General features: G+C 47.3%; 2 protein-coding genes across 2 annotated transcripts in view; one reads left to right on the forward strand and one right to left on the reverse strand.

Moving 5' to 3' along the window:
* Window positions 1–9,406: 9,406 nt before the first annotated feature.
* On the forward strand, window positions 9,407–41,374 carry PGAP3 (post-GPI attachment to proteins phospholipase 3). Its single transcript, XM_082271335.1, has 8 exons — window positions 9,407–9,578; window positions 23,352–23,449; window positions 23,732–23,884; window positions 23,967–24,029; window positions 24,130–24,191; window positions 26,618–26,754; window positions 26,841–27,045; window positions 40,787–41,374. Exons 1-8 carry the CDS (start codon window positions 9,413–9,415, stop codon window positions 40,848–40,850), a joined length of 948 nt encoding a protein of 315 aa, XP_082127461.1. The 5' UTR covers window positions 9,407–9,412; the 3' UTR covers window positions 40,851–41,374.
* Window positions 41,375–69,338: 27,964 nt separating this feature from the next.
* Window positions 69,339–71,265, reverse strand: part of PNMT (phenylethanolamine N-methyltransferase) — a 12,677-nt gene continuing 10,750 nt past the window's right edge. The window contains exon 3 of the mRNA XM_082272558.1: window positions 69,339–69,888. Coding sequence (XP_082128684.1) covers window positions 69,450–69,888 — 439 coding nt within the window. The 3' untranslated portion in view covers window positions 69,339–69,449. The remainder of the gene's footprint in view (window positions 69,889–71,265) is intronic.

The following is a 71,265-nucleotide window of genomic DNA, read 5'->3' on the forward strand; positions in this document are numbered from 1 at the left end:
TGCACCATGCCAGTACCCTGCAATCTCCTGCACCATGCCAGTACCCTGCATTCTCCTGCACCATGCCAGTACCCTGCAATCTCCTGCACCATGCCAGTACCCTGCATTTTCCTGCACCATGCCAGTACCCTGCATTCTCCTGCACCATGCCAGTACCCTGCATTCTCCTGCACCATGCCAGTACCCTGCAATCTCCTGCACCATGCCAGTACCCTGCATTCTCCTGCACCATGCCAGTACCCTGCATTCTCCTGCACCATGCCAGTACCCTGCATTCTCCTGCACCATGCCAGTGCCCTGCATTCTCCTGTACCATGCCAGTGCCCTGCATTCTCCTGTACCATGCCAGTACCCTGCATTCTCCTGTACCATGCCAGTGCCCTGCATTCTCCTGCACCATGCCAGTGCCCTGCATTCTCCTGCACCATGCCAGTACCCTGCATTCTCCTGTACCATGCCAGTACCCTGCATTCTCCTGCACCATGCCAGTACCCTGCATTCTCCTGCACCATGCCAGTACCCTGCATTCTCCTGTACCATGCCAGTACCCTGCATTCTCCTGCACCATGCCAGTACCCTGCATTCTCCTGTACCATGCCAGTGCCCTGCATTCTCCTGCACCATGCCAGTACCCTGCATTCTCCTGTACCATGCCAGTACCCTGCATTCTCCTGTACCATGCCAGTACCCTGCATTCTCCTGCACCATGCCAGTCACCCTGCATTCTCCTGCACCATGCCAGTCACCCTGCATTCTCCTGCACCATGCCCGCCGCCCTGCATTCTCACCCTAGGCTTATACTCGAGTCAATGATTTTTCCCATCTTTTTGTGGTAAAAGTAGGGGTCTCGGCTTATACTCGGGTCGGCTTATACTCGAGTATATACGGTACTTATCTTAGTCACCTCACTTGACTGGCTATTGGACCATTGGAGGATCCAGCACTGAGCACCTGCACTTTTCTTTGCACTGAAGTGTAATCAGCTTTCACCAAGTCACTTATGAACTTTTATTGGACTTTATTTGGCACTATTATGCACTTTTATGACACTTATTTGATTTAATATTATATGTTATTTATTGGGTATACTATTTATGAATTTTATTGTTTTTATAATAATGTATATTTATTAGTGACATTTTAGCTTTATATGAATATTTACTGTTTATAAGCAATACATTTTAATATCCCCAGTTCCCTATTAGCAAGCGCTATTTAATCCCAATCACCGTTGGGGGTTTATATACTCATTCAATCCTATACATACTATAGCAGCTGCTTCCCCATAGATTTTAACTATTTATATCCCCACCCCTTAGCCTTCCTAGGCGCAAAGAATACACTTTATTGAGTATATATAATATGTATAAGAACATTGCATTAAATGATGGTTAATGGAAACTGGGAGGGTGAGGGAGAGGGAGAACAGTCCCCACAATCCCAAAACTTACATAGTAGCTCTGGCAATGACTGGTACTGGAGGTGGAGGCATAGACCCAGGTGCCTCCCACGGGAGCTGAGAGCGCATAAGGCCAGCGGACAGGGCAAAAAACGCCACACACAGGAAAAATTGTAGGTAGAGGTAATTTCAGAAATACTGGTAGCAGCATACGAGAGTATATCTATATCGAATAAATAGAAATTAGAAGTAAATGAGTATGTACTATATAGAAAAACATGGTATTACTTACAGTGGGTACGGAAAGTTTTCAGACCCCCTTACATTTTTCACTCTTTGTTATATTGCAGCCATTTGCTAAAATCATTTAGGTTCATTCTTCTTCCTCATGAATGTACACATAGCACCCCATACTGACAGAAAAACACAGAATTGTTGACATTGTTGCAGATTTATTAAAAAAGAAAAACTGAAATATCACATGGTCCTAAGTATTCAGACCCTTTGCTCAGTATTTAGTAGAAGCCCCCTTTTGATCTAATACAGCCAGGAGTCTTTTTGGGAAAGATGCAACAAGTCTTTCACACCTGGATTTGGGGATCCTCTGCCATTCCTCCTTGCAGATCCTCTCCAGTTCTGTCAGGTTGGATGGTAAACGTTGGTGGACAGCCATTTTTAGGTCTCTCCAGAGATGCTCAATTGGGTTTAAGTCAGGGCTCTGGCTGGGCCATTCAAGAACAGTCACGGAGTTGTTGTGAAGCCACTCCTTCGTTATTTTAGCTGTGTGCTTAGGGTCATTGTCTTGTTGGAAGGTAAACCTTCGGCCCAGTCTGAGGTCCAGAGCACTCTGGAGAAGGTTTTTGTCCAGGATATCCCTGTACTTGGCCGCATTCATCTTTCCCTCGATTGCAACCAGTCGTCCTGTCCCTGCAGCTGAAAAACACCCCCACAGCATGATGCTGCCACCACCATGCTTCACTGTTGGGACTGTATTGGACAGGTGATGAGCAGTGCCTGGTTTTCTCCACACATACCGCTTAGAATTAAGGCCAAAAAGTTCTATTTTGGTCTCATCAGACCAGAGAATCTTATTTCTCACCATCTTGGAGTCCTTCAGGTGTTTTTTAGCAAACTCCATGCGGGCTTTCATGTGTCTTACACTAAGGAGAGGCTTCCGTCGGGCCACTCTGCCATAAAGCCCCGACTGGTGGAGGGCTGCAGTGATGGTTGACTTTCTACAACTTTCTCCCATCTCCTGACTGCATCTCTGGAGCTCAGCCACAGTGATCTTTGGGTTCTTCTTTACCTCTCTCACCAAGGCTCTTCTCCCCCGATAGCTCAGTTTGGCCGGACGGCCAGCTCTAGGAAGGGTTCTGGTCGTCCCAAATGTCTTCCATTTGAGGATTATGGAGGCCACTGTGCTCTTAGGAACCTTAAGTGCAGCAGAAATCTTTTTGTAACCTTGGCCAGATCTGTGCCTTGCCACAATTCTGTCTCTGAGCTCTTCAGGCAGTTCCTTTGACCTCATGATTCTCATTTGCTCTGACATGCATTGTGATCTGGAAGGTCTTATATAGACAGGTGTGTGGCTTTCCTAATCAAGTCCAATCAGTATAATCAAACACAGCTGGACTCAAATGAAGGTGTAGAACCATCTCAAGGATGATCAGAAGAAATGGAAAGCACCTGAGTTAAATATATGAGTGTCACAGCAAAGGGTCTGAATACTTAGGACCATGTGATATTTTAGTTTTCTTTTTTAATAAATCTGCAACAATGTCAACAATTTTGTGTTTTTCTGTCAGTATGGGGTGCTATGTGTACATTCATGAGGAAGAAGAATGAACTTAAATGATTTTAGCAAATGGCTGCAATATAACAAAGAGTGAAAAATTTAAGGGGGTCTGAATACTTTCCGTACCCACTGTACATAGTGTGAGTAGAAAATTGAAGAAATTAAATAATAAATTAGAATGACTGAGAGGTAGTTTTAGGATTGTGGGGATTGTTTTCCCTCTCCCTCCCCCTCCCAGTTTCCATTAACCATCATTTAATGCAATGTTCTTATACGCATTAATTTGTTTATAGACATGGATCATACACCTACTCTTGAAGAAGTGGCGAATTTAGTCCACGAAACGCGTCAGTCTATGGATGTAATGATTTTATTCAACTACCTTTTTACTATTATCCAATTGCCATGCTGGTTTCTTTGAAGCTGTTTTGGGGGTTATTTATCCTTTTATCGTCTGGCGACGTACACCTACGTCGCCAGACACTCCCCTTTCTCGGCGGCACGCGCGCACCGCTAGAGGCTCGCTCCCGCTGTTTTCAGTCACAGCGGGAGTCGGACCAGGGGAGGAGAGGCGGTGATCATCGCCGCTGCTCTTCCCCGATCGTCGGGGAATCGAGTGTGGAGATCCGCCCGCTTGTGTAAACAAAGCGGGCGGATCTCCTAAGTGACAGGCAGTGACAGATTGCAGGGTTCAGCATAGCTGAACATGTGATCTGTCCCTGACTCACACAGTCACCTCCCCCCCCACACGTCAGTAAGCACCAGGCATACATTAACCCCTCCCTCTCCAATAAAATTAACCCCTTCCCTGCCAGTGTCATTATTACAGTAACAGTGCATATGTATAGCACTGATTACTGTAGTAATGTCACTGGTACCCCCAAAAGTGTCAAAAATGTCAGTCAAGGGTCCGATCTGTCCGCCGCAATGTCGCAGTCCCGCAAAAAAAAATCGCAGATCGGCGCCATTACTCGTTAAAAAAAAACCACCAAAAATGACAGAAATCTTTCCCTTAGTTAGTAAACGCAATAACTTTTGCGCAAACCAATCAAAATACGCTTATTGTGATTTTTTTTACCAAACATATGTAGCGGAAAACAAATTGGCCAAAAATTTTAAAAAAATTAGATTTTTACATTTTTTTTTTGGGGGGGGGGGGGGATTTCATATAAAAAAATGTGAAAAGTATTGTTATTTTTTCAAAATAAACGCTCTTTTTTTTGTTTATAGCGCAAAAAGTAAAAATCGCACAGGTGATCAAATACCACCAAAAGAAAGCTCTGTTTGTGGGAAAAAAAGGACGTAAATTTTGTTTGGGTACGGCGTCGCACGACCGCGCAATTGTCCGTTAAAGTCGCACAGTGCCGAATCGTAAAAAGTGGCCCAGACGTAAGACAGCAAAATCCTCCGGTGGTAAAGTGGTTAATGTATTACTGTAGCACTTTGACAGCGCAACACAATTATTTTGTTTATTGCTTTTATCTGTATGTGGGAGTTTGGTGAGTGCTGCTGTCACATACTTAATTGATGTTAATTGGATTCATAAGATCGTTAGTTTTTTTTTTTTTAACCCTAAGAGCAATCAATACTTCTTTTCCAATGATTAGCTGATGACTATACTCCTATGTAATGAAGGACTGAGGGTATGGTGTGTTGGGTCATTTGGGGTAATAAGGTATTTGCTTTTTCCTGCATGAGCAATAGCGCAGGTATGCGACCATAATTCAAAGATAATATTATAATTGTCCTGTACCTTATGGGCCTATGACAGTTCTTAGTTCTTTTAGTTTGTGTTTATGCTTTTATATTGTATCTGAGAAATATGTGTATACATGTCATGTGCTGTTGAAGTGTGTCTCCCCACTTGATTTGTCATACTTATTGATATTGCTCACAATAACGTTATCTGTATGATGTACAAAAAAAAAATATATATATATCAATGTGCTTCTCCCCAATACTTACCTGAGTCCCCTCTCGATCCAGCGATGTTCTGGATCCTCTGTCCTCATTGGCTCCCTCTGCTGTCAATCACAGCCAGTGAGCAAACGAGGAGAGAACAGGGGGCAGGGCCGAGGCACAGCTCTATGTGTCCTATGGAAGCATAAAGCTAGGCTCAGGAGTGAGCACACACCAGTGCCCCCTATAGCAAACGGATTGCTATTGGGGGCACTGGTCAAGGGGGAGGAGACATGAGCGGCGATGGGGGACACGAGGAGAGGGGGATCAGGACTGCTCTCATTAACCACTGCACAGAGCAGGTAAGTATAACTAGTTTTATATATAAAAAAACAAACCTATAATATCACTTTAACCACTTAACAACCGCTCCGCCGCAGTTTTCCTGCAGCAGGTCGGCTCTGTCCCACGAAATAACATACGTGCCCATTCGCCACAGAGGAAGCCGATCAGCGGGTCCTGCGTCTGCGATTGCTGCTGGGCACCCGCGATCACTCCCCATGGAGACAGAATGGCAGTCTGTTGTTGTAAATATGGCAGACCGCTGTTCTGTCAGTAATGAACATAGGGACCCTGTGTTCCTCTTTTTTAGGAACACAAGTCTCTCTGTTCATGCAGAAATTCCACCCCCCCCCCCCCCAGTTAGTAAGCACCCCCTGGGGACACATTTAATCCTTTCATCGCCCCTGGTGTTAACCCCTTCCCTGCCGGTGTCATTATTACAGTAACAGTGACTATTTTTAGCACTGATTACTGTAGTAATGTCACTGGTCCTCCCAAAAGTGTCAAAAACTTCAGTTAGGGGTCTGATCTGTCCGCCGCAATGTCGCAGCCCCGCAAAAAATTACTGATCGCCGCCATGACTAGTAAAAAATAAAAAATAAATAAAAATGACAAATCTTTCCCCTAGTTTGAAGACACAATAACTTTTGCACAAACCAATCAAAATACACTTTTTGGGATATTTTAAAAATATGTAGCAGAATACAAATTGGCCTAAAATGATAAAAACATTTTATTTTTACATTTTTTTTATTGGGAATGTTATATATTTTTTTCAGAATTGTCGCTCTTTTTTTGTTTATATCGCAAAAAATTAAAATCACACAAATGATCCAATACCAAAAGAAAGCTCTATTTTTTGGGACAAAAACGGACATCAATTTTATTAGGGACAGCGCAATTGTCTGTTAAAGCAACGCAGTGCTGTATCTCAAAAAAATGGCCTGGACATTAATGGGGTAAACCTTCTGGTCCAGAAGTGGTTAATGAGGAAGTAAACTCTGCTTTTTTTTTCTTACCTGCGAAGAAAAAGGCATATTGTGCTAGTATGCATCCCATACTAGCACATTATGTGACACTTATCTGCAAACAAAGCCCTCGTCATCCCTGCTGGAGGCCGCATCCACCTTTGTCCTTCCGGGTCTGCGGACTCCAGCTGTGTGACTCGCCAGAGACGCAGGGTGACTGGCAGGAGCCGCTGGTCACGGCACAGGGCTCTGAAGAAACGGCATAGGTGGCTGTTCCTTCAGAGTGCATACGCCGATTACGTAGCGTATTATACAGTAAATATCTTCTAAATGGTGCAAGTTTAGGAGATATTTACAGTATCTATAGGTAAACCATATTATAGGCTTAGTTATTTGGTACAAACAGAGGGAAGTTTACTTTAATCTTGAAGTTGGGTGATGATGCCCTGCACTCTGTGTGTCCTCAGCAGGGCTGGTGCAAGAATTTTTGACATCCTAGGCGAAACCTTATTTTGCCACCCCCCATTGGCTCCGCCACTGACTCCACCCCCTTCACCCTGTCCGTGAATATGGTAGAGGTGGCGGGGAAGGGAGATTTTTGAAGCACCATTCCACATATTTCTTCAGAGAGGAGAGGAGGGGAGGAGGAGAGGGCGAGTAGGAGGGAGGGGGGGGGGGAAGAGGAGAGGAGGGGGAAGAGGAGGGAGAGGGGAGGAGAGGGGGAGGGGGGAAGAGGAGAGGAGGGGGAAGAGGAGAGGAGGGGGAAGAGGAGAGGAGGGGGAAGAGGAGAGGAGGGGGAGAGGGAGGGGAGAGGAGGGGGAGAGGGAGGGGGAGAGGGAGGAGAGGGAGGGGGGGGGAGAGGGAGGAGAGGGAGGGGAGGGGGAGAGGGAGGGGAGGGGGAGGAGAGGGGAAGAGGAGGGGAGGGGAAGAGGAGGGGAGGGGGAGAGGGAGGGGGAGGGGGAGAGGAGGGGAGGGGGAGAGGGAGGGGGAGAGGAGGGAGGAAGAGGAGAGGAGGCGGAGGTTGGGGGAGAGGAGGAGGAGTGGGGGGGAGGAGGGGAAGACAGGGGGAGAGGAGGGGGAGAGGAAGAGGAGGGGGAGAGGAGGTGGAGAGGAGGAGGGGGAGAGGAGGAGGAGGAGGGGAAGACAGGAGGAGGAGGGGGGAGAGGAGGGGGAGAGGAGAGGAGGGGGAAAGGGAGGGGAGGAGAGGAGGGGGAAAGGGAGGGGGGGAGAGGAGGAGGAGTGGGGGCGAGAGAAGGAGGAGGAGGGGAAGACAGGGGGAGAGGAGGAGGAGGGGGAGAGGAGGTGGAGGAGGAGGAGGTGGAGAGGAGGAGAAGGGGGAGAGGAGGAGGAGAAGGGGGGGAGGAGGGGAAGACAGGAGGAGGAGGGGGGGAGAGGAGGGGGAGAGGAGGGGAAAGGGGGGGGAGGAGGGGGAAAGGGGGGGGAGGAGGGGGAGAGGAGGAGGAGTGGGGGGCGAGAGAAGGAGAAGGAGGAGGAGGGGAAGACAGGGGGAGAGGAGGGGGAGAGGAGGTGGAGAGGAGGAGAAGGGGGAGAGGAGGAGGAGAAGGGGGGGAGGAGGGGAAGACAGGAGGAGGAGGGGGGAGAGGAGGGGGAAAGGGGGGGAGGAGGGGGAGAGGAGGAGGAGGAGTGGGGGGCGAGAGAAGGAGAAGGAGGAGGAGGGGAAGACAGGGGGAGAGGAGGGGGAGAGGAGGTGGAGGGGGATAGGAGGTGGAGGGGGAGAGGAGGAGAAGGGGGGGAGGAGGGGAAGACAGGAGGAGGAGGGGGAGAGGAGAGGAGGGGGAAAGGGAGGGGGAGGAGTGGGGGGCGAGAGAAGGAGGAGGAGGAGGGGAAGACAGGGGGAGAGGAGGAGGAGGGGGATAGGAGGAGGGGGATAGGAGGAGGGGGAGAGGAGGTGGAGGGGGAGAGGAGGAGAAGGGGGGAGGGGAAGACAGGAGGAGGAGGGGGGAGAGGAGGGGGAAAGGGAGGGGGGAGAGGAGGAGGATGAGGGGGAGAGGAGGAGGAGTGGGGGGCGAGAGAAGGAGGAGGAGGAGGAGAGGAGGGGGAGAGGAGGAGGAGGGGGAGAGGAGGTGGAGGGGGAGAGGAGGAGAAGGGGGGAGGAGGGGAAGACAGGAGGAGGAGGGGGGAGAGGAGGTGGAGGGGGAGAGGAGGAGGAGGGGGATAGGAGGTGGAGGGGGAGAGGAGGAGAAGGGGGAAAGGGAGGGGGGAGAGGAGGAGGATAAGGGGGAGAGGAGGAGGAGGGGGAGAGGAGGGGGATAGGAGGTGGAGGGGGATAGGAGGTGGAGGGGGAGAGGAGTGGGGGGCGAGAGAAGGAGGAGGAGGAGGGGAAGACAGGGGGAGAGGAGGTGGAGGAGGAGGGGGGAGAGGAGGAGGATGAGGGGGAGAGGAGGAGGAGTGGGGGGCGAGAGAAGGAGAAGGAGAAGGAGGAGGAGGAGAAGGAGAAGGGAGAGGAGGAGGATAAGGGGGAGAGGAGGAGGAGGGGGAGAGGAGGAGGAGGAGGAGGAGGGGGAGGGGAAGACAGGAGGAGGAGGATGAGGGGGAGAGGAGGAGGAGTGGGGGGCGAGAGAAGGAGGAGGAGGAGAAGGAGAGGAAGAGGAGAAGGGGGGGGGGAAGACAGGAGGAGGAGGGTGAAGGAGAAGGGGAGGGGTGACAGTCTTCTGGGTGAAATGATGGCAGGTGTTATTCCACCTGTAAGACTGAGGACATCTAGTGGTGGAAAGGAGGTACTGCAGAGGCTGCATTGGGGAGTATTTATTTATTTATTTTTTTTAATGTCTATAGGATAGTATAAAAAGAAATGAATAGCTCGCAGATTTAAGTCAAAATGCGCCCCTCCCGCTTTGGTTGGCGAGTGGAGCCGTCTTTGGGTAATTCGAGTCCTGACACTCTTCTGGGAGGATGGCCGGAACCATTGAGCGTACGCCCCGTTCCTGCGGGGAAGGTGTTGGCAGACGGACACAAGGCGGAAGCGGCAGCCGAGAAGGCTCCCCGGTCATGGCACCGCTCCTTGTGCTGCTCCTGGCCGGGGTGGTGAGTGCATCCCGCGGGGACCGGGAGCCGGTGTACCGGGACTGTGTGAACGCCTGTGAGCAGAGGAACTGTACCGGGAGCCGGCTGCTGGACTTCCGGGCTGAGCAGCCCCTCTACATGAGACTGACAGGTAAGGGGGCCCTCTAGTGGCAGGGAGAGCACAGTGTATGGGGGATGTGGTGCAGTCAGGGATCCATTCCAGTCATAATGTCCCATGTCTGAAGACTGCAGGCCTCCCTGAGGTTCATCCTCCTCCTGGCTGGTTCTATAGGGAAAACATGTCTTCCCTGCACTAAGATAAATAAATATCACAGTAAGTCCCGGTTCACACTGGGGCGACCTGGTCGCCGTAGGTCGCCTCTTCCATAGAGAAGCTGCGGACCCGTTCTAATAGGAGTGACACAAGTCGCTCCGACCTAGAAAAAGGGTCCGGAGCTTCTTTGGGGCGACCCGGAGGCGACCGTCATAGACTTCAATGTTATGAAGTCCGTGGCGGCCGCTCCAAGGTAGCAGCGCGCTGCTCGCACCACGACCTCGGAGGTCGCGGTGCGAAGTAGCGTCGCCCCCTATGTGAACGGGGGCTAATTGTACCAGGGCTGCCAGGGGGGCCCGGTGTTATATCAGAATACCGCTACCTATCAGATTATACAACCAGAAGTGACGTTGGGATGAAAACAACTTTACTGCGCATGTGTCATGCTTTCCAACATGGCCGCTATGCGTTCCAATGGGTTTCCTAATGTGACCGAACACGAAGCAGCTGCGGACATCTTCTTACACCCACACAACTCTTCAATTTTACATTTATTTTAGCAGTAAACTCACCTTATAGACTGAAATAGACTATTTCACCGCAACCGAGTGAAATAGTCTATTTCACTATATAATCAGGGGTGTACCAAGATGGCCGTCGCCACCTTCTACCTGCAGGTCTCTTGATATCATTGAATACGATAATAATAGAAATGTGAGTATAGCGAGAAACCTGCAGGTAGAAGGTGGCGACGGCCATCTTGGTACACCCTGCACTGCTCAGCGACAAACTGATTATATAGTGTGTAGCACAGGGCTTGACAAATTTGCCTGAAATCTAGGAGCCAGCTAAAAAAGTTAGGAGCCAGTTTTTTTTTGTTTTTTTTTTAAACAAACAACCAAGCTTTATTTCCAAAAAATAACATAGTAAATTTACACATAAATACAAATAGAACCTCACTCTCCTCTATAGCGCAATCGGATGGAAACAGACCGTCTGTCTCTTTCCATCCAATGCCATCTGATCCGATCCACGGGATGGATAGAAAATAGAACGAGGGGGGGAGAGATTGGCGCAAACGGACTGAGCGGGTTGCTGCAATGGGCTATGATGCGGGCAAATGGTGAAAGTCTGGTGGGATTGCTAGTACACTTTGCTGGCTGCCGGCTTGTAGAGGGTGAAGCAACCCTGTATGGATCCAAAAAGAGAGAGAGAGAGGGCCAGGCGCCGATCTAAGTGCAGCAATATAGGCAATTTATTGGACACACATGAAGAATGTTACTCACAAAGGATGTATAAAATCAGGCATCTTAAAAGCAATAGGTGATCTCTGAAGTCACTTCCAGGGTGGGCTGTCCGGTCAGGCTGTGGCGCTGATGCTGTGGAGGGTAAGCGGCGATCTCCTGTTGCGAGGCAGGGGACGTGCTGATCCTCAGCGGTGGTGATGCAGCGTGGACACGCCGGTCGGGTTGCCGTGACGTCACTTCCGAGACACCAGGGAGATAGAACGGCGACGCGTTGCGGAGCTCCGCTCCTTCTTCAGGCCGTCGCCGTTCTATCTCCCTGGTGTCTCGGAAGTGACGTCACGGCAACCCGACCGGCGTGTCCACGCTGCATCACCACCGCTGAGGATCAGCACGTCCCCTGCCTCGCAACAGGAGATCGCCGCTTACCCTCCACAGCATCAGCGCCACAGCCTGACCGGACAGCCCACCCTGGAAGTGACTTCAGAGATCACCTATTGCTTTTAAGATGCCTGATTTTATACATCCTTTGTGAGTAACATTCTTCATGTGTGTCCAATAAATTGCCTATATTGCTGCACTTAGATCGGCGCCTGGCCCTCTCTCTCTCTCTTTATAGAAAATAGAACCACCATCCGTCTGCTTTTGGCGGACAGATGGCGGCAGATTACTGCTCCATAGAGGAAAATGAAGGGTCCGATCAGGTCTGCCTGAGAAACTGACAGGCGGACCTGATCAGACAGCCTGTGTGAAAGGGGCCTTCAGCTGTGGCATGGCGATGAGGAAAAAAAAATCTATATAATTTATTTTATTTTTTTATTTTAATAATTAGAAGAAAAAAAAAGAAAAATTATTATTTTTTTTTTTAATAATTAAAAAAATAAATAAATAATAACCACACTCCCTGTCCACTTACCTTTTAAGCAAAGGTAAGTGGACAGGGAGATGAGGCCTGCAAAAACTTCCCTCTCATCTCCTCTTGGGGAAGGAGATGGACAGGCAGGGGAAACAGTCATTAGTTACTGCTTATGAAACTACCGGCCACCACAAGAGGGCGCCAGTTCCTCGTTCTCTCACTGAAGAAGGCCGAAAAGCAGCCGCCTCAATTATCGGATGGCGCGGTAGTCCGTGCACTCGGGGAGTGGGTTGGGGGGCGCAAAAGGGACAGGACACCTCCTGCAGTGCACCCCAGGCGCCAGGTCACTAATTCTAGTCGCCTATGCGACCTGGCGCCCGGGGTTTGTCGATCCCTGGTGTAGCACCCTCCTAGGTAGGTGCTAGAGGAAAATCGTATATTGGCCCTGTCTGCTTATCAGGGGGGCTGGATCTGTTAGCTGCTATCACATGCCTCCAGGTATGGCCTGTTGAGTCTCCCCACTGTATCCAATGAGGGATTCTTCTAAAGGAGTCTTGTTGGACAGTGGAGGAAACCTAGCCAATAGCACACCAGGGTTTATGACTGTCCCAGTGGTGGGGGTTTGCCGCAGTGCACCTTGGGATTGGGAATAAATCTGTGGGGAGCATGTGACAGGGTGTCTTTTGGCTGGAGCAAGGTCCCAGGAAGAGGCAGGCGGCTATCTCTCCTCCTTAAGAGTGAGGAAGGTGGTCCAGGCAGTCGGCCTAAGGACCAGAGGTTGAGCTGTGCTGCAGAGGATCCAGAGTTGCTGACCGAGTGGAACTGCTGTGCAGAGATTTTCAGTCAAAGTGTAAGTACTCAAGATCTGCCTAGGAGAGGGGACCACTCCAGAGTGGTCAAAGGGGATCCAGGAGCCAGCTAACCAGGAGTGTACAGTAAAGGGGGTGCCAAGTAGTGAAGCCCTGAAGAATAGGGGGTAAAGAGGGCGCCACTGAGGGCCCTGAAGTGTTTCAGCAGTACAGTCTGCACTGCCAGTCAGCTACCTCAGGAAAGAGTACCTTGGGGAGCTTAAAAGACTTTTCCACAGTCAGAGGTGAAGTCCAGTATCTGGCCTAACTGAGGCCAGCATCAGTGAAGCGTTAACCAGCATCAAGGAAGCGCTGGTTAGCGCCATGCAGCGTTTTTCTGTGTCCCTGCCTAATTGTGCATAGTTCAGTTGTTGGAGTATCCCACTTCTCCCTTCTCCTAACCAAGTTCTCAAATAAACCCTAAGAAACTGGACTGCTTCTTGTCTGAGGTGCTCACACTTAAAAACATTCTCAAAGGTACTGTTGTTGCTAACGGTAACCCAGGGGGACCCAGTGCTACAAGTGAAATAGACTATTTCACTCGGCTGTGGTGAAATAGTCTATTTCAGTCTATAAGGTGAGTTTACTGCTAAAATAAATGTAAAATTGAAGACTTGCGTGAGTGTAAAAAGATATCCCCTGCTGCTATTGAAACGCATAGCAGCCATGTTGGAACGCATGGAGCATGCGCAGTAGGTTGTTCTCATCCCAACGTCCCTTCGGGTTGCAGAATCTGATAGGTAGCGGTATTCTGATAGACCACCGGGCGTCCCGAGGGGCCTGGCCGCCCAGGCCCAACCAACGAGATTGAGTTGTTGCTGCTGTAGTATTTAGCAATTGCTAAAGCCGGACGGGCGCATAGTAAGCTGTTGCAGCCGAAGGGATGTCTCTTTGCTGAATACATGAGGCCATCTGTTTGCTGGATTGGGATGTCTCTTTGCTGAATATATGGAGATGTCTCTTTACAGGATTGGATTCATTTTCATATATTAAATCAGAGTTCCACCCAAAATTTGAACTTCCGCCCATTTGCAACCCCCCCCCCCCCCTTCAGTGCCACATTTGGCACCTTTCAGGAGGGAGGGGGGAACGGGTACCTGTTTTTGACAGGTACCCTTCCCCACTTCTGGGAAACGGTGCAGGGGCGCCGTCCCTTGGAAATTTGGCCTCCCCTCCTCCTTCCTTCCCCCACCGCCAAGCCAATCCAAAAGCGCAGCAGGGACCCACCCATGAATCCCCTCACCGGCAATGGCGGCGGCATCACCCGACAGCCGATGGACTCCAGGATAGGTAAGTGTCCTAATATTAAAAGTCAGCAGCTACAGTATGTGTAGCTGCTGACTTTTAATTTTTGGAGGGGGGGGGACTCTGCTTTAAGTTGTAAGACTGTTAAAAGAAAAGTGGGTGCACTGAAGGACTCGGTGGGAGGGCTAGTGGGCAGATTTGGTGGGACTAGGGCATGTTTGTTGTCAGGCCCGGAGGGGCACAGGCCTAAAGCTGTGTAAGGGGCCCCAACATTTCTGATGGCTGCCCTGCTTGTATCACCTCCCCACCCCCTGTATATGTACCTGAGCCCCATCTGGATCCAGTGCTGTGCCCGTCTTCAGCCCCCCTCTCCTCTCTGCTTGCAGAAAATGAAGGAATGGCTGGCGCTCTGATACACTGGGTAACAGCTACTGTGGAAGCAAGATATCAGGCCAGTGCATAGCAGAAAAAGAATGTATATGTAGAGGCATTACCTACGTAACGGTATGTGGGGTAAAGTCCATAAATTGTAAAGGAGATGAGCTGTGGGGTGGAAGTAAGCACGAAGGGCCGGCTCAGCACAAAGGGCCGGCTCACAGGAGTCAATCTGTAGACAGGGTAAAGAAAAGAACAAGCGAAGCGCCCTTAAGTGCAATTCGTTTAATGAGGAAAAAAACATACAGTGTGAAGTAACTCACTAGACGAAAGGAAATGAAGGCTCAAGTGCAACGTCCTGGGGTCAAGCCGTCCAATAGCTGGTGCCGGGAGAGGAGAAGTTGGTGCTATCCGGTGGATGGAATGGCGGGGAGATGCCGGCTCTCGCTTCGCCGGGACCGGACTCTCGAGGCAGGCTGTTTCTCAGCGTCGACCATGTGACGTAGGCAGGGTCAGCGTCGACCATGTGACGCGTCGTGTGCACCTTGACCTTGTTCTTTTCTTTACTCCTTCTCTGCTTGCAGAGGCAGCTCTGGGAGCCATTGGCTCCTGCTGCTGTCAACCAAATCCTGTGAGGAGAGGCTGGGGCCAAGCCACGCTGTCTATGGACTGGCATGTGCTCCTCCATAGAAATTGGCTTCCTACAGAGGAGCCAAGATCTCTGGCGGGGGGACCCCAGAAAAGGGGGTTCAGGACCGCTCTGTGCAATACCATTACACATACCAGGTAAGTATAAACCTGTTTATTTTCATTAAAAAAAGAGCTTTGAAAGCCCCTTTAAAGTAGACCTTAAGCCAAAACTTTATTATTTTAGATAAATGAAGAAAGAGGTTATAACCCTTCTCAGGTATTTTTTGTCATGTGTCCTGTAGCCAAGAACAGGAAGTGAGAGACAATCCCTCCAAAGTGAAGGAATTCCCGGTTGTCCTTAGGAATGAGCTCAGGCATGTTCAGATTCTAGGCACTCCTCACCCCATAGCCACGTGTGTACAAGCCCCTTGTACATATGGGGTGGAGAATGCCTCGGCCACTTATTATTGGCCAAGTACAGTGACAGCGTTGTGTTGGGATCGCTCAGGTGGGTTTAGACTAGGATCCAAAAATAAACAAAGAAATCGGATAGGCTGCACACCCACACAGATTATCAATCCAATCAATTTTATTACAACATCATAAAAGCACTGCGTGGGTACAGGCAGGGTGTGCAGCCTATCCAATGTATTTGTTAATATTGTGACTGTGGCAGGGCGTGCACCCCACCTCATGGAGTCTATGTTCGGACCTGGGGTCGACACAACTAATCAATTATGAAAATAGTTGTCAACTGTTTTCATAATCGATTATCTGGTCAGCCGATTAGTTGGGCCTGCATACAAAATGCATTATTTGTTTACATATACATTGCAGCTCCCATGCAGCTCAGTACATGTCTGAAGACACAGTGCAGCACACATGCAGCTCATTACACTGTCCATACATGTCAGTAATGCCTTGTTTCCACTGAGCGGTACGGTTCGGTATGGTATGCAATTTTTGCTGTTTCCATTGTCAAAAGTTGTAAATGTTATCCTAATTCTGAACTGTACCGACCACTTTTTTGGTACCCTTTCTTGGGGTACCAAGCACATTAGTACCGTACCAACAGGGTGGAGCTACACTGTTGAGGTACTGTTGGCGGTGGAAACGCAAGCCTGATCAAGGTGTACTGTACGGAACCGTACCGCTCAGTGGAAACGAGGCATAAGTGCCTGACAACTTGTGAATGTGTGAGAAACAATGCCTCATGGGACATGTAGTTCTGGGCAAGAAGTGAGTGGTTCTAAAGGCAGAAGTTTCTTTTACTTTGCTATAGGGGGCACTATATACTATACTTTGCAGCTTGCTATAGGGGCTCTATATACAATACTTTGCAGCTTACTATTGGGGCACTCTGAAGGCAGGAGGAGCCAGAAGCTTCGTGGGGGACCCCAGAAGAGGAGAATCAGGACTGCTCTGTGCAAAACCATTACACAGAGCAGGTAAGTATAACATGTTTGTTAAATCATTTGATGCTGCCATAACCCCGGTATTTAACCTCAAAGTACCGACATACAACTGAGGGGGGCGGTCTGAAAGTGGTTAACTAAATTATACAACACACTTTTTTTAAGGTTATTATCTGATTAATCAAAACAGTAAGCTAGTGTCCCATTGGAAGATTTTCCCCCTCTATTCCTATCCTGTAAATTGGACAGGCAGGGTGAGTTTCCCTAACGGGTACACAACAGCGATAAAAACCTCAAAGTAAAACACAAAAATATCTGTGCTTAGACTAACTGGAAAATACTAAAAAGCCGCTAGCACATTTGCTGGTCACAAAAAAAAAAAATATAAAACAGAAAATTCAACACTTTTCATAAACATTGTACAAAGCAAAATGAAGTCCTTTTCCCTAAGAGAGGTAAGTAGAAAGTAGACATTACTGAAAGTGGCAGCAGAGGAGATACACACTGCAGATCTGGGTGTGCTTATGGGAGAGTCATCTCTGGCATGGTTAGAAGGATTTGTAAGAAACCATATGTGATGGGATATCAGAGGAATGGGACTGCCCTGGGAGCTGCCTAAAGGATCACATATATGCGTGTTTAACCCTCTGTAATAGGGGATCAATTACTTTTGGTAAGAGGCTGTGCGTGGCAGTCTCTAATCTGAAACTATGTTCCTGTATACCCTGCTGAGCTGCTATCTGGATCTATGTTCCCCTTCACCCTGCTGAGCTGCTTTCTGGATTTATGTTTGCCAGGTCAAATCGCATGTGAAATTGCAGCCTATTGCCGGCAATGGGAGAGTCTTGATTGGTGTGGCACCACACAGATTTCCAAAAGTAGTTCCTGCACTACTTTTGGCGACTTCAGGGGCAATTTCAATAGACATCTGTGCATGAAGCTGTACAGATGTCTTTGAAGTCGCCCCCGAAGTCAGACTAAAATGCGGCTTTGAAATCGTGCAGAATGAACTCTCACAATTTCAAAGCTGCATTCAGTGTGAACGAGGACTTAACCACATGCCGACCGGCTAACGTGCTTTTACTGCAGCAAGTCGGCTCCCCTGTTCCAAATCACATACCTGTATGTTCTGTCATGCAGGGGCTCAAGGGGGCGGGCAGGCTGCTAGAGGGGGAGCCAATCAGCGGGTTCAACAGACCCAATGTCTGCCAGCCACCCCCGGTCGTTCCCGAGATGCACAGAGCAGCGGTCTACCTATGTAAACAAGGCAGATCGCGCTTCTGAAAGGGAGGAAGAAAGATCTTGTGTTTCTGCAAGATGGCCTCATGTATGCAAGCCCGAACTCCGATATCAGTCTTCCCCCAGTGAGAGAAACCCCCCACACAGGTAGTAAGCACTCCCAGGGAACACATTTCCGTGTCATCCGTGTCTCTGCAGTCTTTTGATGCTGCAGTTTCCCAGACTTAAATCAGATCTAGGCATGGCTGGATGTATGTGGACGTGCATTCTTTTACATCATGCTACCTCCAATTTGTCACATTTAGATTTGAAAAACCAAAAAACACACAGACCTTTCCGATTTTCTTTTTTGGATAGACTCGGGCAGGACTGGATGTACATCCGCCTGGCCATAGACGTACACAGAACCCTATAACACACTTTCAATGCTCCCTCCTCCAATACTGCTGCCCTCTTCTTCCAGGTCTGGAGTCTTCCATCTTCACCATTGGGCATGCACGCTAGAATTGTTTTGTTCTACTACCCGGCCCTTACTCTGGGCTTGTACACTGTTGCACAGCTGCTGCAGTCGGTGTATGGTTACAAATATCTGGCAGGGGGAAGAGCTTTTATGGCAGAAGAGATATACAAGGTCTCTCCTATTATAAAAAAAAAATAAATCTACCTGCTAGACAAGCCTTTCTCACCTTTCTAGCACTAAGAAGCCCCTGAAAAAGTTTTTAGTTCTCAGCGGAGCCCCTGCAAAAATTATTAGATTGACAACTTATGGTACATTTGTAGGGATTCATAGAGTTTTAAATCAAAGAATAAAATGAATAATAATAATGGCCAGAAATGTAATAAAAATTGTAGTGCCCAGTTATGTTCATAGGCAGGAGATCAATCCACCACTGCTCTCCTCTCAGTTCTCAATTTTAGAGACAAAGGCCCAGTAAATTCTTCCAAAAACTTGTATACTCCAGCATGGCAGCTGTGACGGAACCAACCCGTACTTCGCTTCCATCAGTATGCCGCTTCCCCCGGTTTGAACATAGATATCAGATATTATAGCCTCACCATACAAGACTAGCTGACAAATGGCTTGTATGAAAATGGAACACTTTATTTGAAAACTCACAGAGAATTTATACTACACAACCAGGTGAAGCTGATCACATTATCATATGCAAACGCAACTGTATACAGAAATATATTTAACACTATAAACAATAAGTTAGCCACCTGAACATTCAGGGATCTTCTTCCAGGTCAGACTTGCCGGCATCGAGCTCATAAAGTACAATACAGGCGGTCCCCGGGTTACAAACAAGATAAGGACTGTAGGTTTGTTCTTAAGTCAAATTTGTAAGTCGGAAAAGGTACATTTTTTTTTTAAGTTTAGCTACCAAAAGAATAGTTTTTACGTTTTTTGGATAGTAAAGGGAAAGGTTCATCCCTGTACCATTTGTTTTGCTGTCTGTGCCCCTGTTCAGAAGATTACACCTAATTTTCTGTCCCTATGACAACTGTATTTTGGACATTTTGGGTTGTTGTGGAAACAAGGATTAGTGATAAAGCTTCAGTGGAGACCCCTATTTTCCCATGAGAGCTCTTATAGGACAGAATTTCTCTTCCTAGGGCTAGATTTCTCCTCACTTCCTGTTGTCTCTCTTCGTTTTTTAAGTTGGATGTTTGTAACCCGGGGACCGCCTGTACACATTATTATAAGTATGCACAAGTCCGCACAGTAGTTTGCTAGCAGACAATAGGTGTGCTAATTAGCACAATTAACAATGGGTGAAAGTCAAGGTGTGAGTTGATGCGATTACCATCTGCGTTTTCTGAGTTTCCCAGTGTTGAGCAGAAAACCATAACGCCTTCAGAAAATAGCAGGAGACCCCAGTAGCAGACTATCCGGCTCCTACCTACAATAGTCTGAGGCAAAGCTCATACATTAATTCCATTCTATCAGAAGGATGGAACAATGTATCATAGATTTCTTGAGGGATATTGTTGATAAATATTACTGTCCCATTCAAAGTAATCCAAACCACATTCTCAGTGTTCATGATTTGATTTGTCCTTTTTCTCTGTCACCCTGTGCCCCTAATTAGACACAGGGTGACTTGCACATAGTGGGGACCAGGGGAGCTGAGACAGGGGTTTCCCAAGGTAAGCTGGGTTCCAAGGGCCCCCCGCCCAGTGACTCCTGTCACATCAGCGATAGATTGGTGGATTGCCCACAACCTTCCCTACTCAATCCAGAACCGAAAAAAGAAAAAAAAAGGTTTGGGCTGTAAATGCACGTTAAATGCATAACTTATTATCATTAGAATCTATAGGCGTGATCCATTAAAACTGAAGAGAATAAAAATAGCACACGATTGTAGTTGCATCCCACAGCAAGCGATCAGAATTCTTGTTTGTTTGGTTCCCATTAGTCACAGCGAAAGTTCTTCACTTATTTTCTATTCTCAGTTTTCGCTGCCTCTCCTCTACACTGAAGCCGGTCATGGGACCAGACCAGAGCGGCTTCAAAATAGGTAAGTATCAACATCTTTTCTTTTACAGGGTAGATTGAATAGTGTTAGAATGGGGATGGGAGTAGATTTAGGCTTTGTTAGGGTTTAACTGGAATGCCATTTTAAGAGTGTGGGCTCTTGTGAGAGTTAAGGGCCCCGCTGCCAGCAAACTCATATCTGTACCTCCACCGGCCCATGTGCTAGTTAGGGCCTTTAAAATGTAGCCATGCCATACTGTTTGTCTCCCTCAGTGCTTTCTTTAGAGCAGGGTTGCCCATCCTTTTGACCTTCCTGGGCCACATTGGAAGATGTGGAATTGTCTTGGGCCACACATAAAGTACACTAACAATAGGGATAGCTGATGAGCAGTTCTTTCTGCGGCTCTCAATGGGTCGGTGCAGCTGCCAGGCTCATTCACTATATTGACAGGCCGCTGCTGGCCACACCTATTCATGGCACTCTACACAGTAATCGATTACATGCTCCGATTGCTACTGGACGCAGGAAAAGTGTGTCCAGCAGTGATCACCGCAAGTAACCGCTGAGAGCTGCAGAGGGCCTAAGGCTCGGTTCACACTACGTTGCTCCGACTTAGGGGGCGACCTGTGAAGTCGCGTGCAGCGCGACTTCGGCATGACTTGCACGGACTTCATACAATTGCCTATGCAAGTCGCCCCCAGGTCGCCCCGAAGTCGTACAGGACCCTTTTTCTAAGTCGGAGTGACTTGTGTTGATCCTATTAGAACGGCTCCTGTACCGCACAATGGGAGCGTGACGGACCGCGACTTGTCAGGCTGACAACCTTGATTAGCCTGACTAGATGTTTACCCCGTCTTTTTCTTGGTTAAAATACAGTGGGTACGGAAAGTATTCAGACCCCCTTAAATGTTTCACTCTTTGTTATATTGCAGCCATTTGCAGTTCATTCTTCTTCCTCATGAATGTACACATAGCACCCCATACTGACAGAAAAACACAGAATTGTTGCAGATTTATTAAAAAAGAAAAACTGAAATATCACATGGTCCTAAGTATTCAGACCCTTTGCTCAGTATTTAGTAGAAGCCCCCTTTTGATCTAATACAGCCAGGAGTCTTTTTGGGAAAGATGCAACAAGTCTTTCACACCTGGATTTGGGGATCCTCTGCCATTCCTCCTTGCAGATCCTCTCCAGTTCTGTCAGGTTGGATGGTAAACGTTGGTGGACAGCCATTTTTAGGTCTCTCCAGAGATGCTCAATTGGGTTTAAGTCAGGGCTCTGGCTGGGCCATTCAAGAACAGTCACGGAGTTGTTGTGAAGCCACTCCTTCGTTATTTTAGCTGTGTGCTTAGGGTCATTGTCTTGTTGGAAGGTAAACCTTCGGCCCAGTCTGAGGTCCAGAGCACTCTGGAGAAGGTTTTTGTCCAGGATATCCCTGTACTTGGCCACATTCATCTTTCCCTCGATTGCAACCAGTCGTCCTGTCCCTGCAGCTGAAAAACACCCCCACAGCATGATGCTGCCACCACCATGCTTCACTGTTGGGACTGTATAGGACAGGTGATGAGCAGTGCCTGGTTTTCTCCACACATACCGCTTAGAATTAAGGCCAAAAAGTTCTATTTTGGTCTCATCAGACCAGAGAATCTTATTTCTCACCATCTTGGAGTCCTTCAGGTGTTTTTTAGCAAACTCCATGCGGGCTTTCATGTGTCTTACACTGAGGAGAGGCTTCCGTCGGGCCACTCTGCCATAAAGCCCCGACTGGTGGAGGGCTGCAGTGATGGTTGACTTTCTACAACTTTCTCCCATCTCCTGACTGCATCTCTGGAGCTCAGCCACAGTGATCTTTGGGTTCTTCTTTACCTCTCTCACCAAGGCTCTTCTCCCCAGATAGCTCAGTTTGGCCGGACGGCCAGCTCTAGGAGGGGTTCTGGTCATCCCAAACGTCTTCCATGTGAGGATTATGGAGGCCACTGTGCTCTTAGGAACCTTAAGTGCAGCAGAAATCTTTTTGTAACCTTGGCCAGATCTGTGCCTTGCCACAATTCTGTCTCTGAGCTCTTCAGGCAGTTCCTTTGACCTCATGATTCTCATTTGCTCTGACATGCATTGTGATCTGGAAGGTCTTATATAGACAGGTGTGTGGCTTTCCTAATCAAGTCCAATCCGTATAATCTAACACAGCTGGACTCAAATGAAGGTGGAGAACCATCTCAAGGATGATCAGAAGAAATGGAAAGCACCTGAGTTAAATATATGAGTGTCACAGCAAAGGGTCTGAATACTTAGGACCATGTGATATTTCAGTTTTTCTTTTTTAATAAATCTGCAACAATATCAACAATTCTGTGTTTTTCTGTCAGTATGGGGTGCTATGTGTACATTCATGAGGAAGAAGAATGAACTTAAATGATTTTAGCAAATGGCTGCAATATAACAAAGAGTGAAAAATTTAAGGGGGTCTGAATACTTTCCGTACCCACTGTATTTTAACCAAGAAAAAGACGGGGTAAACATCTAGTCAGGCTAATCAAGGTACAACATATCTGGGTACTTCCTCAAAATTATTCTCATGAAAAATCCTACATCAAAATAACATGTATATAACTGACAATTTTCTTCAGAACATTTGAAATTTCATTTTTACCACTATTTTACACCTAATAAAAAACTTTGTAAAAAAAAAAAAAAAAAAAAATCATTCTTATGATAAGTCTTTTAAGGCATAGGGAGGTGTTTTCTACATTTGGTTCAGTAGAATAGGAACTCCGGTTATATAACTGCTGCACAAAACTCTTCGGTGCAACATAGGTATTGTACATTCAAATTCCTTTGTTGTGAAAGGATTGTATAAATTACTGCAATTTTAGTATAAACCTATTTTCTTTTTTTTTTGGCTAAGGATTGGAACCTGATAGATGTTAACTGCTGTCTGTGTTCCTGTTTGAAGGATTTGTCCTGACTTCCCATCCAGCTGACTATTGTCATTGAACTTTCTTCCCTGTTGAAGTTATGTTGAGGTGGTGCATAGTAGGTTCATGAACCAATATGGACGTAGGGAGTATTGATCAATGGCAAAGAACAAAGGACTGTTCATTTATGTAGGTGCCTATAAAGCCTGAAGGTATAAATGGCTGCTGTAGATGGTTCAAAGTGCAAATCCCTTTCTGAAACTGTTTGTTGCAATAGCTGATATATCTAGGATTAATATTACAAATGTCTGATACGTAAATAATAACCAGATGAGATACATCCAGTGGAATGTTTACTAGTATCATCATCTATTTTTGCATCTGGCTTTTCTCTTTCTCCAGGCTGGGTATGCTTGGACGACTGTCGCTACCAGTGTATGTGGGACACAGTTTCCCTTTATATTAAAGAAGGATATTCTGTCCCCCAATTTCACGGCAAGGTACGTTCTAATACTAGAGTCTCCATACACAAAGTTATTTTACTTTAGATCTTTTAATATCTAAAGATTCTTTGCTGCATGTTGTACCTCTAGCTGATAAAGCCTGGAAGTTTAAATGATTTGCTTCCTGATCAGTTGTTTTGAATTAAAATTTTACATGATATTTCTCAATTCGCAAGGGTAAAGATAGAGATCATAGACCAATAGTACCTTACCTTAACCTTCTTTTTTTTTTTTTTTTTCTTTTTTCCTGGTTTGCCTCATCTACTTGACCTGTGGCAGTGGCCATTTTCCCGATTCCTGTTCTTTCAGGAGCCAGCATCTGCCTTGGCCTCTTTTCTCAATGGCCTTGCCAACCTAATGATGCTACAACGTTACCGCGCCTCTGTTCCTACTTCCTGTCCTATGTACCAAACATGCCTCACCTTTGCCATGGTATGCCAAATTTGTCTGTAAGTATGTGTTTTTGACCTTTTCTGTTGATATGGATTAACTTAATTTTGACTGTATTGTTCAGGTCTCCATAAATGCCTGGTTCTGGTCTACAATTTTTCACACGAGAGACACTTCAATTACTGAGGTAATGAGTTGAAGAACATGGCTTGCACTTGTTTGTGCATTGCATGTGTGCAGTGTTCTGTCAGTCTGCATCCTGCCACATTCACTGTCTGTCCCTGCAGAAAATGGACTACTTCTGTGCCTCGGCAGTCATTCTGCACTCTATCTACCTGTGCTGTATGAGGTGAGTGAAGAGGAGGGGAAAATCTTAAACTGGTAATTGCCATTTTATAAATGTAGTGAAAAAAATAAACCTTTTCTGTGTTCAGAAGTGTAGTGTTTTCATATTGCAAACACTCTCTTTATTGTTCAATCAGGAGCTCTCTGTTGTCTCCCCTACTGTAGACACCCATCTTTGCAATCCTATTGTAAGTGCTTTCCCTAGTCTGCCCTGATGCAGGCATTCTTCTTTCCTTCCTTTTTTTTATGCTGCAGGTATTCCCTCTACCCCTTTCTAACATTTTACAGGTACCCCATATGGTGACCTGCCCCCCCCCCCTCTATCATATAGTTGCTCTCTCCTCCCCTCCAATATTGCCAGCACTCTCCCCTCACCTACAGGGTTTTACTGACGCCCTCCCATTGCCCCCACGCATCAACACCCTTCTCTCGCTTCCAGGGTTTCCTGCTCCCTCCCCTCGCCTCCAGGGTTTCCTGCTCCCTCCCCTCGCCCCCCCCCCCCCCCGCTTTTCGGCCTCTTTCCCCTCACCCCCCCCCCCCCCAGCTTTTCCGCCTGCTTCCCCTCGCCTCTGCTGTTGCCTACTTCCCCTCGCCTCTGCTGTTGCCTGCTCCCTCCCCTTGCCCCCCAGCGTTTCCGCCTCTTTCCCCTTGCCCCCAGCTTTTCCGCCTGCTTCCCCTCGCCTCTGCTGTTGCCTACTTCCCCTCGCCTCTGCTGTTTCCGCCTCTTTCCCCTTGCCCCCCAGCGTTTCTGCCTCTTTCCCCTTGCCCCCCAGCATTTCAGCCTCTTTCCCCTCGCCCCCCCTAGCTTTTCCGCCTGCTTCCCCTCGCCTCTGATGTTGCCTACTCCCTCCCCTTGCCCCCCAGCGTTTCCGCCTCTTTCCCCTTGCCCCCCAGCGTTTCCGCCTCTTTCCCCTTGCCCCCCAGCGTTTCCGCCTCTTTCCCCTTGCCCCCCAGAGTTTCCGCCTCTTTCCCCTTGCCCCCCAGCGTTTCCGCCTCTTTCCCTACGTCTCTGCTGTTGCCTGCCTTTCTCTCCAAGCCTCTGCTGTTGCCTGCCTTTGTCCCCAAGCCTCTGCTGTTGCCTGCCTTTGTCCCCAAGCCTCTGCTGTTGCCTGCCTTTGTCCCCAAGCCTCTGCTGTTGCCTGCCTTTGTCCCCAAGCCTCTGCTGTTGCCTGCCTTTGTCCCCAAGCCTCTGCTGTTGCCTGCCTTTGTCCCCAAGCCTCTGCTGTTGCCTGCCTTTGTCCCCAAGCCTCTGCTGTTGCCTGCCTTTGTCCCCAAGCCTCTGCTGTTGCCTGCCTTTGTCCCCAAGCCTCTGCTGTTGCCTGCCTTTGTCCCCACGCCTCTGCTGTTGCCTGCCTCTGTCCCCACGCCTCTGCTGTTGCCTGCCTCTGTCCCCACGCCTCTGCTGTTGCCTGCCTCTGTCCCCACGCCTCTGCTGTTGCCTGCCTCTGTCCCCACGCCTCTGCTGTTGCCTGCCTCTGTCCCCACGCCTCTGCTGTTGCCTGCCTCTGTCCCCACGCCTCTGCTGTTGCCTGCCTTTGTCCCCACGCCTCTGCTGTTGCCTGCCTTTGTCCCCACGCCTCTGCTGTTGCCTGCCTCTGTCCCCACGCCTCTGCTGTTGCCTGCCTCTGTCCCCACGCCTCTGCTGTTGCCTGCCTCTGTCCCCACGCCTCTGCTGTTGCCTGCCTCTGTCCCCACGCCTCTGCTGTTGCCTGCCTCTGTCCCCACGCCTCTGCTGTTGCCTGCCTCTGTCCCCACGCCTCTGCTGTTGCCTGCCTCTGTCCCCACGCCTCTGCTGTTGCCTGCCTCTGTCCCCACGCCTCTGCTGTTGCCTGCCTCTGTCCCCACGCCTCTGCTGTTGCCTGCCTCTGTCCCCACGCCTCTGCTGTTGCCTGCCTCTGTCCCCACGCCTCTGCTGTTGCCTGCCTCTGTCCCCACGCCTCTGCTGTTGCCTGCCTCTGTCCCCACGCCTCTGCTGTTGCCTGCCTCTGTCCCCACGCCTCTGCTGTTGCCTGCCTTTGTCCCCACGCCTCTGCTGTTGCCTGCCTTTGTCCCCACGCCTCTGCTGTTGCCTGCCTTTGTCCCCACGCCTCTGCTGTGGCCTGCCTTTGTCCCCACGCCTCTGCTGTGGCCTGCCTTTGTCCCCACGCCTCTGCTGTGGCCTGCCTTTGTCCCCACGCCTCTGCTGTGGCCTGCCTTTGTCCCCACGCCTCTGCTGTGGCCTGCCTTCCTCCACACATATCCCACATCTCCTCTTGCCTACGGTCTGATCCCCTGTTCCTCCACTTATTGCTGGCACACTCCTCTCACCCTTTTTGTTCCTGGTTTCCTCCCCTCGTTTTCTCTAACTTTTTTTTTTTTTTTATCATTATCCTTTATAAATTGTCAATATATTATGCATTGCTGACCTTCAGTATATTTATTACAATTTAGGACTATGGGTCTTCGGTATCCTTCTTTTGCCACTGCTTTTGGTGCTGTCCTGGTGGTCCTCTTTGCATGCCACGTGTCTTACCTAACCCTGGGACGCTTTGACTACAGCTACAACATGCTAGCAAATGCTAGCTTTGGTAAGTCCACCTGCTAGCATTACCTTACTCTGCTTTTTTGTTTTGTCGTGCTGCCTCTGACCATATTTGTTTCTGTTCTGCACCAGGCATGATTAATCTTGTATGGTGGTTGGCATGGTGTTTGAAGAGACGCTCCCACCAGCCATACTTGTGGAAGTGTGTTCTGGTAGTGGTCCTACTACAGAGCCTAGCTTTGCTGGAGCTGCTTGATTTCCCACCTGTCTTGTGGGTGCTGGATGCCCATGCCCTCTGGCACTTTAGTACCATCCCTTTGAATGTTCTCTTTTATAGGTGAGTGACACTTATCAGTCAGTGAAGTAGCCCTAGGTATTGTAAGGTATGTACATGCTTGAGTTTCATTTACAAATTCTGCTGGCAAAGTTTGTCTAAACCCACTGGAAAATGTACTTATTGTGCACAGGAAAGGGATACTTACATATTTCATTTCTTGAGATGGTAGTGGGGTTGGTGGTCATTTTATAGGGTAATAATGTATGGTGATATTGGTAAACAATGGTGGAGTTTTTGTTATTATGACTAATTGCTAATCATAATAAAAGTTTTTACATCATTATGTTAATTAAATTAAAGTTTAAAGCGGTAATAAACTCAAAAGCAAAAATGTCATATATTGCAGCTTACCAGTTCTTAGATGTGGTTGCTGCATTAGTGTCATTTTTTAGGCTTTTTTCCTTTTATTTTCACCAGGTGATATGGGCAGTTAAAGCTGGCTATAGGTGGAAATTTGGCCAGTTCAGCAGGGATTGGCCAAATTTTGATCCATCTATGGCTGTCCCCACTCTAACAATTGGCTTCGCTTGAACGGGACTGTTGGAACATATTTTTCTTCGATAAGCATATGCAGCCAGTGCTAATCATTGTATTTTGACAACCAAGAAGTCCTGCTGTCATAATACTGTACAATAGCGCAGAATTTCCCCATCGAGTGATTGAATGTGTGGATGGGGGAATCGGTTTGTTTGTGTTTTTTTTTTTTTTTTTTGCTCAGCTGACTGGTTGATCCACTTCCCGCCCATTTTGCAGTGGCAGTTTCCCCCCTCCTTCACCCTGCAGTCGGCCCATTCAGAGTGTAATGCGATTTGCGCAGAAGGAAGCTGGCTTCACTGCCGGTTTCCCTTAGCCAAAATGGCAGCGCCAGCACCTGAGAACCGATTCAAGAATCGACTCAGGTGAGAACACTGCTGGATGCCTGGACAGGTAAGTGCCCTAGTAGTAAAAGTCAGCAGCTACAGTATTTGTCGCTGGTGACTTTAAATTTTTTTTTTTGGGGGGGGGGTGTAACTCACAGGTGCCCCCCCTCGCCGCTTCCCAGTTGTCCTTGAGCTTACGGGAGCCGATCCAATCCCTTTGATGCCTGGGCAGGAAGTCAAGTGAGGGCTAGATAGCCCCCACTCTTTTCTATGCCCTTGGAGGACCGGAGCGACGTCTGACTTCACTTCTGCTTCTTGGGCTTAAAGGGATGATTTTTTTTTCTTGTTAAAGTCAAAGGGGTCAATTCACTAAGAGTAAAATACAGAATGCCGTAAATCAGTTGTGAAATGTCAATTCACTAAGAATTTTGGGTTAAATGTCGAATGCGGTATTCGATTTAGTGGTAATTTACCCCCCCCCCCCCAGGCTGCTTTTTGACAAATAGTTGGTTGCTAAGTAGTGGGCCAGGAAGCAGGCCGCTGTATCCTTAACAACCAATGACAGCTGATTGTGGGGGGGAAAAGTCGACCATTAAAGAGCATGGAAAAAAAAACGCATGGGGTCCCCGCCCCCAGTCCGTACCAGGCCCTTCAGCCTGGTATGGGTTTTAAAGGGAACCCCACGCTGTGTGTGTGTGTGTGTGTGTGTGTGTGTGTGTGTGTGTGTGTGTGTGTTTTTTACAAAAAAAAAATGTATACCAGACCTGAAATGGTTGGGGTTTACATTTTTAATCTGTTATCCAAGTCTATCCAAATCTTCTAGTGCATCTATTGGTACCCCCCCAGACTGACAATACTACTGTTCAAAGATGTCTCCAGACACCCTAATACAGGAAGTGTAGCAGTAACTAGCTGGAAAAAACTTAAAACAGGGCTTGACAAATTTTTCTTTGAATCTAGGAGCCAGCTAAAAAAATTAGGAGCCAGTTGTTTTTTTTTTTTGTTTTTTTTTAACTAACAAAGCTTTATTTTCAACAACAAAATCATAACTGTCCTCAGCCCTCCTCCATTAATGTCCTCAGTGACACCATTACTGTCCTCAGTCCCCTCCTCCATTAATGTCCTCAGCTCCCCTCCATAAATGGCCCCTGTGACCCTATACAGTCCTCAGCCCCCCCTTCATTAATATCCTCCACTCCCCTCGATTATTGTCCACAGCTCCCCTCATTAATGGCCATAGCCCCTCCTCAATTAAAATCCTCAGCCCCCCTCCATCAATGTCCTCAGTTCCCCCCCCCCCCCCCCATTAATGTTCTCAGTTCTCCCACCCACATCATCCCCTTATTGTTTCCTCCTCATGTCTTTACAGAGTCTGGAGGCACAGTACATCTGGACAGAGGGCTCAGCAATGCCAGCTGCTGATTGGTTGTTAGGACTACCCTTCATCCTAACAACCAATCACATGCTTGTTAACTCAGGCAGCCCACACCCTCCATCCAGAGCTGTCCTGCCTCTCGCGGACGGCTCCAAGGGAATGACCACAGCGGCGGCCCCTTTGTGGGAAGGACTGCGACCCACCATGATGCCTAGTGTAATAGGCTGTCTGGGCCCCCTGGAACAGGGACGGGTCGCAACTGCGACCCCCTGACGCTACACCAGTGCAAGAGTGAATGAATGGGATGACAAAAGCCCAGGTGCCAGGAGGCAATTTCCAGTTGCCATTGCAACCAGGGATTTGTCGAGCCCTGGGACTTTAAAAGAAGCACATGATGAACAGGTCATGCGCCTCAATCCCTGTAATCAGATAAAGAGGAGAGAGTTGAGACTTGAAATGAGGCATGCGACGCACAGCTGGTAACAAAGATGCACGAAGGCATATTTATGAATTAATACATATACAGATAAAACATGACATATTACAGAAATAAAAAGGGCTAGTATGAGCTGATAGGCATTCCTTGACATCAAGTTGATTAAAAATACATGAGCTATAAAAAAAATTCCAAAAATTCATATATTAGATCTAGATGTAAACGCATGATTAGGGTATAACTGCATCCAAAAAGCTTGACGCGTTTCGTGAAATGTGCTCTGCAGGGCATCAATATACCAGCTCAGAATATGTTGCTGGAGGTTGAGGATAACTGAAGATGTGTCTATCCCGGGAGCTGTGTGGGCGTAACCTGCCGATGTCCAAGGCACACATTTGGCACACTCCTCCAGAAGGGGACAGGTCTCCATGTGTAAATTGAAAATTATGCGAGCAACAGCTTTATGGGTTTTCGATTGGTGGTCACTATGAATTCAAATGTGATCTAGAGCATCCCCAAGAGGAAAAGCATATGGGACCATCATATGCATTTCCTCTTGGGGATGCTGTAGATCAAATTTGGATTCATAGTGACCACCACATTTGGTTACGCCCCACCAGCTCCCAGGATAGACACATCTTCAGTTATCCTCAACCTCAAGCACCATATTCTGAACTCTGAGCTGATTTATCTATTAGCTATGTCCTGCATCTGCTCCTGAGGAAGTGGAGCACATTCCACGAACCGCCTCAAGCTTTTTGGATGTAGTTGTTTTTACATCTAGATCTTTTATATATACATTTTTGGAATTTTTTACATATTATGCATTTTTAACCAACTTGATATCAAGGAATGCCTATCAGCTTATAGTAATCCTTCTCATTTCTGTAATATGTCATGTTTTATCTGTATATGTATGAATTAATAAATATGCCTTTGTGCATCTTTGTTACCAGCTGTATGTCGCATGCTTCATTTAAAGTCCCAATACTCTCCTTTATGCAAAGCAAACTAATACAGCTACCACATCTAAGAATTGGTAAGCTGCAATATATACTATTTTTGTTTTTGCAATTAATACCGATTTTAAAGTAGTTGGCTCTCCCACCCTACCATTATTCTCAGACCACAGTGTATTGCAATATAATCTCACCAGACCCTTGTATATGCCCAGATGATATCACAAGGTCATGACCTATTAGTTGCAGTCAGCAGGAGGGACAGTGTCCAATAGGTTAGGCTGAGGCTAGGACAGGCTTACTTGGTACTCTTCAGCAGTATACTTTTTTTTTTTTTTTTCTTTTCATTCTCATGAACAATCAGATCTTTATCTTAGGTCTGTGACCAGCTTTAGCCATAGGAAAAGATACAGTACATCCAGAAAGTATTCAGTGCTTCACTTTTTCCACATTTTGTTATGGTACAGCCTTATTCCAAAATAGATTAAACCTATTATTTTCCTCAAAATTCTACAAGCAATACCCCATAATGACAACGTAAAAGAAGTTTGATTGAAATCTTTGCCAATATATTAAAAATAAAAAAGGAAAAATCCCATGTAGGTAAAGTATTCACAGCCTTTGCTCAATACTTTGTTGAAGCACCTTTGGCACCAATTACAGCCTCAAATCTTTTTGAGTATAATGCTACAAGCTTGGCACACTTATTTTTGGGCAATTTCTCCCATTCTTCTTTGCAGGACCTCTCAAGATCGGTCAGATTGGATGGGGAATGATGGTGCACAGCCATTTTCAGATCTCTCCAGGGTTGTTCATTCGGGCTCAGGTCTGGGCGTTGCCCTGTTAAAATATGAACCTTTGCCTTAGTCTGAGGTCCAGAGCGCTCTGGAGCAGGTTTTTATCAAAAATGTCTCTGTACATTGCTGCATTCATCTTTCCCTCGATCCTAAGTGCACTGACTTTTTGGCTCAAGAGAAATTTTTTATGTCCCTAATTTTATACAGGATGTTCTTCGTACACTCTAAACCCTCATTTTAAGTTCTAATAGACTCTGTTTCTAAAATATAATAAATGGAGTCCCTGGCCAGAAAATAATTTAAGCTGAACTCCAAACTTACCTTTTTACTCAAACTTATAGCAAGTCCTGTCCTGTGGTGGAAGCTATTACAGGTAGTCCCCAAGTTACAAGCATACAACTCCTACTTACAAACGGAAGGAGACCACAGGAAGTGAGAGGAAATCCACCCGAGGAAGGAGTTCGTATGGGAAAAAGGTTTCTCCACCGAAGCTTTATCACCAATCTTCGTTTCCACAATAAACTCAAAATCCAATTGTCACAGGGACAGAAAGTGAGGTGGAATTTTCTGAATAGGGACACAGACTGCAAAAGAAACATTACAGGGGTGTTCTGTTAACCTTTTCCTATGTTATTCAAAAAACATAAAAATCCATTGCTCTTTCGTTCGATGGACATAGTGCTCCATAAATCCTAACTGCAGGGTTATATCACCTTCTGCAGGAGTAGTACTAGGCAGAACAAAAAACTAGGCTATGCCCATGGGTCATCCTCAGCTTGTATATAACCCCCTCTTTGCTATAGGTATTCAGTTCTATTCTGTCTAGTCAGGAGTAAAGACCTAGGCTCCCTACTGGGATCTCTTGGTCCTAGCAATGTTTTTTTTTCTCCTTCCATGCTTTTTTCTTTCTCCTGGTAGATCTAAAATCAACTGCAGGGCTGGGCGATGGGCTGTATAATCTAGATCCAGTGTTCCCCCCCAGTCCAGCCAGCGAGCGCATGCAGACCACAACTATGCGCTAGGTCGGTCACGACATAACCTCAAGGCAGGGGCGGATCCAGAGCCTAGTCTCGGGAGGGGCACTGCCTGAAAATAAGTTGTTGCTTACGGAACTGTATTGCAAAACAAACTTTCCCCGTACTTCTCTTTTAAGTGTGTACCCAGCTAAAAGTGGAAAGGGCTTAAAGGGGGACAATAAAACAGAATCTGTGCCCCTCTGACATCAGGGTCCCCACACAGAGCCCAGGGTCCCCACAGAGCCCCCCCTCACATCAGGGTCCCCACAGAGCCCCCCCTCACATCAGGGTCCCCACAGAGCCCCCCCCTCACATCAGGGTGAGCCCCCCCTCACATCAGGGTCCCCGCAGAGCCCCCACTCACATCAGGGTCCCTGCAGAGCCCCCACTCACATCAGGGTCCCCGCAGATCCCCCCTCACCTCAGGGTCCCCAGAAAGCCCCCCCTCACAGGGTCCCCACAGATCCCCCTCACATCAGGGTCCCCGCAGATCCCCCCTCACCTCAGGGTCCCCAGAGAGCCCCCCCTCACAGGGTCCCCACAGATCCCCATCACGTCAGGGTCCCCACAGAGCCCCCCCTCACAGGGTCCCCACAGAGCCCCCCCCCTCACAGGATCCCCACAGAGCCCCCCCCTCACAGGGTCCCCACAGAGCCCCCCTCACAGGGTCCCCACAGAGCCCCCCTCACAGGGTCCCAACAGAGCCCCCCCCTCACAGGGTCCCCACAGATCCCCCCATCACATTAGGGTCCCCACAGATTCCCCCCTCATAGGATCCCCACAGAGCCCCTCTTCACAGGGTCCCCACAGAGCCCCCCCCCTCACAGGGTCCCCACAGAGCCCCCCCCCTCACAGGGTCCCCACAGATCCCCCCCCCTCACATCAGAGTCCCTACAGAGCCCCCCTCACATCAGGGTCCCCACAGATTCCCCCCTCACAGGATCCCCACAGAGCCCCCCCTCACAGGGTCCCGGGTCCCCACAGAGCCCCCCCCCCCCTTCTAACATTAAAAAGAGCATCCTGATTTAACGTACTCACGTTTTTAGGCTGACGCTCACTCACTGTGCTGTGCAGTAGCTGGAGAGAGGAGGTGGGTGGAGCCAGCACTCCACTCGGCGCGCAGCAGAGGAGGAAGGAGGCTCTGCAGTGAATGCTGGGGCGCTCTCTTCCTCCTCAGGTGACAGCACTGATTGCTAGACGCCGAGCGGCGATAGCAACCAGTGCTGCGCAGTACATGCCAGCGGCGCGGCTCTCGGTTCCGCCGCCGCTGCTGGCCTGGCTGGAACTTGGACACCCACTGGGGGACTCACTGCCTGGACTGGTCCGAAGTGGATAATATTCTCGGGGGGGGGGGGGCAATTGACCCGTTGCCCCCCCCCCCTGGATCCGCCACTGCCTCAAGGACAGAGGCTGGCCCACAAGTTAAATGTCTCGCAGGGTCACATACGACCGGGCGATGGTCCGAGTTGCAGTGCCCCCTTGGCCGACAGCTCCTCCACGTCGTTGGCGAGCAGTTCCGTCTGGAGTGTCACCCGCACCATGGAGGGGTAAGTACAGTCCCCCCTCTATCCCCTTGTGCGGTTTGGGGTGGATGCGGGTACCCTCCAGGGATGGTCAGGTCTGCCTGCGGGTTCCCTCAGTTGAAGTGGTTTTCTTCCCCCTCCCCCCCCACTCTGAATGTTCCCAGACCTGGAGTCTGGTGGGAGTCCCAGTGCAGAGGACCCAGCAGAGACTCCTGAGTATCTCCCCTCCATCCCCCCTCTGTAAAGTCCTTAGGGGGGTGTGTCCTGCCTTGGCATTATGGGGTGCAGTACCTTGAGTCTGGTGGGTGTCTCAGTGCAGAGGGCGCAGTGGAGATCCCTAGGTGGATGTCCTGCCGTGTGCAGATGGGGGTCGCAATGCATAGGGCGCAGTGGAGTCCCCTTAATGTATGTCCTGCCATGTGAAGTACAGTACCTCAGGAGGTCCCATTTCAGAGGGCGCAGTTAGGATCCTGATAGCCTGTACCAAGAATTTGGCGTGGCCATGTTTTGGAAGTCACAGTGGCTGTTTACCTTGATTTAGCTTGGCCTGTGGCCAGGGGCCATGTTTGTGTAGTACATGACGTCACAGTTGCCATTTTCCCTTAGTTTGCCGTGATGCCTGAGGACGACCGGAGCCGCATGGTGATGCCGGGGCTCCTCATCTTCCTCTCTCCCAGGATGTAAGAACTGGATGGCACTGGGGGCAGTTGATGGGTCCGAATTACAGCGCTCCTCCGGCTGGTAGTGGTGAGTCCTTGGGTGCCCCTATCTCTCTCCCTCCTAATTGGTGCGTGGTGAGTGTAGGGGGATCAATAGTAGTACCAAAAACTTTTTTTTTTTTTTCTGCAGGGTCTCCCTTATCCTATGGAGCCTCAGGGTCACATCTCCCCCATGGATGCGCCGCTCCCCATTGTTGCACTGATGGCGGTCCTACAGTCCTCGGCGTGTGGACAAAGGCCTAGGAGGGAGCGTCCCCCCCCCGCCTTCTCCTGCTCAGTCTGAGCCTGGTGCTGTGGTGGACTTGGCCTGTCCAGTGGGACTTGTCATTACGCCCCCCGATCAGCAGAAAGCGCTGGTAGACACACTTATTACTGCAGTGCGTGAGACGTTAAAAATGGAAGTTGTGGCTGCTGTGGCCATGGAGATGACTGTCTCTTTTGGTACACACAAGTCACCTCGCACAGCTAAGGTGTTTCCTTATCTTCCTTATTTTGACAGGTTTATCCATCAGGAATGGGAGCAAACGTTTCTCAGTGCGTTAGCCCTTTGAGGAATCACTTTTAAAAAAACTGGACTATTGTGCCAAAGGTGGACCTTCCTGTTTCCAGGTTGAATAAAGCAACCATGATCCCAGTAGTGGAATCCCCATCCTTTAAAGACCCAGCTGACAGGAAAGCAGAGGCTATGCCATGCAGCATGTTTACTATGGCTGGTTTGACATTGCAACCAGTCTTGGCTTTGGCCATGGTGTCTCAGACCCTAACAAAATGGGCCAAGCTTTTGCACCAAGGTCTGGGGAATGAGCAGTTTCCCACTGCTTATGTTGATTTAGCGGACCATTTGGTCCAGGGGCTGCAGTTTAATTGTGATGCAACTCTTGTGCTGTCCAAGCTTTCTGTTTCTGCGGTGGTGATTAGGCGCGTGCTGTGGCTTAAGAATTGGTCTGCAGACCAAGCCTTCAAGAAAGCTATTATTGCTCTACCCTTTCAAAGCGATTGCCTGTTTGGGGCTACACTGGATGACATCATTAAGGGTCTGATGGGGGGGCGGGGGCAGAATACCTTCTTGCCACAATCTATGAAAGGGAAGGAGCCTCGTCGCAAAAATGTGGGCCCTCCTTCTCAGCCCATACAAAATTATTTTATGTTTTTTTTAGTCCCTGAAGCGCTTTGTGCAGATTTAATTCCTGCAAAGGGTGACATCCAAACTACCTAAGGTCCCCCCTATCCCTGTCCAGGAAATTGAATTACCTAGGTCTGGTTTTTATTCTGACCAGGGTGGTCCTTTCTCTGGACAAATTCTTGGAGGAAACCAGTTATCTCAAGGGCTGATCTACCATCCTGCTTTACAGTCGCTGGTTTTAATGGCTTCGCTATTTAGAGCCAGGTACTGAAAGATAGAGGTTTGTCTAGATCAGTGATCCCTAGGATGGTGAAGGCGAGGAAGTCGACCTGTAGCAAGATATACCATAGTACGTGGAAAGCGTACATTTCTTGGTGTGAGACGATTGACGCTCATCCATGCACCTTTTCTGTGGTCCGGATTTTGGCTCGGATTTAGGTCTTTCTTCAAGGGGGCATTGAGCAGATGTTGGCCTTGAGTACCATCAAGGGTCAGGTGTCTGCCTTGGCAATCTTCTTTCAGTGACCCCTAGCCACGCACTCTTTAGTTCATACCTTCATTCAGGGGGTCCGACATGTGGCTCCAACTGTACGGTCTCTTTGCCGCTGTGGGATTTAAACTTAGTGCTCTCGGTTCTCAAGAAACCTCCATTTGAGAATATTCTGGAGATTCCCTTGGCTACATTGTCCCAGAAGGTGGTATTCTTGGTGGCTATTACATTGGCCCATAGGGTGTCGGATTTGGCGGCATTATCCTGTCGTACTCCCTATAAAGGGGTTCTTCATCCCTGTCCATCATTCCTGCCCAAAGTGGTCCCTGACATCCATTTTAAATGAGGACGTTGTGTTGCCTTCCTTGTGTCCCAAGCCAGTTCATCCTAAGGAATTTGCTTTGCATGCTTTGAATGTGGTTCGAGTGATTCGGGTGTATCCGGCAGCCACAGAGTCCTTTCGGAGGTCAAACTCGCTTTTTGTGGTTACACAAGGACCAAGGAAAGGACTGGTTGCTTCTTCGGCTACCATCTCCGGATGGATCAGACAGAGGGTGAGGTTCCTCCTTTCCTTGTCACGATGCCTTCTACTCAGACGCTGAGTACTTCCTGAGCCTTCCGTCATAAAGTGTCAGTTTCTCAAGTTTGCAAGGCGCCCACTTGGTCGTTGGTGCATACTTTCACCAAATTCTACAAAGTTGATATTTTGGCATCTGCGGATGTTTCTTTTGGCCGCAAGGTTTTGCCGGCTTTTGTTTAAGAGGGGTTGTTCCCTCTTGAGGGGTGTTTTTTTTTTTTTGTTTTTTTTTTGTTTTTTTTTGTTTTTTTTTTTTTTCTTTAAAATTGTATTTCAGAAGGGGGTCCTGTGACCCGATTAGGGCTCTTGTGTTTAGCCTTGGGTTATTTTTCCCATCCCTCATTTTACTTTTGGCACTGCTTTTGTATGATTTATGGAGCGCTGTGCCAATCGATGAACAAAAGAGAAAATAGGATTTTTGTACTCATTCACGAGTACTCTCAAGTTCATCAACAGACACAGCACCCACCCCTCTAAGGAGTTTTTTTTTTTTGATACTTCTAATACTGCTTGCTACTAAACTGAATACCAATAGTAGAGAGGGGGGTTCTGCCTAGTATTACTCCTGCAGAAGGTGATATACCCAGTAGTTATGATTTGTGGAGCGCTGTGTCTGTCGATGAATTCTGAGAAATGGATTTTACAGTGAGTACAAAAAATCCTAATTTTTGGCTGGAGTTGCACTTAAAAAATATGTACCTGTTCCAATGTGCATACAAATATAACTTAAGAACAAACCTATAGAACCTACCTTGTTTGTAACCCAGGGGCTGCCTGTACTCTCCTGTAAACTTGCATCCCCACAATATACCCCTTTAACCGGTTTCCACCCCATCCTATAGCAGAATGACGCTGGAGCTGGCCTCTCATTCCCTTGGGTGGATGTCCTATGTCCACTGGACACAGCCGATGACTGATCACTGTACCGGCCTGCTGCCAGTACCATGTGACCGCTGTAACCAATCACAGCAGGTCACATGACAGTTGTAACCAATAGACGGCTTCCTTTCAAGCCATCCATTGTGTACAGTTGTGTTGTAAGCTGTGATTGGTCATAGTTAACGCATGGTACAGAGTGGGCCAATCACAACCCATCTGTGCCATGTGATCAGCTGTGGCCAATCACAGCTAGTCACAACAAAACAAACTGAGTGAATCGGTTTTATTCAGTAAAATGCTTGCATATAGCAATGAAATTCACTGCTGTAAGCAAACCTAATGTGTTAAAAAAAAAAAAATACTGATAATTTTCCCAGAGTAGTACAGTGTTACTATGGTAACATTATTATATTGCTCTGGTCAAAATGTGTTTTAGTAGTACAGTGTTACTATGGTAACATTATTATACTGCTCTGGTCAAAGTGTGTTTAAAAAAAAAAAAAAAAGCAATAAAAAATATATGATGACAAAGTACTCTGACAGTACGTAAACAAAAAAAAAATAACTTTTTTTTTAATTTCTTCCAAAAAATTATTACAAATTACAACTTCGAAAAAATAACCACACCTCTTACTAAATACCCTAGGCCAGTGATGGCGAACCTTGGCACCCCAGATGTCTTGGAACTACATTTCCCATGCTGCTCACCTACACTGCAGAGTGCATGAGCATCATGGGAAATGTAGTTCCAAAACATCTGGGGTGCCAAGGTTTACCTTTACTGCCCTAGACTGTCCACTTTCCAAAAAAAAAAGTAATTTGGGGGAAATCTTTACTGTCCTGGCATTTTAGGGCCTCAAGAAATGAGATGGGCCGTCAGTGCATCAGGATGGATCGATTTTCAGATATATACCATAGTTTGTGGACTGTATACCTTCCTACAGACTAAATAATAAACACTGATTTGGGTCACTTTCACCAAGAAATGTAGCAGAATACGTTTTGACCTAAATTTTATTAAGAAAGATTATTTGCAGAATTTTATATTTAGCAAAAAATAAAAAAATCCAGTGGTGATTAAATACCACCAAAATAAAGCTCTACTTTTGTGAAAAAATGATAAAAATCTAGTTTGTCATACAAACTGTGCAGTGCTGAAAGCTCAAAATTGGGCTGGGCAAGAAGTGGGTTAAAGCTGCAGCAGCGATTTTATGCCCACCTTCATTTCCTGTCTGAGTGACCTTAAACAGTCATCAATCCCCTCTCCTCTTGATGTGTATTGCCCTGCCCTGCCTCTCACAGCTCTTAGCTTGCTCTGCCAGCAATCATTTTGTTCCATGAAAAACAAAGGATCTCTCTCCTATACGGCTATATGAATATAATGAATTGGAGCAAAGGGGGGGAGAAAACAAAAAGATCACCCTCTGGACATGCTCTCTATACCACCTATTGCCCTATTAGGTTAGCTAATGTAGTCCGTTGACCAAATAAATATTGAATATACAAAAAGAGAGGAGATAAGAAATTCTCCCCAGATAGAGGTCAACTATGGACACAAAGTTTATTCAAAGGAAAACCTTTATTAATTGAAAAATGTGGCATGCATAGACTCCCAGAACCATAAAAAACATGTACATGTTTTTTACTCTTGAGATTTTGTATGGTTGTGGGAGTCTATGCATGCCACATTTTTCAATTAATAAAGGTTTTCCTTTGAATAAACTTTGTGTCCATAGTTGACCTCTGTCTGGGGAGAATTTCTTATCTCCTCTATTTTTGTATATTTGGTTTTGTTCCCTAACGTTCTATGAAAGAACATGTCTGCTTCGGTTTGCTTGAAGTTTAGTAGGAGGGGCCTGACCGGCTCCTCTAAATGGAGTCCACTATCATGGATCTTTCAGGATTATTATATAACAGAACACATCCCTGTGATCTCTTTTAGTCATGCAACCAGTCAGCTAAGCAACAAGTGGCGAAGAGGGAGTAGAATGGACTTCTAATGCTTTTGTATGAAGATTCGTAGGAGAGTGCTGTGACATTTAGCCCCGGTTCACACTAGGGCGACCTGTGAGGCGACCTGGTCGCCTCACAGGTCGCCGCAGGTCGCCTCCCATAGGAAAGCTGCGGACCCGTTCTAATAGGAGCGACACAAGTCGCTCCGACCTAGAAAAAGGGTCCGGAGCTTCTTTGGGGCGACCAGGAGGCGACCGCCATAGACTTCAATGTTATGAAGTCCGTGGCGGCCGCTCCGAGGTCGCGGCGCGCTGCTCGCACCACGATCTCGGAGGTCGCCCCTAAAAGGAGCGTCGCTCCTATGTGAACCGGCGCTAACAGGGGCCTCCCCCAAATGCTGAGCCAAAACAAATTATTTTATTGAAACATTTTAATTTGTATTTTATTTGAGGGAGAGGGGGACAATGGAAGGTACTGTAGGTGTACACTTCAGCTTTAATACTTATCTGTCCCCCCACCCATGCTGATCTTTACTGTCTGGAAGAGCTACATGACCTGAAACAATTTTCAACATGTAAAACAATTCTAGGTGCGTCAAATTTCTGCTCCCCCACTGAGCTCTGTGGTTCACTCCTATTCACAATTGTGTCCTGTAGTGACATTGGGGCTTGTGAAAGAAACCAAACAGCACAGAGGGGAACCAGGTGTTTGAAAGTGTCGAAGATTCTTCAAGCTTTGCTCTGCAAGGGAGCAAATGTGAATAGAGCAGGCAGTGAAACATGTAAAAGAAAGGGTCACTAAAGAAAAGATTTACCCATGTTTTTATTTTAGCGACAGACACACTTTAAAAGCAAGCCTGCATCAAATTATGCATATATTCACAAAATGGTGTTTTTTCCTGTTGCAATATTGTATCGTAACATGCAGATTTTATATTAAAACATTGCATTACAGATTTATTTGGTAATATTGTTATTCTGTTTCATTATTATTATGTTTGATTATTATTATTTTAATTTTTTTTTTCAATATAGCTTCCTAAAGGATGACAGCCTGTACCTGCTTAAGGTGAACTCCATTGTATTAAAAGTGGACTAGTCATGGAAGAACTCATGCCTGGGTGTGGATTTTGCACTGGTTTGCTCTACCCTCTGAAGTTGATGCCCAGGAGGCTTTTATGAACCATATTCCCTCTTGCAGCATGAGGGTCTCTTAAGTGCCTTAGTCTTATTAATATAAGTAACTGTGTACAAGATACTTTCCTGCATTTGATACCTAATGCACATTGGATCCATACGCTTAGCTTTCTGTATTATAGATATCTTGTGGCTATTATTGGAGCATATATTATACACTACTTTGACAAGTCTCCGTGGGACCACTAATGGGTCGTGTGCATATGTATGTGTTGTGTCAAATGGCTTGTGTTTGACAGAAAAGGTCTTACATTGCCAAATACTAGCAATGTTCATATATGTTTAGCTATGTGTACACTGTATTAAAAGAGCCATGATATATTGTCAAACCCAGTTATGGGATTGGCAAAATAATTTTGAGTTCTGGAGCTAAATAGTTTAGTCTAGAACCCAGCATGCACTCTTAAGTAGCCACAGGAACAAAAACCCCTTGGGTGGTGATTAGGGCTAGGAGCTGTCTTTAATGTTTTCAGACACATAGGCTATTTGGCTTTTGAAATTCATCCAGCCCTACCTATCGGTATTCCTCACAGAAGATACAATAGCCGCAGAATTAAAACATAACTGGAGTATTATTTTCTCTTTCGTTCATTGACGGGCACAGCTCCTGGTATTCATAACCATTGGGTTATACTGCCCCCTACAGGAGTAGGACACTAGGCAGAAAAAAATCCTGGGTACACCCATGGGCAGTCCCAGGGGGTATACTCCCTCGTCCTTCTATTGCCACTCAGTTTTTTTTTTTTTCTGCCTAGTCAGGAGTAAGGACCTAGTTCCTTGCTGGGATCTTTGGTCCTGGCAAAGTTTTTTACATAGGAAATGTTTTCCCCCTGGATTTTTCATGTGAGATCTACAGTCAATGGCTGGACTGGGCGACGGGCAGGATAACTAGATCCAGTGGTCATCCAAGTCTGGCCAACGAGCGTGCAGACCCTAGCTCTGTACTAGGTCGACTGTGACATAGCCCCACTGGACGGGGGCTGGCCTGCAAGTTAAACGCCTTGCGAGGTCGCATACAATCGGGTCTCGGCCCGAGTCGCAGCGTTTCTCCTCTCCGACAGCCTCTCCATTTCAATAGAGAGAAGTTCTGTCTGAAGCTGTGCCCGCCTGGTTCTTGGTATGGTGATTTGCTGCCCCCCCTCCCCTCCTGGAGGGTTTTGGTGTATATGTGGGCCCCTCCTTGGGATGGTCCCCCCCCCCCCCCGGGTTCCCCTCCTTTCCGCAGGCATGCCCCCCCCCCCCCCGCTGAGTCCCTCATCCTGCCCCCCCTCCACATACGCTGGGGCTGTTTGGGTGGTCTGGCCACTTTCCAGGGGTGGGGGAAAGGTGCTGACTGGCGTTTGGGTCCAAGGGGGTGCCCTGTCGGCCACCAGACCATCAACTGTGTAGGGGGGGAGGGTTGTACCTGGCGGGGGCTCCTACCAGGGGCCCCCAGCCTGCCTGCTTTGAAGCCTGATGTCCCAATCCTGGGTCCCTGTATGCCTCGTGGTGCCGCCATTTTGTTGTAGCCTGTGTGTTCTATACACGGCGTCCATGTTTGTGTAGTTTGGCGGCCATGTTGCTGTGGTTTGCCATTGTAAAAAGCGGCGGCCGGGACAGTGAAGCCCTTTAGGTGGTGATTATAGTGGTGGGAGTCCCTCTTCATCCCCTGGTACGGACTCCTGCCTCAATTTACTTCTGATCGACGCACGTGTAGTGCAGATTATCCTGGTGGCTGCAGGTGCTTGTCTCTGTGGGTGGTGCAGTCCTTTCCCTCTCTGCTGCGGATCGCATGGTGTTTTGTGCCTGGTGACCGGGTGCTGCTGCCAGCGCGGTGGGAGTTGTCCATTAGCAGTGTTTTTAAGCTTTTTTTTTTTTGTGGGGTCCCCCTGGGGACTCATGGAGTCTTTGGAGCACTTTTCCCCACCTGATCCCCTCTCTCAGGCTGCGGGGCCCTCCGGGTCCCAACCATCCATCCATACACTGACTGCAGTCCTTGTGTCCTGAGTGGAGGTGGCTTGCGGGCGACGGGCTAGCGACTCCTCTGTTTCATCAGATCCTGAATCTGATTGGGTTGCCGTGGACGTGGGTCAACCAGCTGAGTGTGCAACCACGCGCCTGGAATCCGGATAGTGGGGATGATTCCTCCACATTTGCAACTGTGCAAGTAAAGGCACTGGTGGATGCACTGATTGTATCTGTATCATGGGCTTCGTACGCCGATCTGATGCGGCTGGTCGGCGATGTTCCTTGGAAGCTTCCTCTCAGGGAGGATCTGTTGTCCCAAGGACCGATCTTCCATCTTGCTTTACAGTCGCTGGCTTTGACGGCTTGGCTGTTGGAATGCCAGGTGCTGAAGGATAGGGGTTTATCAGGTCGGTGATTCCTACCCTTTTGATAGCTAGGAAATCTACCTCTAGGAAGATCTACCATCGTATGTGGAAGACGTACATTGCGTGCTGCGAGTCTCTTGGGGTTCCTCCTTGCTTCTTCTCCGTGGCTCGGATCTGAACCTTCCTTAAATGGGAATTGAACAGAAATTGGCCTTGAGTACCATCAAGGGTCAGTTGTTGGCTTTGGCGGCATTCTTCCAACGACCTTTTGGCTACACACTCCCTGGTGCGTACTTTTGTTCAGGGTGTCCGACATTTGGTTCCAGTGTGGGCGCCGTTACTGCCTTGGGATCATAATTTGGTGCTTTCAGCTCTGCAGAAGCCTCTTTTTGAAAATATTCAGGAGATTCCCCTGCTTACATTGTCCCAGAAGGTGGCCTTTTTAGTGGCTATCACTTCTGCACGCAGGGTGTCAGAACAGGCGGGGTTATCCTGCCTTTCACCTTACCTGTTGATTCACAGGGATAAGGTGGTTCTTCGCCCCTTTTCATCATTACTTCTAAGGTTGTCTCTGACTTTCATTTGAATGAAGACCTTGTGTTGCCTTCCTTGTGTCCCAGGCCTAAACATTCTAAAGAAATTGCCTTGCATGCCTTGGATGTGGTCCAGGCAATTAGCGTGTACCTGGCAGCTGCGGAGTCTTTCAGGAAGTCAGACTCTCTATTTGTGCTCACGGATGGACCTCAAAGGGTTGTCTACTTCCTCTGCGACCATTTTCAGATGGATCAGACAGACTGTGGTCTAGGCCTATTCCATCAGGGGTCAGGTTCCTCTTTTCCCTGTCAAGGCGCACTCTACTAGGGCGCTTAGTGCCTTCTGGGCCTTCCGTCGTTAGGCGTCAGAGACGCAGGTTTACAAGGCAGCCACCTGGTCGTCGGTGCACACCTTTTACAAAGTTTTACAAAGTGGATGTGTTGGCATCTGTGGATGCTTCCTTTTTGGCGGCAAGGTTTTGAAGGCAGCTGTTTAAGAGAACCTGATCCTCTTTGAGGATGTATTGTTTTTTTCAGATGGGCTCTGGTTGTTTGGTTGAGCCCCTGTTGCCTGGTTGACTAATGTTTAGCCTTGGGGAATTTTTAGGTTGTTCCCACCCCTCATGTTTAACACTGCTTTGGGACTCAATGGTTATGAATACCAGGAGCTGTGTCCGTCAATGAACAAAAGTGTAATTGGGATTTTTGACTTGCCGTAAAATCCATTTCTCTGATGTTTATTGACGGACACAGCACCCACCCCTCTGTGGAGTTAATATTCTCCTAACACTGCTTGTTACAAAACTGAGTGGCTATAGCAGAGAGAGGGAGTATACCCCCTTGAACTGCCCATGGGTGTAGCCAGAATCTTTTTCTGCCTAGTGTTCTACTCCTGTAGGTGGCAGTATACACATTGGTTATGAATACCAGGAGCTCTGTCCATCAATGACCATCAGAGAAATGGATTTTATGGTTAGTCAAAAATCCAATTTTTGGAATGCTAAAGGTTTTATTAGCTTGCATATGATTGCACACATTTTATATCTTGTCATCTTGTGATTAGAGCTTACATGTCAGCAGCTGCCATAATTAGGGCAGGTATTCGTACCCGCTAATGTTCAATTGTACTGAAAAAGGTCCTAAGACACTATGTGCGCTTAGTATGCTTCTAAAGCGTTTTTTTTGCCAATGAGAGCTAGCAGTAATAATACATTTGTGAGAGGAGGAGCCTGAAATGGAGCTAAAATGTAGTGTGATCTGATAGGAGTCACAAATCCAAAAAAAAAATAGGAGTTTTAATCACTTAAGGATACTGAGCAGGTGTCATGCAAAGTAATCATTTATGCACCTGTGGCTGTGTATGATAATAATTTAGTACAGTCATTGGAAGCCAAATGTTACTGGGGTAGGTAGGTAGACCAATCAAATTATAAAAATGACCTCTCCGTCAAAGTTGTTTTTGTTTTTTGTTTTTTTCAGTTTATGAATGAAGTGGGAAAGGTTTTATTGTCCATATCTCTGATAGGGAGAACCTTACTCAATCTATTTGAACTCTCCATTCTTCGTCTCCCCTGTGTATATATGACTATGCAGAATCTAACCGCAGCTTAGTGACCACCTGCAAGCATGGTTTTATATTTTTTTTTTTTTTTGTAATTCACAAAAAATATGGAAAACCTAATTGGGGGGGGGGGGGGGGGGCGGCTGAGCAGCGTGAATGAAGTATTAGCTGGTACATCTAAACAGATAAGATGATAGAGATTAATAGAGTTATGGACAACAGAGACCGAATCTTTCACCCATTCCATCGAAGGATGAAAAAAATATATATATATTACATTCCTCTATAGTAATTGTATTGCCAGAAAGCAGTAATAGATTATTTAAATTGAATGTTTAGTTGGGAAACAATAGAACCCACATGCCTTGCAAAACCTGCATTACTTGCAACAGGAAAGGCTAGTTTTCACTTTCATGTGCCAGTTATTTTTTTATCAGGTTTAAAAATAAGTAGTAATACAATATACCTACTCTGAAGCAGTAGGTAGATTTAGAACATAGGTATTTTATTGGAGATGGGTTTGAGGTATATTTCCCATCGGGGTTCTTGGCCTTCATTTATACTATTCCTTTTTACTTTTTTTTCTGTAAGATTTACATTTAATACACTCAATCGCCTGATTTACACTCCATAGCCAATCTGTTTTATTGAAAATCAAATCTATTCTGATCTGTAAGATATTGTTAGCTACTGGCTCTTTATGACATCAATCATTGTGCTAGGAGGCAAAGGTCACCAGCCTTTTTATGGCGTGGGCTGATATTTGTTGTACTCTTTCCTGTGTCAGTTAATTTGACACTGAGGACTATTTAAGTATATTTCTCAATAATATCCTATCAAATTAATATCGCAGATGTACAATGAATTGAAGGCCACGTGTTTTGAGTACTAGGATTTCACTTCGCTTTTTAGTGTTTGTTGCCATGTTATAGCACGTATTGATTGCTTTTTAAAGATGCCTCTTTTCATATATTTTAGTTGGAATTCACTTTTGAAGTGCAAATCCACCATTGATATTTTCGTTATGGGAAGATTCTAGCTGGTTGAATTGCTCATTTGTCGTATTCTAGGGCACCGGTGATGGGATCTCTTTTATGCAGGTTAACTGTTAGGCCATCAACTGGAGTTTTCTGAACACACTTGACAGTGCTTTAAAATCTGTATTGTAATGGGGAATATATTTAAAAAGTATGGGAATTTATTTTTTTAATCCTACTTACCTAGGTGGATGCAGCGTCGGTCCGATCTTGGCATCTGTTTCCCGCCAGCTCTAAGGCTGGGCAATCAAACACTGCTGATTGCTTGGTTCTCAGTGCTCCCTGAGCAGAGAAATAGTGACGGTCAGTTGCCGGCTCTCTGCTCTGCCCACCTTGCTTACTGGAGTGCTGGGCTGTGGAGGGGATGGGAGCAGCCGGCTCAGACTCTAAGCAGCTTGCTGAGAGGCTGAACCAGGTGCTGGTACGGGCATTTCGGCGGATCCTGACCACATGGTCACAATCTTTCCCAAGCCTTGACCGTGTCTATGCCGTCAGCTGACGGGGCTTCATTCTGCTGAAAGCAGGTAACAGGAGTGCAAAACATTCTGCACTCCTGTGATCCACAGAAGTACAGCCAAACAAGCTTTGGCTATACTTATCAATTTTAATTTAATCTTCATGGCATCCTCAGGTTGATAGGTACCTGAGGAAGCTGTTAAAACAAACCTATCAAAGTAAAACCTTGGATTGGGAGCATCATTTGTGCTTGAAACATGCTTGTAATCCAAAGTGCTCTTATATCAAAGCAAATTTTCTCATAAGAATAAATGGAAACTCAGAGCATTCGTTCCACAACCATTTATTCATAAGTACTTCAGTTTATAGTCCGTATAAAAATATTATCACAATGTGATTGGTTGGTTGTGTAACCATAAAATGTCCATCCACAAATGGCTCCACAAGGGGATTAGAAGCAAAATCCAGCAGGAACTACAGAGTATAAAAGAGAAGTGAGGCGCCTCTAATTTAATGAGGGTTCAACATCTAGCAACTCACATGGTTGATTAAAAGAAGCACATCTAATGCAGGCATCCGGGGTAAAGCTGTCCACATAGACCATCCTCCACACTTCTGGCTCTCCCCGCTCTGTCTGCAATCTCGACCGGGAAGACCACCCTGCAGTAGAGCGATCTGAAAGCGAGGCTTGAAGTGATCGTGGAGCGCGGCGTGGAAGAAATGACGTCTGGTGGTGGTGCTGAGAATGGTTTATGTGTGTTAGATGTGCCTGTTTTATTCATTAACCATGTGATTTGCTAAATGTTGTACCTTCGTTAAATGGAACCATATTGCTACACTTAGACTTCTCTTCTCTTTTATACTCAGTTGTGACATGACGCTGCTTGTATATCAAGACATCGTTTGTTTATCAAGTCAAAATTTATAAAAAAAAAAATTAGCTTGTCTTGCAAAACGCTCTAAAAACAAAGTTACTCTGAATCCAAGGTTTTATTGTATATTCATCCAACATTCTACAGCTTTATCTTCTTGACGTTATGTTTCTTCCTGGAAAACCGATTAGAAAAAGTTGCATTTACAATGCATTGCATGTTAAAATGCACATTTTAAGCCTGAAAAATACATGAAATATTAAATATTTTCTGAAAGAAGAGTCTGTAGAATAAAAAGATGGAATTTGCTAAATTTGTATGGCGCATGGCATTTGCACAACTGTTTTTTTATTTTTTTTCCAAGGCCGGTTCACACCACAATTTTTACATTCCAGATGTGTTTCTGCATGTGCTTTTTTTGATGCATTTTTGGTGTTTTTCCCCTTCTTTTTTTTTTTTTTCCCCATCTCAATTCAGGACATGTGCATTCCTGTGTGTTTGATGAATTTTTCTGCATTTCTTTTGCATTCCATACGAAAAAATGCAGCATGTTCTACTTTTGTTGACTGGAACACACTGCACTGGTGTAAACTAGCGCCATAGGAATAGACGAAAAACACTGTGCATGCATTTCTGATAAAGATTAAAAATGCACTGGACTGCATCTGGTGTGAACCAGCCCTCAAACAAAAATCTAAACCAAAATCAGTGCACACAAACGCAATATGATTCCCATTTTTTTTTGGGTTAAATGTAGAAGACCGGGCTTAGTTTAGTAAATAGTTACTACAGAAATGTCAAGTTTTTTAAAATTAGTGAAATATTTAAAAACCATCGCAGCTCATCGGTTTAGAGTTAACTAGAAATAATTAATCACCCTAGAATTATTCTTCTCACTCCAGCATATGCAGCCATACCCAGTATGTTAATTGATGGTGTTTCACTTATAAAATTGCCTAATGCATTGGGGAAGGTGGGAACTCTTTTTTTTTTTTTTTTTTTTTTTTTTATTTATTTTGTTCGATTTTGATTTTATATTATTTTTGTCTTATTTTTTTACTTTGCTTTATTACTTTCACAAGGGGGCTTAAAAGCTTTTTATGTGATTATTATGTTTTATGTAACACAGTTTATGAAGACATCAGGGGTTTATTAGACTCCTGATGTCTCCTCTGTGCTGTCTGCAAACAGAGTACTGAGAGTACTCAATTTGTTTACATTCCTGGCTGCCCCCGGCAAGAATTTGACAGCCATGAACTTGAAAGTGCTCAGAGCAGAGTGCTTCTGGGTTCACAACAAAGTGGGAGGTTCAACAAAAGTATTTACCAACCTCTCTGTTTGCCATCCTGAAGAAACCCAATCCCCTTTGTGTTAGCTCGAGCTTTACTCTGACTTGTTGTACTAAGTACAAATGGTTATGCAGAGTAACTTTTGGGATTAACCGTTTTTACATAGAATTCCAAGCCCAAGTAATGTTCACTGTTAATGCTAAAGAGGGTTAAAGTGTAATTCCAAAAAAAAAAAAAAAAAAACAGTCTCCGCTGGGTGATCTGTGTACATTGCAAGGAAAAGCTACTTCTACTAATCCTGTTTCTACTTGTACTAAAAACGGTTTCTGTAACTGCTTTAAAGGTGTTCGCTAAAGTTAGGCTTTAATTTGTAGGTCGTTATGTATCTAAATGAGTCCACCTCAAGACAGTGCTGCTATCCAATAGTGTCTCCATTGCTTCTCTATTAATAAAGGAGCCACCCTAAGACAGGAAAGGGTCAATTTACTAATGTTATTGCATGCAATATTTGTGTCTTGTGACCTATTTGCATAAGTTATCACAGGTGATAATTTAGGAGGCAATTCATTCTTAAAAAAAAATATTGAATATGACAAATATCAACAAAGTCCATTTGAAGTCCATTCACAAAAAAAAAGTCGGAAAAGAAAACAGGGGGGTTAATGTACTAAAACTGGAGAGGGTACAATCTATGCAGCTGTGCATAGTAACCAATCCGCTTCCAGGTTTTATTGTCAAAGCTTACTTGAACAAGCTGAAGTTAGAAGCTGATTCGCTACCATGCGCAACAGATTTTGCACTCCCCCATTTTAGTAAATCAACCGCAATGTATCCGTGTGAGAATGCAATGTCGGCTCAGTGATGTAAATAATTTTGAAACTTTGAACCACAGGAAGATTATTCTATAAATGAACGCAGACTAAAGTTCTATTCAGATCTATGCATGATGCTTTTGAGCGTTTCTGTAGTGCTTTTTGCTGTGATTTTTTTTTTTTTCTGCATTTTTTTTTCTTTTGCAATTTGCATTTTTGTATGTGTTTTTTTTTTTTTTTTGTTTTTTTTTTTTTTTGAAAAATTAATGTTGGGCAGATTTAAAAACGCAAATTGCAGTAAAACCGCACTACGTAATTTTCTGCAGCTTCTCCATTGAAGTCTAGTTAACCAATAAAGTACCGGTTTCCTTTCACTGACCGTTTTCCCAAAAACGCAGGCACAAAAATGCATTGATATGAACGTGTTCCATAGGAACCCATGTTTAAAATAAAAAAAAAAAAAGCATGAAAAAATGCATTGGTGTGAATGGAGCCAAATAATGTTTTCATAGTTTCACAATTCTTAGTGTGCCTCCATTGATCTCACTCTGATACATTGTTACAGCCTGAAAAAAAAAATAAACTTGAATCGCAAAAAAATGATTTCCATTTTGCTAAGTTTAGCACCAAACATTTAACTCATTTGTGTAATAAGGCATGCTTTTAGAGAATTGATAATTCATGCAATATTTAATTCTTAGTGAATTGATCCCAAAGTATGTTGCTGGCTGGATCATTGGGTCAAATGAAAAACTAAAAACCGAAAACTAATGTCACTACATATAGAGAGTCGTAAGCTGCAGAATATTACATCTTTACAGCTCACACTTTAAGTCCCTGTCTGAAAAGTATGCAGTATGCATGTGTTGGGCTAGCTAATAGATAACTGTTGAGGATAATATAAGATTAGGCAACCATTGCATAGAAAGATGCTGACTATCCAGTGGTTCTTTTTTGTCCTGATTTTAGCACCACTTTTATGTTTATACTGTTATTGATTTTTCTACATACCGTACATTCCATTGTGTGTGTATCCTTATACTCTGCTCTTTGCACATCCCATGGATTGGTTAGCTTGAAATCCATGTATTAGAAATCAAAATTAATTGCACTTTTTGTATTCTTTATTAGGCTGTCAGACTGAGCCTTCAAGCTACAAGAAATGTATGTGACGTAGCACTGTTGTGGGCCCTTCCAGCAAAGGCAGTACTGCTAAAGGGAATATTACTGGGGTTGTGTTCAGTTGCCAGGCATTGTTTTTTAAACTTTTTTTCATTCTGATTAATTGCAGGCTTTCAATCAATGCTTTGGTGTGGGGAGGGGGTTGCATGTCGTGCCTTATTGTCTGCTGTCAATCATTGTACATGCTGCTGTGTAATATAAAATAGCTTATTGTTTAAAATTTTGTGTCTTAAGACTCAATTTATTTTCTTTTTTCTGAAAAGGTTGGGAAAGTCTGGATTTATTTGTTTAAATTGTAAACCTGTGTATTAAACTTGGGGAATCCTGTACAAAATGTTCAAACTGTTCAAGTTGAATCCTGCTAACACTGCTGTCATCACTTGAGGACTGTGCTGTAGCCAAATGACCAACTACAGTGCAGACAGCTACTTCTGGGAGGCTGTCATACGACAACCTCACGTGATCGCGCGTGCCCGCTGCAGGGCGCAGGTGGCGCTCTCTGTGATCAGTGTCCAGAGGACACTGCTGATCACAGATTGAGGTAAAGAGCCAATCAGTGGCAGCTGTGTCCAATCGCAGCTGATCACGGATGTAAACAGAAGCTGGTTACTGGCACTCCTTTCCTCATGCTGACAGCATGAGGAGAGAGGAAAGCTGATAATCTGCTTTTTGAAAAGGGACATGTACACTGATTATCAGGGCACTGATTATAATTACTCCAAAACAAAATTGCGATGTTACACTTTGCTTCTGCGCTCAGAACCTGAGCTTCCCGACCACTCCTTCCACGGGTTTCACATTTGGCATCTCAAATGGCTGACGCCTTGCTGCCCTATAGAACTGGGGTAGTCCAAAAGTACTGCAAACTGAGGAAGAGGCGAAGCCTCGCAACGCGTCAGCCGTCAAGGACAGTGTACATTTATATAGACTGCTCCTGATGTTTGGATTTGATATGCTGGTTTATACCATGGTTTGTAAGTAGTCGTTTTTAGTTTTTACCAATAAAGCCTATATTGAGGATGCGCTAGGCCGGTGCGCCCTTTTTTTGCACTGATTATCATTGCAGTCCCACCAGTGCTGCCAATAAGTGTCTATCGGTGCCTCCTCATCAGCACACATCAGTGAAGGAGAAAAATTACCTGGTTGCTAAATCTTATAACAAACTATGAAAGTTTGGGTTTTTTCAAAACCTTTGGTCTTTATTCGTTATTTATCAAAATATTTAAAACCCAGTGGTGATTAAATACCACCAAAAGAAAGTTCTATTTGTGTGGAAAAAAATGATAAAAAAATGTTGTTTGGGTACAGTGTTGCATGACCGCGCTATTGTCATTCAAATAGGCCTGGTCAGGAAGGGGGTAAAAGTGCCCAGTAGGCAAGTGGTTAATAAGGTCATCGGTGAGTTCTGTGGAGTTTATTATGTCTTAGGCCCCTTTCACACAGGTGGATCTGAACGGTCAGTTTTTTTGGTGGATCTGAACGGTCACCCCATGCTTCACTATGGGGCATCAGGTGTCAGCGGAGACATGTCCGCTGACATCCGATCCATCCATCAAATCTGGATGGATGGAAACCCTAATTTTCCATCCGTCGATCGGATCGGATGAGAACGGACAGACGGTCTGTTCCCATCCGATTCCCCCATAGAGGAAAGCGGGGCAGGCACATGACAGCTGTGTCTCCGCACACACTGCGGAGACACAGCTGTCATCCCCCTGCTCAGTGGGGGATTGGCGGATCGATCTCCTGCTGAGAAAAACTTAGTCGGCCTGACGTGTGTGAAAGGGGCTTAATTCGGCAGCTTCAGTATTTTCCAAGTCACTGACTGAAAATATGCATGCAGATTTAGTTGTTCTGGTTTGGATGCTTGTTCCAGGTCAGCGTCAAAAATGCCGCTAGCGTTTTCTAGGAGGAGAAAAGGTGGAGGCATCTGCCATGGTTGTTTAATTATTCTATGAAGAAATCGCAATTAAACTAAAGGGAAAGCGATTTACGGTGCCTCCTCTTTATTTTATTTTATTTTATTTTGGACTTATATTATTAAGCGGTACACGACCGCTATAAGAGTGGATGGGCAGCTTAATGCTTTTTGATAAATATTTTTCCGTTGACCTAACTGGAGCAGGTCTTCTGTGAATTCTTCTAAATGCTGGTGGAGTATTTCATACTCCATGGAAAAGATGACATGGATAGCCTCACAGGTAGACTGTAGAAAAGTGGGCCTTCGTGACCAGGCCATTTTTATGCGATACGGCACTGCATTATTTTAACTGACAATTGCGCAGTTGTGTGATGCTGTACCCAAATAAAATGTATGTATTTTTTTCCCACAAATAGAGCTTTCTTTTGGTGGAATTTGATCTCCTCTGCGTCTGTTTTTTTTGCGCTATAAACCAAGACTGACAATTTTGAAAAAAAAAAACAATTTTTTTGCTTTCTGCTATAAAACATATCCAATAAATCACAATAAGCATATATTGATTGGTTTGCGCAAAAGTTATAGCGTCTACAAACTATGGGATATTTTTTTTTTCTAGTAATGGTAGGGATCAGTGACTTATAGCGGGACTGCGATATTGCGGTGTACAGTTTGGACACTGTCACTTTTTGGGGACTAGTGACATTATTACAAGGATCAGTGCTAAAAAAAATGCACTGTCACTGTACTAATGACACTGGCTGGGAAGGGGTTATCATCGGGCAATCAAAGGGTTAAATGTGTCCCTAGCAAGTGTGTGTCAACTGTGTGGGAGGTGCTTTATTAGGGGAAAGCATGGATCTATGTCCCTACTTTCAATTTTTGCCCAAAAACTTATAAGGACCCTCTGGGTTACCCGATTCATTTTTGGAAGTGGGTCAGCATTTGTTCTTATAGTGACACATTTGAATCAATTGCTAGCACATAGGTGCAAAAGATGGGCATAAATCAAGAACACTAGTGACTTTCTTAAAACGTTGTAAGAAGTGACTGAAAGTAATTACAAATCTTTAGGCATTCTCATGTTTATTTCTTTTATTTGTATTGGTATGACACAAATAAGTGGAGAAACAAAAAGCCCAAATCGGACACATTCCATGCAAAACTCCAAAAATGGACTGGATAAAATTTTTGGCACCCTCCTCAAAATTGTAAGAAATAATTACATTCCAAGTTTGTGAAGCTCCTGTAATTTGTAGTTTGTAATTACACTTACCTGTATCAATTAACAGGTTCTGACAATATAGAAATCACACTGGCAATCAGTTAAAATGGTGAAAAATCGACTTAACCTTTCAGTTGTGTCTCTGTGTGCCACGCGGAGCGTGGAGAAGCGAAAGAGCAGCAAAGAATTGTCTGAGGATTTGAGAACAAAAATTGTGGAAAAGCATGGACAATCTCAAGGTTACAAGTCCATTTCCAGACATCCTAATGTTCCTGGGTCCACTATGCGTAACGTTGTCAAGAAGTTTACAGCCCATGGCACTGTAGATAATCTCCCTGGGCTTGGACGAAAAATAGTGTTGACCCACCCTTTGCAGCTATACCAGCTTCAACTCTTCTAGGAAGGCTGTCCACAAGGTTTATACTCAAAATCTGGCCTGTTAGTGTGCCCTGAGGACGGGAGTTGAGAAACACTGGTCTAGCCTGTAGAGGTCTTTGTGTCCCTCCATGCATATGCCTCCCCAGACATCACTGACCAACCACGAAACTGGTCATGCTGAACGATGTTACAGGCAGCATAACATTCTCCATGGCTTCTCCAGACCCTTTCATGTCTGTCACATGTGCTCAGGGTGAACCTGCTCTCATCTGTGAAAAGCACAGGGCCCCAGTGGTGGACCTGCCATCTGTGATGTTCAATGGCAAATGCCAATCGAGCCCTATGCTCACTGCCCGGCCTCATAGAGCCCATTAGAGGTTGTCGGGCCCTCAGACCACGTTCATGAAGTCTGTTTCTGGTTGTTTGGTCAGACACTTGCACATCAGTGGCCTGCTGGAGGTAATTTTGTAGGGTTCTGGCAGTGCTCATCCTGTTCCTCCTTGCACAAAGGAGCGATTACCGGTCCTTCTGATGAGTTAGGGACCTTCTACGGCCCTGTCCAGCTCTCCTAGAGTAACTGCCTGTCTCCTGGAATCTCCTCCATGCTCTTGAGACGGTGTGGGGAGACACAGCAAACCTTCTGGCAATGACACGCATTGATGTGCAATCCTAGAGGAGTTGAACTGCTGGTGCAAGCTTTATAGGGTCCAGGTATCGCCTCATGCTACCAGTAGTGACACTGAACCTAGCCAAATGCAAAACTAGTGAGTAAAGATGAGTAGGGAAAAAATGTCGGTGGTCTTCACCTGTAAAACCATTCCTTTTTTGGAGGCTGTCTCGTTGTTGCCCATCTAGTGCACCTGTTAATTTCATTAACACCAAAGCCGGCTGAAACTGGTTAACAATCACATCTGCTACTTAAATTAGTTAGTCCAGGAGTTTAATTGAGTTGATGCTATACTCTGATTAAAAAGTGTTCCTTTCATTTTTTTGAGCAGTGTGTATATGTATGTGTGTGTGTGTGTGTATATGTATATATATATATATATATATATATATATACAAACAATCAGAAACAGACTTCATTAGGGTGGCCTGAGGGTCCGCCGCCCTCTAGTGGGCCCTGTGCTTACTGCCCCCGACACCATAGATCTCAATGGGCATTTGCCATTGAACACCAGAATTGACAGGTTCGCCACTGGCACCCTGTGCTTTTCACGGATGAGAGCAGGTTCACTCCTCAGAGCACATGTGACAGACATGAAAGGGTCTGGAGAAGTCATGGAGAACGGTATGCTGCCTATAACATTGTTTAATATGACCGGTTTGGTGGTGGGTCAGTGATGGTCTGGGGAGGCATGTTCATGGAGGGACGCAGAGACCTCTACAGGCTAGACAATGGCACCCTGACTGCCATTAGGTATCGGGATGGAATTCTTGGACCCAATGTCAGACCGTACGGTGTCAGGCATACATACAAGCACGTGGGGGCCATACATTGAGTTGCTGCAATGAAATTGGACTAGCCTGCTGCATAATTTTTCACTTTGGTTTTCAGGGTGTCTTTGAATTTAGCCCTCCGTAGGTTGATCAGCTAACATTGTGGTATCCCTTCGTTCCTAACACATTTCCCAGTCCGTAGCAGTATAAATATCCAGCATATTTTTCCCCATTGAGATCTGATGTGTTTTAAAGTGTTCCTTTATTTTTTGAGCAATGTATATATAAAATCTGTCGGGTTATATTTAGACCATCGTACTTCTGTATGTCCTACTGCTGTGAGTTGGACAGTCTCCTCCTCATCATTTTTGTTCGAAGGTTCCTGTGTATCTATATATACCATTTTAGCTTTCTTTTTTTTTAGAAAGCTGTGTGGATCTTTCCATCCCTCCCTTAAAAGGGACTTTCCTTCTTTGTATCACATCAAAGGTTTCCTTCCTTCTCTCCCATCAGATTATATTATGGATATTCCTTTCCCTGATGTCAAGGGTTATGGGTATTCAAATTTTACCCCCAGCCTGTTCACTGGTTGGTCCTTGGTCAGGCCATACTTTGCCCAACATTCCTTTACCTGAAGTCGAGGATCAAGTATCCTAGGCTTTGGCCTTCACCCCAACCCATGATATCCGGCAGGGGATTTTTTGCCTGCACCTGCTGTCACAATTTAAAAACAGCGGGGCTTCATGCTCACGGCCGCATCATTCATTCACAGTTTCTTGTGAATGAAAAGATTATAAGTACCATCACCCTTTGTGGCTGATAGCTTGTAGTTCCAAATTAACTGCGAGGGTGCTGGTGCACGTTCATTGATGTTCCTGCTCTTAAGGAACTGCCTGCCTGTATCGGAGAGTCTGCAAGAGATGGACATTGCAATGCTCTGCAGGTTCCTTGGAAAAAAAATGTGCAGTTTTTTCAAAAGGTGAACTTAGCCTTTGAAGATGCTACCTGCCTTGCTCGAGAATACGGTTTTTCTCTTACGTCCTCCGACAGTCGCCGCCCACTCACAAGTCTTCACCAATGGGTATTGACCTTTGCTCCGCAGGAGTAGCTAGGCAACAAGAATTGTTTAATAACAAAAGCTTTTAGCATAGACACACCCCTAGGGGCTGTCCCCTCAGTCAATACCTCCCTGCACCAGCATTCCCAACTCAGTTTGATCTTGCCTAGCTTAGGAGTAGCAGACTTTCCTATGCTGGGGCTTCAGTCTCAGCCTTCTACCCTTTTTTTTTATTTTATTTCAAGTATTTTTCTTTTCTTTACTAGCTGTTATTTTGTCAGCTTTAGTTTAGGGTTCTTTGGATGAAGATGTTCATGCGGAGCTGGGTCTCGGACTGGCCGCCCTGGATCTCAGGGCTGAGTGCCAGATGGATCCCCAGCCTGCCATCGAGCGTTCAGCTTAGGTTTGCCCTGGCACATTGAACGACCCATCCCTGTTCGCTGCAGGGATGCTGCCTGTGAGGTGGCTACCTCACTGGACGCCATGCTGCGGTCTATGGCTGCAGTCCACAAGCGTCCTGGCTGCGGCACTCCCTGTCTGCCTTGATAGCGGTTTGTCGCTGGAGACGGCTCCCCACGCCATCTGGTACGGTAAGCACCTTCTGTGTGGGGACCTTCTGTGTGGGTGTCAGTCTGTGGCTGTGTAGTACCCCCTATGTCTATGTAAATGCGGGCTCCCTGTCAGATCCCTGTATGGCTGCATTGCCTGTGGGCTGTGAGGGGGGGCCATCCTGCTCTGCTGTGAGTTATGCTCTGGGTGCAGATTTAGGTACAGACATGTGTTGTGCGGCGGCCGCTGCTGCGATCCACCAATTTTTTTTTTGCATATATGCTGTGGCCGGCCCTGTCCCTGTACAGCGCCGTGTTTTGGCGACATTCGCCGCCATTTTGGCAGGCTGCGCTCGTTCGAGCACATGTCGGCGCCATTTTCCTGTAGCCTCATCCCTCAGCCGAGCGGCCATGTTTGCGGAGCCTCATAGGCTATATCAGTCAGCCAGCTATTGCATCACTTCCTCTTTCTCTGGGAACAGCGATCGGTGGCAGCAGCCTGTTGTGCTCTCTCCAGGTTTTTACCTTCTTTGTCCTGTCATTCCTTGCTCAGTGTTTTCTATCCCTGCGGGATCGGTGCATACAGTAGTGTACGGTGGGCTGCGCTCGCCGTGGTGTTAAAGGGCCAGTACCCTTTTTTCCTTTTCATTGCTGGGGCATGGATTCTCAGGATAGCAAGTTTCCTCCCGCCCTGGTGGGGGACCAGGGGGCTGCTGCACCCCCCGAGGGGGCTGATCTGGCAGCGGTGGTGGCGTCCTTGGTTTCTCAGGTGCAGATGCTGATGGCTGATCGATCCGCCAAAAAGGGCCAGGTTATCCATTTCCTCTGATTCAGAGGGCGATGTGGCTGGCGTACCCTTCTCGGGGTCCCGCTCATCTTTGGACCTTATGGGGTCCAAGGGGGAGGCAGAGGTGGAGGGGGTTGATGTTTCTCCCCCTGGCTCGCCTGAAGAGCTTGCACTCATGAATGAGCTGATTGCCTCCATTAAAGATACCTTGCACCTAGAGGATGAGCCTACTCCTCCTGCTAGGGTGTCCTCTTTTGGAACGCAGAGAACTCGAAAATCAGCGCAGGTTTTTCCCTGCCCTGCGGAATTTCATCATACTGTTAATGAGCAGTGGCGCAATTTAAAGAAGCCCTTTACTGTGCCAAGTAAGTTTAAACTGCTTTATCCGTTTGCGCCCTCCACCGACGAGCGTTGGTGTGTGGCGCCTCAGGTGGATCACGCGGTGGCCATTTTGAACAAGGCTACTGCGGTTCCTTCTGAGGATTCCCCGGTTTTCCGGGACCCTACGGACAGGAGGCTGGAGTCTCTTGCCCGTCATGCCTATATGGTTGCTGGTTCTATGCTAAAGCCTATTTCTCTTACGTCCTCCGACAGTCGCCGCCTCTTCATATTCGTCACATATGGGGTATTAGACTTTGCTCCGAAGGAGTAGCTAGGCAACAGAATATGTTAACAATAAAGCTTTAACATATCCCACCCTCAAGGGGTGGTCCCCTCAGTCAATACCCTCCTACTTCCTGCAACCATATCTCAGTTTTAATGTCTAGCTTGTCAGGAGTGGCTGGCTCTCTCTGTGCTGGGACTTTCTGTCCCAGACTCTTTCTTCTTTTTAATATTTTTTTTGAGTTTTTCTCTCTACCTTTAATTAGCTGTTATTTTGTCAGCGTTAGTTAGTTCTTCGGACGAAGAGGATCATGCGGACTGGGTCTCGGGCTGATCCCCCTGGTCGCAGGTCGTGGGTCAGTGGCTTCCCAGTCTGCCATCGAGCGTTCAGCCAGGTAACGCTCCTGGCATAGTGAACGACCCATCCCTGTTCGGTGCAGGGATGATTGGTGAGGTGGCTACCTCACTGGACGCTGTGCGGTTTCTTAACCCCCATTTTGTGCGTCTTGAATTGCGACTCTCCCTGCCTCATGTGCAGCGGCTTGTTCGCCTGTGCGGGTCCCCCACGCCATGTGAGGTAAGTGTATTTATGTGGGGACCTGTCTGTCTGGGGGGGTGTCAGTCTGGGACTGTGTAACCTGCCTCTATTCACACTGCTTGTCTCCCTATCTCTCGGCTGCATGCTGTGGGCTGCAAGGGGGGGGGGAGCTGTATGACACTGTGTGTGTCAGGCTGGGCAGTGTGAGAAGCTGTGTGCTGTGGGGCATGTTTTTTTGGCATGTTTGGGCATATACAGCGATCGCTGCGGCGATCTAACATGTATTCTTATATTGGAATGTAATGTGTGTTTTAATGCACTGTGGAGCGGCGTTTTCGGCGCCAAACGACGCCATTTTGCCTGCACCCGCTCCGGCCGCATGGTTTACATGCATGGCGGCCATTTTCTTGTAGCCTCCATAGGCTTACATAGAGCGCCCTGGCAGCATCACTTCCTCTTTCCAGGAACACCGATCGAGGCAGCAGCAGCGGCGAGGGTCTCCTCAGGTTTTATCCTTCTGTTCTTGCTATCCATTGCCTGTGTTCAGTTTGCATATTCCCTGTGGGGGTCTCATTGTGCTTGAGTGTGGTGCGGTGGGCTGCGCTTGCCGCGCTTGCTAAAAAGGGGCAGTTAACCCTTGGTTGTCTGGCATTACAGGGGCAATGGATTCTCAGGAGGGCAAATTTCCTACAGTATTGGTGGAAAGCCAGGGGACCGCTGTTTCCCCCCCAGGGGGGGATTTAGCCACTATTGTGGCTGGCCTTGCTGCTCAGGTGCAAATGCTGGTGGCTGCTCAATCTACTAAAAGGCCCAGAGTTGCTCTGTCCTCTGATTCTGAGGGTGAAGGTGATGGGGCTGTTCTGGCAGGGGCCTCCTTATCGGGGTCCCGCTCCTCTCTTGATCTAGTGGGGTCTGAGGTGGAGGCTGAAGTTGAGGGGGTCGATAATTCTCCCCCTGGCTCGCCTGAAGAGCTTGCAATCATGGATGAGTTGATTGCTTCCATTAAGCAAACGCTGCGTTTGCAGGACGAAGTGTGTCCCCCCGCTGCCTTGGCGGCTTATGGGACGCAGAGAAAACGCAGGACGCCGCAGGTTTTTCCCTGCAATGCTGATTTTCAGCGCGCTGTTAAGGATCAATGGCGCGATCTGCGCAAACCTTTTGCGGTACCAAGTAAATTCAAGCTGCGTTATCCTTTTTCGCCTGCCACTGATGAACGGTGGTGTGTGCCTCCACCAGTGGATCATGCAATTGCGGTTTTGAACAAAGCCACTGCGATTCCTGCAGAGGGTTCCCCTGTTTTCCGTGATGCCACGGATAGGAGACTGGAGTCTCTTGCCCGTCATACTTATTCTGTTACGGGTTCTATGCTTAAGGCTCTGTTTGCTTCTCTCATGGCGGCCCAGGCGATCGCAAGTTGGACGCAGATGCTTAGGCGCGTTCTAGTGGCCGATTCGGCCTCGGCGGCGACCCTGGATATGGTGGATCAGATCCACCAGGGTGTCATGTATCTGTGTGATGCGGACCTGGACCTGATTCCGTTGGCTGCACGTGTGCACAGCGTGGCGGTGTTGTCTCGCCGCCTGGTTTGGTTAAAATGTTGGTCGGTGGACCAATCTTCACGTAAGACCTTAGCCAATCTGCCTTATGATGGGTCTCGCCTTTTTGGGGAGTCCCTGGATGTGTTGATTAAGGGGATCACCGGGGGTAAGAGCACTCTCTTGCCCCATTTCCCCAAGGCTAAGGCGGCTTCTGGGAAGAAGCATGCAAATTTTCGGCCCCCTCAGGGGTCCTTTCGTGCCTTTCGGCCGCACTACAAGGGCAAACCGTTCAAAGGTCAAGGCTCTCAGAAGAAGCCCTGGTCTGGGAAACAGAAGTCCGGCCAATCCGGACCTGCAGCCCATAACAGTTCGGCCTGAAGGGGCGCCCTCACCCAGTTTTGGGGTGGGGGGACGCTTGCTCGGTTTTCTTCAGCCCTGGTTGGCCCGTGTGCGGGACAGATGGGTTCTGGAAATCGTTCGATCTGGTTACAAGATCGAGTTTCTCTCTCGGCCGGAGAGCAGATTTTTTCCCTCAAATCTTCAACTGTCTCCAGAGCGCCTGCGGGACCTGCACCTGGCGGTGCGGGACCTGAGGGCTCAGGGAGTGGTGGTTCCGGTGCCTCATCGGGACAGGTTTCGGGGGTTTTATTCCAATCTGTTCACCGTGCCCAGAAAGGAGGGCAAGGTTCGTCCGATTCTGGACTTGAAGGCTCTGAACCGCTCTGTGCGGGTTCGCAAGTTCCGCATGGAATCCCTGCGGTCGGTGGTGGCTGCCCTGGTTCCGGGGGAATTCATGGCCTCCATCGATTTGAAGGATGCGTACCTTCACATCCCCATATTCGAGGGTCATCAGAGGTACCTTCGATTTGCCATTGCGGAGGATCACTACCAGTTCGTGGCGTTGCCCTTTGGTCTCGCCTCGGCTCCGCGGGTCTTCACCAAGGTGCTTGCACCGGTTCTGGCATTATTGAGGGCCCAGGGCATTTCTGTCCTGGGGTATCTGGACGACATTCTGGTTCGGTCTGCGACCAGACAGGGTCTGGAGGAGGACCTGTCTGTCACAATGCAAACTCTGCAGGAGTTTGGTTGGACGATAAATTTTCCAAAGTCGACACTGAGTCCGTCGGTTCGTCTCCCCTATCTGGGAATGATACTGGACTTGGTGCAGGCGAAGGTCTTCCTGCCGGAAGACAAACTCAGGACTCTCCGGGAGGAAGTCAGGTCCCTCAGGGACGTTCCGAACTCGTCTCTGCGGACGTGTATGAGATGTCTGGGATTGATGGTCTCGGCCTTCGAGGCGATTCCTTTCGCACAGTTTCACACGCGGGGTCTCCAAGCGGAGATCCTGTCCAGGTGGGACGGGCGACCTCAATCTCTGGATCTTCAAATCTCGTTGAGTCTTCGCACCAGGGAAAACCTTCTGTGGTGGCTCCAGTCCCCGTTGGTGTCCGGGGGCAAGTCGTTTCGTCCGATCTCGTGGACGGTAATCACCACGGATGCCAGCCTGTCGGGCTGGGGTGGAGTTCTGGACGTTCTGTCCGCTCAGGGGACTTGGTCGGAGGGGGAGTCTTCCCTTCCGATCAACATTCTGGAATTGCGTGCGATAAGGCTCTGTCTTCATCGCTGGACGGACCGGCTGCAGGGTTGCCCGGTTCGGGTGCAGACAGACAATGCCACGGCGGTGGCCTACATCAACCACCAAGGGGGCACCAGGAGTGCCTGAGCGGCTCGAGAAGTGGCCGACATTCTGTCTTGGGCCGAGACTCATGTCCCGGCGATAACGGCGGTTCACATTCCGGGAGTGGAGAACTGGCAGGCGGACTATCTGAGTCGCCAGACCCTGGATCAGGGGGAATGGTCTCTCCATCCGGCTGTCTTCCAGACGTTGTGCGCGAAGTGGGGTCTTCCAGATGTGGACCTGTTCGCGTCTCGCCTCAACAACAAGGTGAAGAGGTTCGTGGCAAGGACGCGCGACCCTCGGGCAGACGCGTCGGACGCGTTAGTGGCCCCGTGGCATCAGTACAGGCTGATGTACGCGTTTCCACCGATTCAGTTGCTGTCCAGGTTCCTTCGCAGGTTACACTCGGAACGCAACACGGTGATTCTTGTGGCACCGGACTGGCCTCGCCGGTCCTGGTACGCAGACCTCGTGAATCTGGCAGTCGACGCCCCGTGGCGTCTGCCTCTTCGAGACGATCTACTGTCTCAAGGACCGATATACCATCCTGCTTTACAGTCGCTGGCTTTGACGGCCTGGCTGTTGAGACCGAGGTCCTGAAGGAGAGGGGTCTCTCTCCGGAGGTCGTTCATACTTTAATCAACGCAAGGAAGTCTTCCTCGGGGAAGGTTTATTACCGTACTTGGAAGGCCTATTTTGCCTGGTGTGAGTCCAGGGGGTTTTCACCCCGCACGTACTCGGTGTCCCGTGTGCTGTCTTTCCTTCAAACGGGTGTTGATCAGCGTTTGGCGCTGGCTACGATAAAGGGTCAGGTGTCTGCTCTGGCCGTTCTGTTTCAACGTCCCGTGGCTTCCAACCCTTTGGTTGGCACCTTTGTTCAGGGTGTGCGGCATCTGGTTCCCCCGAGGCGGGATCCTCTGCCCCCTTGGGACTTGAATCTCGTTCTCTCTGTGTTACAACGTGCTCCTTTTGAACAGATCAGGGAGATCTCGTTGTCTATGTTGTCCAAAAAGGTCGCCTTTTTGGTGGCGATCACTTCGGCTCGCAGAGTGTCGGAACTGGCGGCTTTGTCCTGCAAGTCTCCGTACCTGGTTATTCATTTGGATAAGGTGGTCTTGCGACCTAATCCTTCTTTTCTGCCGAAACGAGTTTCGGAATTCCATCTTAATGAGGATATTGTCTTGCCTTCGTTGTGCACGAAGCCTAAACATCCAAAGGAGGTGAGATTGCACTCTCTGGATGTTGTTCGGGCGATAAGGGTTTACCTTAAATCGACTGAGTCTTTTCGAAAGACGGACTCCTTGTTTGTTCTTCCAGAGGGTCCTCGGAAGGGCATGGCGGCTTCGGCCTCTACCATCGCCAAATGGATCAGGCAGACCATTGAACAGGCCTATGCTTTGCAGGGGAAGGTTCCCCCTGTGCCTGTGAAGGCGCACTCTACTAGATCTCTGAGTACGTCCTGGGCCTGTCGTCATGGGGCTTCTGTAGCCCAGGTGTGTAAGGCGGCGACTTGGTCGACCGTGCACACTTTCACAAAATTCTACAAAGTAGATGTTCAGGCATCGGCGGATGCTTCCTTTGGCCGCAAGGTTCTTAGTGCGGCTGTTCCCTAGGGTCCCTTGTTGGGGACTCCTGGCTGTTGGGATAAGTTTTGTATCCCCTGGTTTTTTTGTCTTTTCCTGGGTTGTTGCTCCTGTTGAGCACTTATTTTTGCTGTTGCCCAGCTGGTTTCCTTCCGTTGGTAAGGTTCCTTTCTTTGATGTGGAGACTGCGTTGCCTTTCGGCGCGGATGCGTTTCCCACCCCTCATGTTTGCACTGCTTTGGGACGTCCCCATATGTGACGAATATGAAGAGGCGGCGACTGTCGGAGGACGTAAGAGAAAACAGAATTTTTGTAAAATCTTACCTGTAAAATTCCTTTCTCTGAGTCCTCCGACAGTCGCCGCCCCCGCCCCTCTTTTGGGGTTTGATTGTATACTCTACTGCTATTCCACTAAAACTGAGATATGGTTGCAGGAAGTAGGAGGGTATTGACTGAGGGGACCACCCCTTGAGGGTGGGATATGTTAAAGCTTTATTGTTAACATATTCTGTTGCCTAGCTACTCCTTCGGAGCAAAGTCTAATACCCCATATGTGACGAATATGAAGAGGCGGCGACTGTCGGAGGACTCAGAGAAAGGAATTTTACAGGTAAGATTTTACAAAAATTCCGTTTTTTGCTTCCATTATGGCGGCACAGGCTGTTGCAGATTGGACGAAGATGCTCAGGCGCACCCTGGTGGCTGATTCGGCTCCGCCTACCACGTTGGCTATGGTGGATCAGATCTATCAGGGTGTCATGTACTTGTGTGATGCGGACTTGAATTTAGCTCCCTTGGCTGCGCGCCTGTCCAGCGTGGCAATACTGAACCGTCGTCTGATATGGCTGAAAAGTTGGTCGGTCGACCAATCTTCTCGCAAGACGCTGACGGATTTTCCCTACGCGGGATCTCGCCTTTTTGGCGAGGCTTTGGATACTCTGATAAAAGGGGTTACCGGGGGCAAGAGTACTCTTACCCCAGTCCCACAAGCATAAGTCCTTCCGTGGTAAACGGAATTCCTCGTTTAGGCCCTCTCAGGGGTCCTTTCGTGCCTTTAGGTCGCAAACCAAGGGCAAGCCCTTCAAAGGCCAAGGCTCCCAGAAGAAGCCGTGGGCAGGTAAGCAGAAGTCCGGCCAGTCCGGTTCGACTTCCCATACCACTTCCGCCTGAAGGGGCGCCCTCACCCGTTTCTGGGGTGGGGGGACGTCTGCGCGGTTTCCTACAACCTTGGCTGACCCACATTCGGGACAGATGGGTTCAGGAAATCGTTCGATCTGGTTACAAGATCGAATTTCTCTCTACCAATTCGTGGCGTTACCTTTCGGTCTCGCTTCGGCTCCGCGGGTTTTTACCAAGGTGCTGGTGCCGGTTCTGGCCCTGTTACGAGCACAGGGCATTGCTGTCTTGGCCTGGTGACCGACCTGTCCACCACGATGCGGACACTGCAGGAGTTCGGTTGGACCATAAACATTCCGAAGTCGACTCTGTGTCCTTCGGTTCGTCTTCCCTACCTGGGAATGATTCTGGACTCTGTCCAAGCGAAGGTCTTCCTACCGGAAGACAAGCTTCGGACACTTCAGGACGAGGTCAGGTCCCTCAGGGACAACCGGCACTCGTCTCTCCGGACATGCATGAGATGTCTAGGTTTAATGGTCTCGGCTTTCGAGGCGATCCCCTTTGCCCAGTTTCACACGCGGGGTCTCCAAGCGGAGATTCTTGCCGAGTGGGACGGGCGGCCGCAATCCCTGGATCAGCGGATCCCGTTGAGCCGAAGCACCAGAAGGGATCTTCTGTGGTGGCTCCAGTCCCCGGCGGTGTCGGGGGGCAAGTCTTTTCGTCCATAATTGTGGACGGTGATCACCACGGATGCCAGCCTGTCGGGCTGGGGTGGTGTTCTGGGCGTTTTGTCCACCCAGGGAACTTGGTCGGAGGAGGAGTCCTCCCTTCCGATCAACATTCTGGAATTGAGGGCGATAAAGCTTTGCCTTCTGCGATGGACGGACCGGCTTCGGGGCCGTCCAGTTCGGGTTCAGACGGACAATGCCACCGCGGTGGCCTATATCAACCATCAAGGGGGCACCAGGAGTGCGGCTCGGGAAGTGGCCGACATTCTGTCTTGGGCTGAGACGCACGTCCCGGCGATAACGGCAGTTCACATACCGGGGGTGGAGAACTGGCAGGCGGACTATCTGAGTCGCCAGACCCTGGACCAGGGGGAATGGTCCCTTCTCCCGGATGTCTTCCAGATGTTGTGCGCGAAGTGGGGTTCTCCAGATGTGGACCTGTTCGCGTCTCGTCTGAACAACAAGGTGGAAAGGTTCGTGGCAAGAACGTGCGATCCTCGGACGGACGCCTCGGACGCGTTAGTGGCGCCCTGGCATCAGTATCGTCTGATGTATGCCTTTCCCCCGATTCAACTACTGTCCAGGCTGCTTCGCAGATTGGCCTCGGAACAGCATGCGGTGATTCTGGGGGCACCGGACTGGCCTCGCCGGTCTTGGTACGCAGACCTCGTAAATCTGGCAGTCGACGCTCCGTGGCGCCTGCCGCTTCGGGAAGACCTTCTCAAGGGCCGATATTCCATCCTGCTTTACAGTCGCTGGCTTTAACGGCCTGGCTGTTGAAAGCCAGGTCCTGAAGGATAGAAAAGCCTCTTCAGGAAAAATTTACTACCGTACTTGGAAAGCATACTTTGCCTGGTGTGAGTCCAGGGGGTATTCCCCTCGCTCATACTCGGTGTCGAGAGTGTTGGCTTTCCTCCAAACTGGAGTGGACCAGCGTTTGGCGTTGGCCACGATTAAGGGTCAGATTTCTGCGCTGGCCGTTCTCTTTCAACGCCCTGTGGCGTCTAATTCATTGATTAGCACCTTTGTTCAGGGGGTGCGACATTTGGCCCCTCCTAGGAGGGAACCTTTGCCTCCATGGGACTTGAACTTAGTTCTGTCCGTGTTACAACAGGCTCCCTTTGAAAAGATCAGGGAGATCTCGTTGTCTCTGTTGTCCAAGAAAGTTGCCTTTTTGGTGGCGATCACTTCGGCTCGCAGGGTGTCAGAGCTGGTGGCTTTGTCCTGCAGCTCTCCCTACCTGGTGATTCACAAGGATAAGGTGGTCTTGCGACCTAACCCATCCTTTCTTCCGAAAAGGATCTCGGAGTTTCACCTTAATGAAGACATTGTCTTGCCTTCGCTCTGCGCGAAGCCTAAGCATCCGAAGGAGGTTGCCTTGCATTCTTTGGATGTTGTTCGGGCTATCAGGGTTTACCTGTCGTCCACACAATCCTTTCGCAAGTCGGATTCCCTCTTTGTCCTTCCTGAGGGACCTCGGAAGGGCATGGCGGCGTCGGCTGCGACCATCGCCAAATGGATCAGACAGACCATTGAGCAAGCCTATGCCTTGAAGGGGAAGGTTCCTCCCTTCCCTGTGAAGGCGCACTCTACCAGATCTTTGAGTACGTCTTGGGCTTACCGTCATCAGGCTTCTGTGGCCCAGGTGTGTAAGGCGGCGACTTGGTCGTCCGTTCACACCTTCTCAAAATTTTATAAGGTTTATGTTCAGGCATCGGCCGATGCCTCCTTTAGCCGTAAAGTTCTCAGTGCGGCAGTTTCCTAGGGACCCTTGTTTTTTTGGGCCCTTGTTTTGCCCCTGGGTTACTTGTTTTCCTGGGTTGTTGCTCCTGTTGAGCACGTTCTTCCTGTTGCCCAGTTGGTTCTCTTACATGGTAAGGTTCCTTTCTCTGATGTGGGTACTGCGTTGCCTTTTCTACGGTTGCGTCTCCCACCCCTCATGTCTACACTGCTTTGGGACATCCCATTGGTGAAGACTTGTGAGTGGGCGGCGACTCTCCGAGGACGTAAGAGAAAACGGAATTTTTGTAAAATCTTACAGTAAAATTCCTTTCTCTGAGTCCTCCGACAGTCGCCTCCCCCCGCCCCTCTTTTGGGGTTTTTGTGTACTCTTACTTCTATGCTACCAAACTGAGTTGGGAATGCTGGTGCAGGGAGGTATTGACTGAGGGGACAGCCCCTAGGGGTGTGTCTATGCTAAAATCTTTTGTTATTAACAATTCTTGTTGCCTAGCTACTCCTGCGGAGCAAAGGTCAATACCCATTGGTGAAGACTTGTGAGTGGGCGGCGACTGTCGGAGGACTCAGCGAAAGGAATTATACGGTAAGATTTTACAAAAATTCCGTTTTTTTCCTGGTGCCTTTCTTTAGTAGCAATTTCAATATTTGCTCCCCCTTTTTTCCTTTTTGACTAGCCTCAGGCATTGGTTCCTTCAGATATTCTTCATGTAAGATTTTCACATCCCTTAGATTGAATCGGCTGTTGCTCAGACTTCAGTTGGATTGCTTTCTGATATCCCATGTGTGCAAGAATTGCAACATTCCCGTGTCCCTCAATGTCATACAAATATCTTTTAAAAAAAAAAAAGGATTTTTGTACCTGCCTTAAAATCTTTTTTTCGAAGTCCATTGAGGGACACAAGAATGTAGTAATTTTTAGACTTATGGGTTATATGCAACCGCCTTCAAGGGGTGAACACTGGAAAACACACAAAAAAAATAAAAGGCCACAATATAACCTTCACCTAACCATCATGCTTAAGTTTAGTGAGCTAGCAGTACACAGGGCTAATACACACACAGGAGTTGGATCTGTGTCCTTCAATAGATTTTGAGAAACTTTTAAGTTACCAGTAGACAATTTAAATATTCTGAAAAATATCCATCCAGGAAACACTTTTCTCTTTATCATATATATGCACTACCCAGTTATTTGACATACCTATTGAATCTTCACCACGTGGGTCATAAAATCAATTGCAAGAAAGTATGACCAGCATAAGCCATACCTATGTTTGTGAGGGTGATTTGAGGACAAGAGTCATTTAATAACATGCTTTCAAAGTGTCAAAGCTAACCCCTCACTGGTGGCTATGGAATGGATACATGTCTATGTGATAGAAACTTCATACTAGAAGTCCAGTGTCTTATATCCTACTTTGTCAGATCTTTTCGAAAGTAAACACCAAAAACATCCACCTTTTGGGTTGTGTTAGTATTTATTAGATACATACAGTTTGTTTGTGTGCACATATATATTACATACATTAGACTTTCTTTTGAAGTGTTTATTGGGCACAAGGCATAGAATTTATTTGTTAGCTGCTTTCTGAGCCCAGACAAAAAAAATTCCACTCACATCATCCACTCCAACTTTCATAGCAGGAGTCATGGAGTAAGTGTGAAATTCCCTAATAGTGCACTTGGCTTTGCCCAGTGCTGCCCTCACCATCTCTTCTGTGACAGGCACCACATTCAGACGTGCTTCTCCTGCTAAGTAATAGGACTCTTCTAAAGCCCCAATCCACAGAAAATGACCCTGTGGCTTGAGGACTCCTACTACATTTTCAAGGGCTTTCTGAAAAGTTTCAAGGTCAGGGCTGCATGCCTCAAAGCAAAAAGAGGATACCAGACAGTCCACCGAACCACTGGCAAGTTCCTTTCCAAAGGGGCAAGACTGATGGATGTCCAAGGGTATCACTCGTGTTACATGCTCCCGAAAACGCTTTTCTTTGTTTTGCCATGGCTCCCTGTGGAGGAAAAGGTATAGATAAATGTATATTTAGGAACTCTGTTGCTAAAGAAGACCTACTTTATAGCCAGTTTTCATCTGTTTATTAAAAATACAGAGGCTTTAAGTGACAATAAGTTTTTACCACTTCCTCACCTGTGTCTCTACAGTCTTCCATACACTCTTCCAGCAGTAGAAACCTTTGTTTTCCATAGGCTTTCCCATGCCCCTTGTATAGGGAGAGCACCACCATGGAAATATATTTGTAATTACACTTTAAAACGTTATCTCTGGGCAGTTGTTGCATTTTTTACATGTCTGCTCTTACTAAATCTAGAAAATCAGAAAATTTTGTAAGATGGCATCACTGTTCTCTATAGAGCACTACTCGAACCCAACTTAATAACTCAAATTTCAAGTGCCCCTGGGACTAGAATTTGGAAATTATGTATTCTAACAAGCAGTAGAACATGCCATCCATTACTTCGCTAGCTTCTTTGTGAAGTTGTTCATTCCCAAAGATCACAACAAAAACTCTTAGGTCCCATTCACACCTGTAAGTTTTGTAGCTCAAAGTTCCAAAACCAATCCCATTTCTTTCAATGAGCCCTGTGCACATCTGTGTGTTTTGTCACCTGTAAGAAAAGGCCTGTCACTCAAAAAAAAAAAAGTACATAAGCTACTTTTTAGGTAGATTGGATCTTTTTTGGCCTCAAAGACTTCAATAGATATGCACCATAACCCACAACATGTGTTTTACAAGCGCTTCGTTTCATATTTTCTGGTCTAACAGCAGCTCTCCATCCCTAATCCCCCCCCCCCCCCCATGCTTTCTGTAGGCTAAAATAAAAACACTTAAGGCTTGACTACTCAAGTTAAATTGCTTGTATATGCTTGCACATCTCTCAAATAAAAAAATGCCTGAAAATCACTCTGCACAGGTGTGAATTAAGCCTAAGGCCCCTTTTACGCAATTGGAGCGATCGGGTCTGCCTGTTTGTTTTTCAGGCGAACCCATTCGGGCCAGTCATTGTACTCTATGGGGAGGTGGATGTCAGTAGACTGGCCTGGCATCCAATCCGATAGAAACGTTTGAAAACATGTATGGTGAAGCATTCATCATCTGTCCAGTGGATCGGATGACAGCCGTATGGAAATGGACATGCAGTCTGTTTCCATCCAACTGCCCCATAGAGGAGAGCGGGCTCCGTCCTGGTCCGCTCTACATAGTGGAACAGACTGGACTTGTCATCCACCTGCTCGGTGGGGATCAGCGGAGAGATGCCCTGCTGAGCAGGCGAACTCCGCTCGGACGGACCCGCCCCATGTTAAAGGGGCCTTAAAGAGGAGTTCTGCCCCAGCAAAAATTAAAAGTCAGCAGCTAGAAATACTGGGA

This window comes from Pelophylax lessonae (genome assembly GCF_965119305.1).
Source record: "Pelophylax lessonae genome assembly, chromosome: 11".
Classification (NCBI taxonomy): domain Eukaryota; kingdom Metazoa; phylum Chordata; class Amphibia; order Anura; family Ranidae; genus Pelophylax; species Pelophylax lessonae.

What these genes read in the sequence shown, in the direction of transcription:
- PGAP3 (XM_082271335.1), top strand. Translation starts at nt 9,413, where the DNA reads ATGGCACCGCTCCTTGTGCTGCTCCTGGCCGGGGTGGTGAGTGCATCC. An exon ending in CCTCTACATGAGACTGACAG is followed by an intron (nt 9,579 to 23,351) that starts GTAAGGGGGCCC and finishes CTCTTTCTCCAG; the next exon opens with GCTGGGTATGCTTGGACGAC. An exon ending in TTGAATGTTCTCTTTTATAG is followed by an intron (nt 27,046 to 40,786) that starts GTGAGTGACACT and finishes TTTTCAATATAG; the next exon opens with CTTCCTAAAGGATGACAGCC.